At 33.5% G+C, this 68232-nt stretch overlaps 3 protein-coding genes and 1 long non-coding RNA gene across 6 annotated transcripts in view; 2 read left to right on the top strand and 2 right to left on the bottom strand.

The window, feature by feature from the left end:
- The first annotated feature begins 7857 nt into the window (after positions 1-7857).
- Positions 7858-12772, top strand: LOC18053595 (glycosyltransferase family 92 protein RCOM_0530710). Its single transcript, XM_024191726.1, is given in 8 exon segments — positions 7858-8225; positions 8414-9946; positions 10410-10665; positions 10975-11057; positions 11140-11297; positions 11406-11455; positions 11668-11742; positions 11842-12772. Coding segments are annotated over 8 exon segments (2955 nt in total). The 5' UTR covers positions 7858-8095; the 3' UTR covers positions 12512-12772.
- A 6619-nt stretch (positions 12773-19391) lies between these two features.
- On the bottom strand, positions 19392-32354 carry LOC18053594. 3 transcript variants are annotated; one of them, XM_006447112.2, is made up of 19 exons: positions 32122-32351; positions 31607-31954; positions 30217-30465; positions 29403-29593; positions 29150-29321; positions 27715-27852; positions 27449-27638; positions 26561-26706; positions 25317-25493; positions 25081-25191; positions 24234-24353; positions 23945-24101; positions 23534-23697; positions 23333-23419; positions 22055-22383; positions 21536-21617; positions 21308-21447; positions 20718-20988; positions 19392-20291 (listed from the first exon to the last, which is right to left on the bottom strand). In XM_006447112.2, the coding sequence occupies exons 2-19, from the start codon at positions 31898-31900 to the stop codon at positions 19965-19967; spliced, it is 3345 nt and encodes a 1114-aa protein (XP_006447175.1). In that variant the 5' UTR covers positions 31901-31954; positions 32122-32351; the 3' UTR covers positions 19392-19964. The 3 variants fall into 3 exon arrangements, with proteins under 3 accessions (XP_006447175.1, XP_006447174.1, XP_024046385.1); XM_006447111.2 differs by having other exon boundaries at positions 20718-20964; XM_024190617.1 differs by lacking the exon at positions 19392-20291 and having other exon boundaries at positions 20881-20977; positions 32122-32354.
- A 1139-nt stretch (positions 32355-33493) lies between these two features.
- On the bottom strand, positions 33494-36745 carry LOC18053593 (probable carboxylesterase 11). The gene is made up of 2 exons (XM_006447108.2): positions 35486-36745; positions 33494-34524 (listed from the first exon to the last, which is right to left on the bottom strand). The coding sequence occupies exons 1-2, from the start codon at positions 36340-36342 to the stop codon at positions 33987-33989; spliced, it is 1395 nt and encodes a 464-aa protein (XP_006447171.1). The 5' UTR covers positions 36343-36745; the 3' UTR covers positions 33494-33986.
- Positions 36746-67325: 30580 nt separating this feature from the next.
- Positions 67326-68232, top strand: part of LOC112101220 — a 1328-nt gene continuing 421 nt past the window's right edge. Inside the window, exon 1 of the long non-coding RNA XR_002907340.1 lies at positions 67326-68155. This is a non-coding gene — a long non-coding RNA (uncharacterized LOC112101220). The remainder of the gene's footprint in view (positions 68156-68232) is intronic.

The following is a 68232-nucleotide window of genomic DNA, read 5'->3' as shown; positions in this document are numbered from 1 at the left end:
ATAATTCATGCCTGCAGATTCAACCTGCTAATTTTTTGCATGGTTATGCCTTCAGGTTCAAGTGCTGTTGCTGATTTATGTGAGCTGTTGGGATTTTGGTATTGAGCATGGCTTTAGTAGATCCAATTTGATCGAGCAAATGTAATTGTTCCTTTTAAAGTGATCATGTAACTTGTGTAGGGAGAAGACTGTAATCTCGATTGATTTATGGCTCCCAAAAAAAGGAAATTTTCTTTATGTTAACTTGGAACAATATGTACGTATCAGTAATATTTAATAACATAATAATTGAAGTATTTTTAAATTGCATTGTAGTTTTCTAAAAATATTTAATGGACTAATGATTTTGTTATTGTAAGGGTACTCCAAAAATTTCGGTTGTTGGTAATTGAAAAAATAAATAATAATAATATTGACCCAAATTTTTTACATAAATTAAGCTCAAAAAAATTAATCACCATAAAATGTCACAAGTTATTGATAATTAACATCTATCATTGATATGTGACAGAATTATAATGTAATGTAGGCATAAAATTCATTTGCCATGTCAAAACCTTGTTCGCAAAATATGATGACATGTCATCTGCCATGTCAAATGCCCTGTTTGCAAAATGAGATGTTATGTCATTTACCACGTCGGATGCCATGTAGGTAAAGAATTGTAACACAATTTCTTGACAAAAATATCCTTGACAGAAATATTTTGTCACTAGTTACTGAATTTTCTGTCACTATATTCTTACTAAGGACTTTTTGACAGAATAAAATTATGTCGGTAACATGATTTGTGACAAAATTATTCTGTCAAAAAACCCAATTTTATAGTCGTGAATGTTCAATAATTAATATTTATATAAGAAAACTCTAGATTAAACGCTACAAACGCTCAATCTCATGTGAAAAAATAATATGTAGTATTCGTTCAAAAGATAAAAGAAAGTTAGTGCTTCTCTAGCTAGCAATTATTTGACGCGACTTAAAAGTATATCACCCAAAACTTTGTCTCTATTAAGTAAAATAAGTTATTTACTTAATCTTTTTCCCATAAACAATCTAAAATAAGCTCTTTATGTTTAATTTAATGGAAGTATTAAATTCAAGAAAGATACATGCTAAATCAAAAAGCAAAAGTACAATCTCACTTTATTTATCTTGAATTATATTATAAATCCAATCAAACAAAAATATCACATCTACCACTTAGCTTTAGTTCTTTGACAATTACGGATCTAAAATCCTAAACTAGCAATTTAAATTACCATCAAACTAGTCTAGTCGGTCACTTAAATAAACAAAATAACAATTCTTGAGCATTAAAATCAGTGAAATATAAAATTTGGGTTATTTGAAAGATGAAGAATTCTGATTTTAAATATTAATAAAAATTAATGTTTAGGATTTTGAAATCAATCGTAACCAATAAAAAGATTACTCACACATGTCTAAATTGTTCAATATCAAGTCCATTAAAAAAAACTACAAAAGATAAGAGAAAGAAAAACTTATCGATTGAATTATAGTTATGGCAACCAAGTCTCCAACTCATCCACTCCTCTCTTCCTTTCAATTTTTCTTCTTTGGAATTGATTCTTTACATTTTTTTTTCTCTCTCCAGGGCGTCTCAATTATTGGCTTTATACATAAAATTGCTATCTTAATCCTTGTAGGACTAGTGAAATTCATTTTTTTAACTCAATTTCCTTATAAGATAGATTTTCTATCCTAAAAAATAGGTCATTTATATTTTTATCTTAGGTCCAATATTAAAATCCGACTAGCCCTTTAAGAATCAATTTTTATGTCTCAAATCTAATCCTCTACCTTGGTACATGTCTTATATAGCCCAATCAAGTGAAGAGTCCAGAGATTTGTCCAAAAAGTAATCAAATTTCATGAAGTCATAATCTTGATAGCTATTCTTTGCACCAATTTGTAACTTTTCTTCTCTTTTTTTGTTTCTTTTGGCTAAAAAAATTCCTATTAAACATAAAGTCTAATAAAGATTCAAGAAGTTCGTGAAAAATATTAAATAACCACAAATAAAGTAATAAAAACTGATATGAAGTTAAGCATTTATCATTGTTACACCTACAAATTGACTAACAAAAGATTGCACTAGCAAAGCAGACGTGGGTGCGCTTAGTCTTCCCACCAATTTGTTTTACACCCACAAAGTTTTGGATTTTTTCCCCCCAAAAGTTTATGAAATAATTAAGCTGCTTTTGTCGTTCAATTTCAATGTTGAACGGGCCTTCAATGATACGAAAAAATGTGCGGTTTGAAATTTAACTCCTATTTAACTTTGGTGGCATAAGTAGAGAAAGAATTTTCATTTTTATTAGTGTAATTAATCATAAAAAAAATAAAAAAAAAATATGCAGCTACAAAAGTACAGGATAATGCATCGACGTCTTAAAGTATGCACCAACCAAAGATAAGTGCACTTAGTCTTCCCACTAATTTCATTTATTCCACAAAATTATTGATTGAAAAAGGCGGAAAAGAAACACCCGAAAATGACTCCTGCTCCTTTAGATGTTCATGGAGTCTCTCGTAATGAACTTGATCAATATTGGGATATTATCTATTTATTTAACTTCTCAATTTATTTATTAAATATAATTTTTATCCAAGTTTAAGGGATGCATAAAATTTAAACTAAAATTTTAATTTAATACTTTTTAAAAAAATTTAAACTCGTGTGGCTTGCGATGTAAAAACAACACAGATTTACCAAATACGCATGTATTTCAATGTTTAATCAATGCTAAAACTTAAAATACTACTCGTCAAATGAGTTAATTAAGGCTGTGTTTACTTGCTGGAGTGGGAGTGAGGAGTGTGGATTCCTCCCACTCCAACGTTTACTTGCTTAAAATGACCACGGATTGGGAATCTCACTCCGTGGGCCCCACTCATTTTTGGAGTGGGGAGTGGGAGTGGGACTCCCATTGGGGGAGGTGGGAGTAGGGATCCACTCCCACCGCTCCCCTTTTTACCCTTTCATTTTTAATTTAATTTAATTTAATATTTTATAATTAATAAAATAAATAATATTTATTTGAATAATAATATTATATTTAACTAAATAATAATTTACATTGATTCTAAGTTAAAATTATTTTAAAATAATATTATTATATTAATAGAGAATTAATAAATGTAATATTATTATATTTATTTTAAAAATAATAGTACTATATTTATTTTAAAAATAATAGTACTATATTTATTTAATATTAATAATAATAAATAGTTTATTCTAAGAAAATATTAATTTTGTACTAAATAATATTATATTATTATTTTATATAATAATAAATTTAATATAATTATATTAAATAAAATAAAATAATGTTTCATTTTATATTAAAATTAAAATTAATAATTTATTGTTCATAATTAAGAATATTAATAATTATAATAAATTTACAAATATAATAAAATAAATATTATTCATTAAATATATTTTTTATTAGTTTTGTAATTAAAAACTATAATTCTTTAAATAAGGATAAAATTGTAATTTGAAACTATTTACTCCTAATCCAAGACAAAGTAAACACATAAATTGGATTCTGATCTCTATTCCATGCTTCCATTCTAGTGCAAGTAAACAACATACTCTCACTCCCACTCCACACTCCTAATCCAAGGATTCCCACTCCTCAGGATTCTCACTTCATTCCAAAAAGTAAACGCAGCATAAGTTCTTCAATCAACATGTTAACTCGCCAAAAATCAAGGATTAACGAATTATTGACAGATTGAGGATTTGCACTTCATGGATCAATTAGCTTAACAATCTGAATAACTTGATTGTCCCAATTGCCCTCTCTGGTGGCGAAAATCTTCTTTCACAATTTTTATTTATTTATTTATTTTTGGGGTTCGTTTCATTCCTATTTTGTAAAGATTTGAAACTCTTGGGTTCTAGATATGAAAAAAAAAAAAAAAAAGGTAATAGATCAATGCCCACATGTGATATTTGTTATTTTGTTAAATGGAAGAGGTGAAGAAACAGAGGCAAAGGTTTTTTATTTAAAACGGCAGAGAAGTATTCAATCCTGGTGGATCTCTGAAGTTGGATGGAGATATTCGAATCTAATATCATTATTACCCCCTCCCTGCTAATTATTCATGGTAATAGATCAAATGCATTTTGATCTTATTTTATATTCTCTATCTTTATGATGAATGGGGAAAAAATAAAAATCTCTATGATGACTGAAGTTCATGTTTATTTGTAAAAAGACAAAGAAAAGAAGATGATATAAGTTTTTGATGATTAAGTACCCACATTTATATTTATATTTAGAGATGATCCAGGTTGAGGCCCGTGGACGGGTACAAGCATAGCCCACCGCGTGTTTTTTGTTACACTCAATTTCTTCTGCTTAGGTCTACTCCGATGATACACTTACCGAGTCCACACATATCGTGCGTGCCTAGTCATTTTTATGAAAAAAAAAGAAAAGTACACAATCTTTTTTTTTTTTAATTTCTTTTAGAGGGCATATCAAGTTGTTGGTGTGTATTTTTCAAGTTCATGTACCTTTTTTAGAGACACATGCCATTTAATCAAATTCAATAAAGTCAAAAGTTCAATATCCAAGTTCATGCTCAATAACAATAAACTAATAATACTAAGAAAATATAATACTAACTACTCAATTAGACTATGCGATATTAAAATTCTATTTTAATATTTAACAACAACAATAATAATAATTTTTTTTAAGGCGTAACATAATTGTTAACTTGGATTTACATGAAATCATATATCATAATCAATTATAACATTAATGCATATATTTATAAAATCATTATATTTATAATTTTATTTATTAAAATCATGATATCATCTATTCATTTAATAAATTATAAACATAAAATAATTAGAGTATTTTTTTGAAACTAACAATTAAATGAATTTAAAAACATTATACTAATAAAATACATAAAAGATTGAATTCAAGTTATTTATAAAATCATAAAATTTGAAATTCATTTTTATTAAAAATTTATACTTTAATATACTTTGGAAAATATGCTATTGATAGGCTATGAGCTTCGTGCTAGCCTACCTATAAAGCATTCTTATTGCAAACCTTTTCACATGTCATGTTTTACCACATCTCTAATCATACTGTGCCTTTAAGGCTCACGGGCCTAAAATTCTTAACTCAATAGCCCACATGCATGTGTATCGTGCCATGTCGTGTGTCCACTAAAATGTGCACATGCCGTGCCTTGTGTTGCCCTATCCGTTGGTCATCTCTATTTATAATAATAATAATAATAAAGTAAGAGTGTGCCTAAGTTACATTATGTCACATCATGTCTAATTTTAGAGTTACACTCAATAACTCAAGACATGCATCCAATCAAACAACATTTGAGTTATTAGGTGCAACTCATATGTTGATGTAAGTTATATAAAATATAACTTAGCATGATTCATAAAATAGATTGGAATCAAATCATAAAAGCTTGATTTCAACATCCAATGGTTTAGATGACATAGAGAGATTCCAAGAGTGAGGTTTTTTTTTTTTTTTTTTAAATGCTTGTGTAATGGATCAAGATTCTCTCCTATTTAGCCATATGCTAAGCAAATAATTTAAATGATCATTAGTAGTTAATAAATAAATAAAAAATAAAGAAACTAAATTTTATCAATATACTATCATTAAAAGATACATAGTATGAAATTTTTAAAAGCTCAATAGAATTCATATAAGGAGAGGATTTTATTCTATGTACATTTAGGGCCAATCGGTTTGACTCGGTATATATAAACTGATAATGCTGAATTGATGATGAACTGCTAATGCTGAATTGATGATTAACTTATGACTTGGTACATCAAAAGAAATACATAATAGATAACAATTGAAATACAAATTATAGTAAAGAGGTAATGCAAATTCCTTTCCAAAAAAATAATGATAATGACATTTTATTGACAGTAGATGCACCGAAGGGAACCCAAATTACAAATCATCGAATAGACAGGAGGAAAATTCTTCAATCATACACGAACTTTAGGATTTTGCAGGATATATTTTTCACATTTTGTAATTAGTTATTTACAGTAAAAGTCTTAATTAATTTAATTATATGTTACTAATTCTCTAATATAAACATCCATCACATATTTTAAAATACAAATTTGAGGGTCTAATTATATTTTAACAATTTATTGCAATTAGACATGAAAATCTAACATTAAATTCGATTTTTGGAAAACGCAAATAATGGTAGGTAGATTATTAGTAATGATATAGACATAAAATTTATACAAACTCCTACATGGTATAGATTGATTGGTTATAAAATGAAAGTAATTGTGAAAATAATTGTGAAGACCCTTCTTATACAACCAATTAATTTATATCATGTAAGGTACCGGCTAATTTTACACAGCACAATAATATTGAATTTTGATCTAGTAGGTGATGTCGCTCACCGCTTGTTCGAATCTGATTAGAAGAGTTATGAATTTCATTATACAACACTCCAAAAAAGAACTGGACAGCATGAATTGGACACATTGTACAATGCTCCGATCATATATTATATTGATAAATAAAATTACATATAGAAAGCATGGTCCACTGTATAGTTTCATGTATAAAGACATTCTTATTCACTACAATTACAAACGGCAATACATTTTAGGGAGATTATCAATTTCCCCCCTACAATAATTAACATATACCATTTTCCCCCTGCTATTTTTATAATGATCAAAAACCTCCCTGACAACAGAAGTTTATAATATTATCCTTATTTTCAACTACTTTTTTTATTTTTATTTATTATAAATTAAATAAATCACATGAATAGAAACTAAATAAAAAAATAAGCATTAAAAACAAGAAATATATGTTTTGATATGAGAAAAAAATTAATAATAATTTTTTTTCTTGTACTTATTTATTTTGTGAAAATTTTCTTACAATAAATATATAAGAAAGTTATTATAAAATGATAAAAAACTTATTATAAGAAAATTTGAATGACAAATAAAAATTTATTATAAGATAAATAATAAAATATTTTACCTATACTTTTTACATTTAATTTTAAAATATTAAAAAATATTTATTATAAGAAAATGTTCACAAAATAAATAATTACAAGAAAAAAATTTTATTATTAATTTTTTTGCACATATCAAAACATATATTTTTTGTTTTTAATACTTAATTTTTTTATTTAGTTTCTATTCATGTAATTTATTTAATTTAAAATAAATATAAATAAAAAAGTAATTAAAAATAAGAATAGTATTATAAATTTATATTATTAGAGAAATTTTTAACCATTATAAAAATAATAGTGAGGTAAATAGTATATGTTAATTAGTGTAGGAAAAAAAATGACAATCTCCTATATTTTAAAACAGGACCTGTCTATGGTACAGATTCCGTAACAAACATCTCCTGTCATCCCATCATCCGATTGTCTATTGTTTAGTTTCTCAGTGCACATCCAACGACATCCAACGGCTGATGCTGCAGTTTGTAGCCTACAGATTCTGTAAGCTAGTCAAGTCCTTTAAAACAAAGGTGAAACATACGCACATGAGACAAAAGAAATGAAGAAATTTGACTGTTCGATAAAAATGATGAGTTGGCACGATGTGAGTGGATGCCGGTACCTCAGAAGTCTTGGGAAACCTTTTCCTTTTGATAATAGAACACGGATGAAGAATTACAGGGGATTAGAGCCAAACGAGGCAAAATAACTACCACTAGTAAACCGATATGAACGGTCGAAACAAGCAGCAACGATTATATATATATATACATATACACATATCAGTTCATTCTCTCACCGATTTTCTCTCTCTTTTTCCTTTGTGTTTTCTCACTCCACAACTTCCCTTAGACGTGTGTTTTGAGCACCTCAAGAAGAAGGAAAAAAAACAAAAACAAAAACAAACAAGAAAGGAAAAAATTATATACATGAATGAGAAGAAGGAAAAAGTATCTGAGCAAGAATTTGCGTTCTTGTTGCCTCTTTTAACAACAACAGCAACAGCAGCGGCAGCAGGAGCTGATCAATTTTGGCAGTGCCGGTGATGATGATGGAACGCCGGAATCGCGACGTCGTTTTGTCGCACCGGTTCTTGAAGTCCTATCTTTGCGTAATCTTCTCTTGTGTTTTCCTCGGTGGCTTCACTTTCTCCACTTTTCGCCTCTTATTTAGAGGTAATTGTTTTCTTTTCTGTTCCTTTTTCTTTTTCTTTTGAATGAAATAAATAGAAATAAAATGATGATGATGATTATTATTATTACGATGATGATGATAATAATTCATGATTAGCTTTTTCATATAATTAAAAATTAATTGAAGTGTGTTCTTCTAAATTTCACCTTAAATTACTTAATTTGAACAGAGAGATTTCGCCCAGCACTGGGGTCCACATGGCGAGCGCCAATCATGAGAGCCACAGGCGATGAATCGCCGATATCGCTTGGGGTTTCTTTACGAGAAACGGTTATGCTCCCCGATCAGGTACTGCTTTTCCTAAAATACCCTCGGCCGGCTCGGTTATTTACCGAAGAGGACTTCCAATGCGTTTATTATCCCGCCAACTCATCCCGGCCGTTTGAGCTCAAATTCAAGCAGCCGCCTATTCGGATAGACGGTCGTGATTTTGACGAACAAATATTGCGGTGTCGCATCCCTCCACGTGGCTTTAACATATCCCTTGATTTAAACCGACATAGGAATATTATTAATATTCCAGTTGGGTATGTTCATCGGTGGGACTCAGTTAGCTACGAAGCTGTATTCGACCGAGACAATACTACCCTTGTCTTCATCAAGGGGCTTAATCTACGGCGAGATAGAGCTTACAACCCTTCGAGATTTGAGTGCGTGTACGGTTGGGATTTTAGGAGAATCAAGTTCCTGTTAAGATCAGAATTGCTGTCAATTGGTCAGGAGGTTGGACGGTGCGAAACCCCTTTGAGTGTACTGAGTGGGCCACATCGGGATGATTTTATCAAGGTGTCAATCAGGTTGAAAGGGAAAGGAATATTTCGGACTGTCGCCCACCCGGTCCGCTTGTCGGGTCCTGAGCCGCCTGCCGAGAAGGACCATGAAATGTGCATATGTACAATGTTGCGTAACCAGGCGAGGTTCATTAGAGAATGGGTCATGTACCATGCCCGAATTGGAGTGCAGCGTTGGTTTATTTACGACAACAACAGCAATGATAATATTGAGAGTGTTATTGATTCGCTATCCAGTGAAAAGTTCAATATCACTAGACATGTTTGGCCTTGGATTAAGACACAGGAGGCCGGGTTCGCCCATTGTGCCTTACGGGCACGGGACGTGTGCAATTGGGTCGGGTTTATTGATGTCGACGAGTTTTTTCGCTTGCCATCGGGCCTTATATTACATGATTTGATTAGAAATTTATCCGGGGATGGCAGCGTAGCGGAGTTACGGATATCGTGTCACAGCTTTGGACCGTCGGGGCTAAAAGAGGTACCGAAAAAGGGGGTGATGGTAGGGTACACGTGTCGGTTGGCGACCCCGGAGAGGCACAAGAGTATAGTTAAGCCCGAGGCACTTAACTCGACGTTGATCAATGTGGTGCATCATTTTCATTTGCGAGATGGTTTTGAGTATGTGAATGTCAATAGGAGCATGTTGGTTATTAATCACTACAAGTATCAGGTGTGGGAAGTGTTCAAGGACAAGTTTCTCAGGAGAGTGGCAACTTATGTGGCTGATTGGCAGGACACCCAAAATGTAGGATCCAAGGATCGAGTCCCCGGTCTCGGGACCCGAGCCATCGAGCCGCCGGATTGGTCCGGCCGGTTCTGTGAAGTCAATGACACTGCCCTCAGAGATAGGGTGTTGGAATATGCTGATCCGGTAACCCATCTTTTACCATGGCAACAAGTGACAAATAGTTTGGTCGTTGAAGGGTAAAATTGGAATTACGTGCTTTATATTTCTTCGATCTTTTTCCCCCACCTTTTGTTGGAATTATGGTGAGTATTTGTAGATATAAAAGATAGCAGTGTATTGTGTCGTTTGTAAATATTTGTACTCAATAATTATTACAGTAGAAGAAATTATAGCAGCGTGCAATGACAGCATGAGATACAATTTTGACAGCAGTTGTTACAGCAAAGCCCATGTTGTAAAGGCCCATTAGGCAATAAATAGTAATTAAAAAAAAAATGAAAGCAGAAGAAAACAAAGCTGAGAATAGATGGACGGTCACTGATGAACCACCGAATTATATAGCCGTTAGAGAAGGGCTCGACAAAAGTAGATTCAAAAGAATTCGACCGTTAAGATAGATTTACTTACCCTATAAACTCTCTCTATTAAGATTCAGATCGGTTTTTTCGCTCTAACACTACAAGATTCCTAAAAGATGGCGAGCGAAGAACCAAAACAGAGCCTACGAGACCAAAAAGAACCGAACCCAGTTGCCGGAAATGGCCAAAGTACGGAGAGTTTGTTCAGCCCCAGATTCAAGTCTGTGGCTGCCATGGCTGGCTGGGACGAGGAGGCCATTCTTGTAGCCAGCCTTGTTGTTGAGGATACGCCCGATCGAGAGTCTAAGCAGAAGAGACGATTTGATTTGCCATTCAAGACTCCACCATCTAATTCAAGAAGGTAAAACATTTGTGATATCATTGCATTGTTAGAATTTTTTTTTTTTTTCAAATTGTTGTTTGGTATTTGGTCGCTGAGTATTTACAAGAAAAGAAACTCAAGTGGGTCAAATAGAGATGAAGTTTGAGACTTTTATTGACAATTTCTTTGTTAATTTTTACATTGGATCTTGTGAGAAACTTCAGGAAAGAAAATAAGATAGGTTGCACCCACCTAGACTGTTTGATTTTTTAAATTTTTTTTCCAATCTTTATGTCATTTGATTTTCTTGGCTGCTAAAGGGACACTTTGTGTTGATCGGTTTTACAGGAAACGTAGGCTTCAGAAAAGGAGCCCTGTTTCGATCCCCATAGCAGTTTTAGATCTCGATGAAGGCGAGAGTTCTGGACAAGGTATATATTGATACTGATATCCTCTTCACTTCCTGAAGAGAAAAATGAACTATTCTAATATATATATGTTATTTATGAACAGAGAGTGGTAAAAATAAGGTACAATTAAACGATGAAAAGAAAACCAAAGAAGAAAAGAGTGTGGGAGGAGATGAACTGACAGAACCGAGTAACGATGGTTCATCCTCAAGTTCTGTTCTCACTTGCATTGATAAGCTTAGGGAAGAACTTTCTTGTGCGGTAAGAACTTTTGCACTGAACATTTTGTTACTAGTTTTAAACCTTCACTGAACGAAGCAAATTGGGTTGTATGTAGTTTTAGTAACTGGGATCTTGCGTAATTTGCAGATTTGTTTGGAGATTTGCTTTGAACCTAGTACCACTACTTGTGGCCACAGGTAAACACATAGATCCAACTTTATAAGGCCTACAATTTAACATGTTAGATTGGTTGCATTGTCATTTGATTCTGTTGAAGGCTTGAGTAGTAGCGAAAATTGTGTTATAAGTTGATTGAATTTTCTCTGTAATGCATTTGTTGGGCTTCTGTGAGCTTTGAGCAATTATACAAACCATTGCTTGGTTCTGAATAGCACTATTTGTTTTGTAGCTTCTGTAAGAAATGTTTGCGATCTGCTGCTGATAAATGTGGGAAGAAATGCCCAAAGTGCAGACAGCTAATTAGGTAAATTGATCCTCAATGTCTTGCTAATCAATAAACTCTTACTTAAAATGACAAGGCACTATAATAATTTTTTGTATCCTTCTTTTCTTATCATTGCAGCAATGGAAGATCCTGTACTGTGAACACAGTTCTTTGGAACACAATCCAACTTCTATTTCCCCAAGAGGTCGAAGCAAGAAAGGCTGCTGCAGCCTTAAATAGTCCGGAAGCTGAGCATCAAAGCCCGCAAAGAGGATTCCATAACAATGTACGGACGCGAAGCATGAGATCTTCAGCAACATCAAGTGGAGATGCAACTACAAGGAGAAGGGAGATACCAAACCAGGACGAGTACGCTGCATCAACTCTAAGGTTTGAAAGGGAAAATTTTGCTCGGCTAATAAGCAGATCAGTGGATAGCCTGGAAGCTGAGGATCAAAACCCACAAAGACGGAGCACTAGACCTTCCACGGTATCAACTAGAGATAGAAGTACAAGGAGAAGGGGGATACCAAGCCAAGATGAGGATGCTGCACTAGCTATAAGGTTGGAAAGAGAGAATCTTACGCGGCTGTTAAGCAGACGTGCGAGTACAAGGAGGAGAGATACTCGTAATGAAAATGAGGATGATGCGGTATTGGCTTTAAGGTTGCAGAGAGAGGAGTTCATGGAAGCTTTTATGGGAACTCGTGAGCAGCATTCTGGAAGCTCTCTTTCCTTAGCTAGAGCAAATTTGAGAGCAATGGCATCCAGGGCCATTAATATTAGAATGAGAGGCCGCCCATTATAGCGTCTCATATTAACTTTTTGTCATCTACCAGTGGCTCTTATTGACACGGAACTACGGAAGAGTAGTTGATTTGTGAACATATGTTTTTGGATGCATTTCTTGTGATTAAGAGATGAAAGTATTTGAAGAAATTAACAAGGAAAAATGAAGTTTGTTGACAGCATAAGCTGTATTTCACGGCCGTTATAACGGATCCATTAAGGGCATATGCCCCAACTGACGGCATATGTCCCATTAACGCTTATAATATAACTCGACTCGTTTTATTGGATGATTAATTTTATATTTCATTTCACCATATATTGTATGAGCTTGAAGTTTAATAATGGCGATACAAGTTGGGAAATGTAGCATTACTCCGACTACTCATAAGATATTGGTTTTATGAAATTATGAATTTTGCAAGATAGAACAGTTATTACATAAGCTAATAGAAAAACATATAATTGGTTATAGTAGAATGTGAAGAAATTTATTAAATGTAGGCATGTGAATTCATAAAAGTAATTTCCAAAAATTATATTATTACTTTTGTTGATTGATATGAATTTAATTGAATATTATTTAATTTTCAGATTTCTTTTTTATTTAGTATTTCGATGTAATCATGTCAATCTTATTGCCAGTCTCATGAAGTTAATATGAGAACTTAATCACAAAAATCACTTTCAATTAAGCAATAATATGCATCCCTTCAGCATTCCTTTACATCCTTTACAATCCCTTGTTATACTAAGCTTAAAGCCATAAACTAACAAGTTGAAATGTTGGAGAAAATGAAATATAACAATAGATTATTAGATGTTTTTATTTGATATATTTCCCACTATGTACAACTATGTTCTTATTAGTTGTTGGTCACTATTTTTGTGTTTGTTAATTGTTCCATTTGCAGAAGTTATCAATTTAGATTTATCCAGTAACTATTGGTCTTCCTTTGGCATGGATTTTTTAGTCTATCAACTAAGCCATAACTTCAAAACCGGTTAGAAATTGGAAATTGGAAGAGTAAAAAGATTTTAATATATTTGTTTTAATGTTCTATAGTCAATGGGTGGATGTGTGCATGATAATGCGTGTATTTATATAAATTTATCTTTTGAACTAAGGTTAATGAATAAAGATCTATTGTGATATAAGTTTTAAAGAATAATTATCGTGTTTATATTCTTAGTTCTGAATACGAACTTGTGAATAGTAATTATTAGTAAAAAAAATATTTTTCGTTTAACTTCAAAAGTTGCTCCTAATTTCTCTTTATATTTCGTCTATTATTAAATATATGTAATTAACATTCCAAAAAGTGTCATAAATTCCTATACTAGCTATACATCTAAACACAAAACAAAACAGCTCAATCATTGTTTCTACTATCTAACAATGTCTTTAATATCTCTCCCCATAAACCCATCGAACCTAATTTGGAGAGGTAGGCTGATCTTGTTCACTCGTAATCTACTCTTTGTTTCATTTATTTAGTCTTCTTGCTACCACTCTACCCTCTTTATTTGAGAAATAATGCAGGAGATATATGGAAGCTGGAAGCAGTTTCTCTTAGTGTCATAGGTGAAATAACTGAATTTGAAGTTCAATTTTCGTGATTGCTAGCTCACCATTGTTACAAAGATTATAATATTTATCTTGGATTCGAATGTGGGTGGTCAGATATTTAGAGTTGTTTGAAAGTCACTCTCCACGAAATCTTTGGGGACAATTTCCTAATTCTTTAGTTACTCATGTTTTTTAATGAGTTTTATTAGACTTGAGTTTAAAATTAACATTCAATCTTGATCCAATAACCTAATCATTTGGATAAAATTGCTACCTAACGCGGTGCCTTGTTCCACAAGAAAAATTAGTTAAGCTAGTCCAATTGTTTGTTTGGTGACATTGTTCAATGATTGTGTCAATTTGGTGGTCTCAACAACCAGTAAAGCAATGAAAGTTAGGAAATGATGGTTTTCAAAAGCCCATCAAGTTGAAACTGTTAATGGCTGACTCTATCAAACATGCAACTAAATCGTATATAATCCTTTTTTTTTTTTAATTTAATGATAATTTCGTAAAAGTCAAAATTGATAATTTAGTTAAATCCAAATGTGAGAAGCACATCAATTGCCAAATTTTCTGTGATAATAATTTTTCTTTTTCTTAAAGCTGATCTATTGTACTGCAAGTAGTACATGATGGTACTAAGTCTCTGATGCTGGCCATTGGAACTACAGCTGCCCATTTCTGATTTTCCCGACTAATTAAAACCATTTTTTGGATGGTTTTGAAAACAACCTCAACCACTTATTTAGCCTAATTAAAAAAAGAAAACTACTGTTGAGGGTCGATGTCAACTTTGCAGGCCATGGCCTTTCTCGTGTGTATAAATTCCACAGTTGTAAGAGTTTTAGACTTATTCATTGCAACAACAAACTCTCATATAATAAGCAATGGCAACCGGAAAGTCAATGGCTTCCTTTGCCATGATATGTGTGATCTTTGCGATAATGGTATCAGCGGCAATGTCCCACGCAGGACATGAGCACCACCACATGGCCCCTGGTCCAGCTCCGGCTACCGGCTCCGGAGACGGTGGCTCTGCCGCGGCTGGCATCTCTCCTCATTTGTTCAGCACAGCATTTTTGGCTTCATTAGCTTTATTATTGCCGTTCTGCCTCTCTATCATCTACTAGCATGTGCTTGGATTTTCGGGGGTGTGTTTAACATTTGTGTAACTCATTTTCCTGGTTTTACATTATAAATATTGAATAATTGGTACTTATGAACTGTATTTTTCAAAGAATTTTAGAATATTTTTGGATTATCATGTTAATTATATAATAAGTAAATAATATTATAACATGTGCATATTTATTTTAAAAAATCAGAGTATAATTAGTGGTTATATAAAAATTCAACCAAAGTAATTTATACACAAAAGCAAAGAATGAACTCCAGAAACGTAAAAGCTCCAAAATATTTTGGTATGCACTTTTCATTGGCTCATTGCTAACGACTGTGACATGCACGCAAAGTTGTAAACAACAAAGAATTAAAATTAGCTTATCGTTAATTTGTACAAAAATTAGCATTTAAAAGTCAACCGATACTACTGCAATCATATAAGCGTCTCTGCGCTGAACAGTAAAGACATGTAATCTGCTAAATCAATTACTTCTTGAATTTCAAAATTATTTTTGGCATTTTTTTGGGTAAAATTATAATTTTCGTTTTAGGGGTAAAATGGTTATTTTTTAAAGTTTCTGTTAATTTTCTTAAAGAATTTCAAACGGAAGTGAAAAAGTGAAACAAAATATAACTTTAGGTGGATTCCAGCAAAAAAATGAAGGAATTGTATATTTTTTAAAAATGTGAAAAAAACGGGTGGACGGTGGATATTTTTCCTATATATAATGATAATTTTAAAAAATGGTTCATCATTATTCATAAGCCATTAAAAAATATTGAGAATTTTAATGAGGTGAGAGTCTTGAGTATTAAATTATATTAGATTCTTAGTCACTTGTGCACTGAATGTTTCATTATTGATTACAATATACATGTGATACAGTAGAAGGACATGAATACATATGTTGATTAATTAGTCAGATTAGTAATTGGGTAGTAATATAAGGGTCGGGCTACAGTGCAATTGTGGTACCGTGCCACAGTTGCACCAGCCGTTGGATCCACTTAAATGAGTGAGGTCCACTTGAATTGGTGGGAATCCAACGGTTGGGTGCAACTGTGGCATGGTTGCACCACAGTTTTATCCGTAATATAATGATTCTCTAATTATTTTTAGTTTTCTAATTGATAATTTATATTACAATAATGATATTCATACCACAGTAAATACCACGGTGGGCACCACTAGGTCCCTTCTGCAATATTTGCTAAATTTCTTGTGATATTGTTAAATTTATTAATGTTGAATAGTTGGATGATTTCTCCTTCCATCTCTTTTATATCTATTTTTAAAACTTTTTAAAGTTTTAATTATATTTTTATAAAGATCTAAATGATTATCATATTCATAGAGATTTATAAATTCTAATTTAGCATCTACAGTTATAACTGTGTCTTTTTTGAGACATGAACCAAATTTTTTCTTCTAACAAATTTATGTATAGGGAAATTATTATTGCTCCATCTCTATTCTGTCTTATATTCATCTAACCAACATAAAATTCTAACATGTTATCTGCACCACCTTTCTTTTTTAATTTGTATCAATTAATTATTTTTACACTAACACCGTTAAATAATTTAAATTAAATGATAATTTTATCCCTAAATAAATTAAAAGACAATTTTGTTTTATAAAAAATTGAAAAATAAAAAATATAATTAAAAATACCTCTAAATTTAATAAAAAATAAATCCCAAAATAAGAATTTTATTTTTAATAAAAATTATTTTAATAAAAAATTATAATTATAAAAATAATTGCAAAATTTTGGGATTTAATAAAAATCCCGTAAATTATTAAAATTTTGGAATTTATTTTAATAAATGAATTCAATTATTTTTTTATTAAAATTTCACAAAATTATAATTTTTTAATAAAAATAATTATTAAAATTTTATAAAATCTAAATTTAATAAAAATTAGCTGTTCTATTTGGGATTTATTTTTATTAAATTTAGGAGCATTTTTATAATTATAAATATTTTATTTTTCAAAGTTTTTATAAGATAAAATGGTTTTTAAAATTATTTAGGGGTAAAATTGTTTTTTCATTTGAATTATTTAATGGTGTTAGTGTAAAAGTGGCTAATTGATACAAATTAAAAAAGAAAAGTGGTGCAGAGAATATGTTAAAATTTTGTGGTGGTTGGATGAACATAAGGAAAAACAAAGGTGGTGCAGTGATAATTTCTCTTATGTATATTTCTAATCTATCTTTTCAACCAAGGTACATTCTATCTATACTTCACATCAATATTGTAATTTAAATTCATCATTCTAAATTAAAAAGTTTATATGATTGTTATTGTTATCCACTAATGGATGATCTTGAGTCTTGTTATTAGTTCTGTCTTGAATCATTTCAAGACAAGTTAATATGGATCCCATTAATACTATCCTATTTTCTTTTTCGAATAAATCAAATATTTCTCTATTATCCTCCAAGTTTGTCCTTTTCATTTCTTCATACAAGCCTTTGTTCATAATTAATCTAGTTTTAACAATAGAGCAACAAATAACTTGATATTCTTGACTAAAATCAATTCAATCTAAAAATTTGTTTATTGATCTTTCTAGTTTTATGAATTTGAGTTACTCTTATCACTCCCTATCTTATAAAATTCTAGAAAATAATCAAGGCCCATTATACTTTTGTTCATGCAAAATCTAAAAAAATAATTCAGAATACTAACCAGTGTATTATTCCTTAAAATTCTGGAATAAATTCGCTAGTTGCCTTAGACCATATCAGCACCGCCATTATTCAAGAAATATAGTGAAATCCAATTTAATTGATTGTTCCCTCACATATCCAAATCATTATTAAGATCGAAGGGTTGAAATCTGCCATAAGTAGATCCTCCTTGCCTATAGCTAGAGAGTGGTAGCCTATTGGTTTCTATGTTTTGTGAAATTACTAATGGCTCAAATAATTTATTCATTATGCCATTTGTATAGTATTTCATTAATTTCTGTAAAATATTTATGACATATGATATTTTTTATATCCTTAAGAATATTATTATTCCTTAAATCTTTATGCATAAGGTGAAGTTTATGCAAGTTATATTCTATTAGCATATTACTAGAAGGATAACTTCTAATTCTTTGGTTATTTCAATCATATTCTTCCCTTTGCTTGATAGATAAAAATCTATTGTAGTCTATTATAAGTGCATCAATATATTTACCAATAGAATTAATATTCCATTGTTTTCATGAAAAATTATTTCTCTAAACTTCTTTTTTTATTATACTTAATAGAATATGATCTATATTTAAATTTTTGTTTTTTATTATTATGAGTTCTGCAACTCTATATTCATGAGCCTGGGATAAATATAGTTGTACTAAATCAAATCTTTCTAACGTATAATACTGCATATGTGTAGTTATATTATTCATTATGGCATCGTAATTTGACATTCGATCATCTCCTGCATCGTGTACCAACATATGTCTCATTCTATTCATCTTTACTTTTAATTTTAAAATAATCTAAAACATGATTTGTTATATCGACAATACAAATTGATATAGTTTCCATTCGAGTTAACTGTCAGAATATATGCAATCGATTTCCTGCCAATATTCTATTTGTTATTTCAAATTTTGAACAAAAAAAACTAGGCCCTAATGCCATTTTCGAAGAACTAAATCACAGTAATAAATCCCCTTAAATTCACAAAGGGGTGTAAATGATCAGTTTATTATTATTTGGGAGTTTTTACAATTTTCCTTCATTAAAGTGCACCGTTGTGGACTAAATGTGGTTCTCTTTATGGTGAGAACTTCATTTTCTTTTATATTATCGAATTTGAACGGCTGTTAATCAATCAGAAAGAAGTATGAATTACGTAATCTTAATTTCTTTTTAAATTCTTTTAAACATGTAATAAGTTCTGTATTTATCTACAGTATGCTTTAAATCAAATTCGAACATATCTTTGACAACTTAAAATGAATAACAAATCCCCACATCACCTAAAATAGAATTAAAATGAAGAAATTGATGTTTTTCACAGTATGCTCTGGAATTTTAAAAATCAACATGCATGTGGCATGACAAAACGATAATAGCTATAGAGATATCTTACATTTATTATTTAATATTATCATCTAAAGTAATTTCTACTCTGTTGGAACAAAACAAAACAAAGTTAAAAGAGATCAAAACTACTCCAAAATCACCGGCTTCATGGAGATTAAAATTATTTTTTGCTCCAACAATCAATCGAAAAATAGAACCAAGCATGGCTGCTTAATAAGACACTCTTAGAAACAAAGCAACAAAACCCAGCATCCAATCTGTAACTTTCTAAAAAGCATTGCATCATTTTTGCAGCTAAAAAGAGAATTATCCATTATGTACAAGAACAAATAAAATCAAAATCATCAGGAAGGTAGCTCACAACACATCTCTCAGATATCACTAGCTCGTTTATTTGCAAAATTTCAAGTTGATGTTTATGGTTTTCTGCCTAGTGTAATACAACAAAAATTAACCACCTGAGTTTCATACCAAAACAATCGTCAGCACCTCGTGTCAAGATCTGGCAAAGTCCTCAGCCGAATAATGCAAAATGAAATTATCTTTTCCCTTGTTCTTTGTTTTAAGAATCATATTTTTACCTATAAAATGGATCATACTGCTTGCGTGTGAATGTGGCATGATGACACCAGTTCTACAAATCAATCAGTGGCAGATGATTGCACAAGACTACAAGTGTGTTTCTCATCATCTTGTTGCACTGCACATGTTTATAGGTATCAATGTCTGTGGGAATGCTTTCTGCCACCAAAGCGTGGTTCTCCCTTCCCGTATTTTTCCTTTATAATCTTTGAAGCCAGTGAAATGACCCCAATGGCAGCCATTGCGTAGAAAACTCTGTATGGTGCCAAGGCCAGACCAGAGAGAAAGGAATAGTATCCAGCAAGGAGGTAGATGGAATTCAGCCTCAGTTCCTGACCCAGGATGCCCGGGAAAGAAACCAAGTAATTGTATTCAGGCTTAGAGATAACAGTACCATGAAGGATAACACCAATGCAAAGGACTGAATCTAAGAACCAAGGAAAGCTGTGTCCCATGCTTATTCTCTGCAATCACAAAGAAACTCCCAATTTAGTACTGTTCTTTTAAATTAATTATTATTATGTTTTAAGAGTAAAACTGTTAATTACTAAAGCACATAAGCATATATTTTTGTTTAAAGTTCGAGGAAATACCATGTAAATTTAAGATCCAGTTTTAGGGCTCCACAGTTGTAGATGCATAAATGTCACAATCATCTATCAATTTTAATTGAAGCTGTAGTCCATCAATTAACATTTAATTCATTCAATTTTATGAGAATATTAAACAAATGTAAACTCCCTGTTTAATCATTCAGAAATGCTAGCACATGTGTTCTTGCACAAAAGTGAATTCCACCAGTTAACTTATTTGTAGGACCTACAAATTGGTGAAAAAAGAAAAACAAAATGGTGCTCCTGGAACAATGAATAATTTATCCTAATTCATACCTGAAACCAAGCCATCAGTGAGGGCACAAACATGAGGGATGCAAGAAGATGCAGGATCAGCAAACCATGTCGGTGATGGAAAATCTCTAATTGAGTGTCACTGAAAGTTTTTGACGAATCTGGACTACTAGAGCTGCAATCGTCCAACGGCAAATTTGGGCTGAATCTTCTTTCCCGTGTGTATCTAAGCTTTGACCGGCCATTGTTGTTTGTGTTATAATCATATAATTCCTTTCTCCATGCATGACTACGAAAGGAAGCTGTCAAAAAACTGTTACAGAGACATAAGGCAGCTCTCAAGTTCACATTACAACTAAAGTTCATGGCATTTTGTCATAGAGGTTTCAGTTCAAGTTATCATCATACCCTGTTCAATGGAATCAGCAGCCCAGATGCAATCAATAATTTGAATTACTATATTTAAATTAGTAGGCATAGGAAATGCACGGTTTTGAAGTACTTCATGCTTAACAAGCCCAGAACTCAATCAAATCCACCAATGAACAAGTTCAGAGATTTATTTCAATGTTCTTGAATGCCACAAAAAGATATCATAAGGAAAAGTATTAAAAAATAAGCTACGTGCGTACCTGGACAATGAAGTGTGGCAGCAGAAAGCATGAGACAAGAGAATTACAATTAGACCCAAGGCTGGATGAACAAAGCACACCAAGGTAATTGCAGCCAACGCTGTAACAAGTAGCTGATTGGCTCTCATGACCCTTACCACCTGTTCTTTGAATGAACCAGCGGACAAGTATTTTCGTTAACATATTCTGAGTTACCAATCATGCAATACAAAGATTTAAGGTATTTACCTTTAATGAAAAGAAACTGGAGGAAAGATTGACAAACCAAAGAAGAAATGCAAAGCAAAAATTTCCTTCCCACACTTCCCACCTGCAAATATTTCAACCCTTACTGTTCAGCATATATAAAATTACTAGCACATACTCACATGCAGATGAACCACTAATAGTCTAATACAGTGGAATAAAAAAATAGGAGAAAAGAGGGAAAAAATGACTTGGAGGGAGAAAAGGAAAAACATAATTTTAATTCGGATTTCGATAAAGATTTCATTCCATTAAATGCCAAATATATGATCTCACCAGAAATGGATTTTCATAGACTCTCAAATAAGTCGTAATAAAGTTTTCATTGCCAATCAAATGGCATTTCCAAACTTCCCAATAACCAGAAGAAAATTCCACTTATATTATTCCGTTTATTTCTTTTTCCCTACTTTTTCTAATCGGTAACATTTGAAAAACGTATGAAAAAAATCATCTGAATACTCAGTCTCACACCGTGTGATGAAGAGAGAGCCTACTAACCTTGTTTTGATAAATACATGTGCAGTGGCAGTGACATAGAAGACCAATTGTGAAACCAATATTAGCAGAGCTATTAACCCATTTGCTAACACATAGCAAATCAACGACACAACAGCAAAACTCATGATGGGAGGAAATGGTTGAGACATCAGGAAGGAATGGAACAGGGAGACCAATATTGGTAGAATAGCTAAAAGCAAAAATGGAAATGGCATTTGTAAATTGTACTCCACAACTGTCAGCATTGAAGGCATAGGCAAATAGTAATCCCAGGCATAAGCTTGCCGCATCAAAGCGAAAAATACAACAGCAACGGACAGACCAGCAATCTGCATGCGATAAGTCAAGCAGCATGATAAGTTAGAACTTATATCATATCGTTATTATCTAATTCAAAAAAATATGAGACAGAAACAACCCCCCAATAGAAGAACACCTATCAACTATTATTATTCATTTATATAAATAAGAGAGCATAATAAACATTATTTCCTCAGTCATAAAAATAACCATTATTTCTTGAGCATCTGGTATGCCAAAATACTACTTATTTTTCTTTATTATCCTGATCTAAGAAATAACTAAATCAGCACATGACCGGCGAAAATGCACAAAACTCTAATGTGTCATATATTCTATAAATCTCCATAGAACATGTGTATTGATCATAACAGAACAAAAATAAAAACATTCATGTGATGAAATTGTCTAGGTTATAAGTTCAGACTTTGGAGCTAATCCCATGTAGATATGTAGTCCCCTCTTCTAAATACTCTTAAATTAATTAATTACTTACTGAACAGACAAAAATTTTGAAACCCATTCATAGTAGTGGATTTGATTCTGCATATGGTATATGCTGGTTCTCTGTACATCCAAGCTGTACACTAGACTCAAATAATGATGAAATTGTTTAGGTTATAGGTTCGGACTTCGGAGCTAATCCCATGTAGATTTGTAGTCTCCTGTTCTAAATACTCTTAAATTAATTAATTACCAATTCTAAGGCCGAATGGATTCTAATTATCAAATACACAACTTGTTTTATCACTGAGAGACCTATTTCGAACAATTATTGTTTGGAGAGAAGACAGTATTTAAACCAAAGCCTCTGAGAAGTTGGGAAGGTAACATTCAAGTGATTGTCTCGTAAATTTGCATTCTCATAAACTATCATTGACATTATGGTAAACTTAAAAGACAGAAAAACATCACCAAAACCAATGAATGTTCTCGTTCAGCATCAAACTCATGCATATATGCACTCTTGTTTGTTACCTGTGAGCCATATAAAAGCAAAAATCTGCTGGCAGCTGCAGTGACAGAAACAGAGACACTTGTTTTATAAGAGCAATGTGGGTCAACCTGCAGAGTATATAGAATTGTTAACAACGTAAGATGCAAATTTTGAGAACAAATAATATGAAAATAAAATATATGGTGACACAAGAACAACTAAGTTCAAAGAAAACTTTGTACCAGCAATACAACAATTGTTTTCTCGGATCCTTGACTGTAACTCCAGAGAGCTGGTGAAGAATCAATGATAATAGTCTCACTGAATAAATTTGGAAATACGTAAAGACCTGATGTGGGATCCCAAGCAAGTGCTACAGGTGGGAAACAACGCATTTTGCAAAGCCCTGAAGTGCCAAAAAAGCTAGTTCAGAAGAAGAAAATAAAGGAAAAATCTATTGAGAAGTTTCCAAATGAAAAATAATTATTGGTCTGGGTATTAATTTTATTAGACCTTTAAAATTAAAAAATGAAAACATATGAAAAAGCATCAGAAACATCCAGTAAGATATTAATATAGGATATCAAATAATAAGCATTATAACTACAATATTGGTGATAAACACAATAAATCTGCCAAATCATATTCCTTACTACTATGTTCAATGTCTCCAGCCTCTTCATTTGCAAACCCAGAATTCTGTATCCCACAGCTTGCAGTTCTCAAAGACAACGTAATAGGCAAAAGGCCCAAGCTAATAGCAAATGTTAGATTGAAAACAAGGGGATGGTCCTCCTTTAAAAACAAGTCCTACACAACATTGTAAAGCATTCCATCAAAAGCCAATCACTTAACATGTAAAATTATTTGAAGCAGTTATAGCTTTAAGTTTGTAAAACTCATAACCCCAAAAACAAGTCAGCTGCTTTATGAAATATAAACCTTTGGAGAATAGGCAGACAGAAGCATTGATTGTGAAGAAAATTCCCTCTCCCCTTCCTGAGGATTAAAGAACTGCCCAACTGCCATGGAAACAGCTGGTGGAGGTCTGCCTGAAATGGTCTGAGAACCAGAAAATCATAATGAATCATGTACGTCTCATGTCCATACCACAATCAGCAAGAACACAGTAGTACCATTCAAAAGAATCTAAAAACCGCAAAATCTTATAAAACCAAGCCACCATTTTAGGTTCAGAATTTACATATCCAAATTACAAACCACTTTCAGCAGAAAGATAGAAACCAAGAATGTTGAACGCCAAAAGATATTTAGGATATGAAGTGCAAATAAGTAACTGCAGTCCACCATTAATGTATTAAGCTTCACCAAGAGCAGGAATGACGCAAGATGGACATCTTCAGAATATAAATAAGGAGTACCTCACTGTTATAAAATGATATAGTTGGAAGATCACATTTTCTAAGAAAAAATAAAAGCACTCCGGCCCAACAATAAACATCACAGACTCATTCTTGAATGGCACTGAATTTAAAATTTACAAGAAAATGATCTTCATTAGAAGTTGAACAGTGTAACTAGTGATCAACATGGACTGAGACCATAATTTCATATCCACCCTTCTCTCTCTCTCTCTCTCTCTCTCTCTCTCTCTGTGTGTGATTGTGCGAGTATGTGAGTGCATATGCATTTTTATTTATTTGTTTCTTTCTGTGTAAGCCATCACCAATTCTAAGTATATAAAAAAAAAGGATTAAAAACTATTCTGATGCAGGTCAGATGATGATTTGAGAAAGAAAATGATCAAGAGGCAGATAAAAGTCAATACTGGAGTAGGAGCAACTGAAATAGTCAGGAATCTGAAACCACGCATATCCTCAGGACCAAGCTGAAATACAGCAGATGGAGGCGCTTGCTCTGTCTGACTGCCAGGTTCAAGCTGATAAGCAAAACAACATATTTGGGGGGAAAATGTCAACCACATTGACCAAAAGGTATGATATTTGATTCTCCATATCAATAAAACATCAGTTTACTTCGTTGCAGTATTACTACATTTAATACCTGCCTTGGTGCTGCTCGTGATGGAATGTGAACCATTTTTGATGTCACCTCTAGAATTCTTTTACTTCCCGGCAGGTCTGTAGTTGATTTCCCTTTTTCAGGCCACAGATGAATTCTAACCCCAGTACATGGAGCAAGGTTTGTGACAAATATGAAGTGATCTTTTCCATTCGCACCCTGCACCCACAAGTTGAACCATAAGCCAGTCCATTTTTGTTGGAGATTTATAAAGTAAAAATGCAAAGTTATGTCAGAAAAAGAACAATTGAACCACCATGCGGATCTTTATGGTTACCCAACTTGGGAAGATAATTGGGCTAGATTTTTTTTTTTTTTGATAATTGAGCTGCATTTTAAGATCTAGAACAGTGAATTTTTCATAGAGCAGTCATTATTTATGCATCTAAAACACCTAATGTTAACCTGAGGAATATAAAAGAAAAGTACCTAACCTAAGACCAAAGTTAAAACTTAAAACCTGACCCAAAAGCTGCTTGAATGCATGGACAGAAAGATTCAGGTTTTTAATTTAATTATGACCCAAAAACCACTAAATAGCATAAATTTGACAAAATTAGGAGTATTACATGACTATGATAATTTGATGGAGTAAAGTCACAACTACCCCTTAGTACAATTCTAAACACTGTAAATTTAACACTACCCTCAAGATCTCTTACATCAAAACAATATGTTAGTGTTGGGTGTTTATGATTTAGTAATTTTTAGGTCAAATATCCCAAATTATACTTATATTAACAGGCAGCATAGCCATTTTTTTTTTTTTGGCTGAGATTTATGGTGTTGTTCTTTGATAACTTTGTTTTTTGCTCAAATCTTTGTTCTGAGGAAATTTAAGACTTCTTGAAATTGTCTTGACTTCTATAATTTTTAGACTAGCTTAGAAGTCAAGACACGTTTGAGAAGTTTTTAATTGTAAAATAATTAATATTTTCTTGACTTACAAACTACTAATTTTGTATTTCTCAACTTCTTTTAGCTTTGGCTTAGGTTTGTTAAAACAGGGTGTTCCTATATTTCTTTAGTTTCATAGGGCATATGCTTGGAAGTTTTAATTCTCGCCCTCGGCCATAATTCTATAATTTTGGTTATCTTGAGTCATATTTGGAGCAAATCCTTAAAATATTAGCAATCCAGGCAACTAATGCTCCACCTAGTAAGAAGCAAACAGTACGAACAAAATCTTTTCAAAGATATGGATGAGAAACTATGTCCAAGCTTACCAATTTTTGTATGTCTAACCATCGCCTCTTCCCATCCATGGCCAAAACAGTTACTGTGGCTGTCTGAATATATAAATCCTTATCAAGACCTTCAGCACTCCACTGAACAGTGCTGGGACAACTAGATGAGGAAGGAGCTTGAGAACCTGAAAGCATGGATATTCCACACAGAAGACAACATTTTAACAACTTCAAAATAAAACCTGGACACATTTTATCCAGTGCAAAAGAACAAAGAGATTCCCATGCCATATGTCTTGAAAACAAAAACACAGTTATACTTCACGCAGCAGAAATTACAAAGGTTCAAAAGAGAGCATGAAATAATGAATGTTCATAAAGATAATAACTGCTTAGCCTCCTTCCCACATCTAAAGTTTGCATGATTTGGTTCTATTTTGGTTGGGCCTCTATCAGACAGCCTTGACATAGTGCAAGCTGGACTCATTTAGCAGGATTGTCATGCAGATCCAGATAACTAGTCACAAGTCCCTTTTTTAGCTCCTTTTTCATTAAAAAGTAACTGTACTAATATTAAGAGTGATAATGAGTGAGAGAAGTGGACCAGGTGTCCACATATGCGAAAAAACTTCCTAGAGAGAGACAAACTGCAGCTATACAAAGAAACAAGACAAAAAGTCCGTATGCTAATTGTGCATGATGAAAAAGAAACCTACAACATAAAATATTGTCAATACTTGAGAATATCTTTCAAAAAACTGGTATTTAGGAGTTCATAAACCATAAGAGATAAAGATACCATACACCATTAATTGAGTTTTTCAACAAAGCAAACTAAAATGTTGTAAATCTTTGAGAATATATTTCAAAAAACTGATATTTAGGAATCAGAAACTAGAAGAGCTAAAGATACCATAAAGATAATACCAGTTGCATCTTTTGCATCCTTAATGGAAGCAGGAGTTGACTGGTGAAACAAGTGTGACTGCATCATCCAATTAAAACTTTGTGGTGTCCCACTACGAAGCATCCTTGAAAACATGGCAAGCCTCTGTCGAGTGTCAAGAAAAGGCTGACCCGTTCTGGAATCTATCAAACTAAGGAGAGTATGCGAAACCTACACAGAACATATATTCAAACTCGTCCACACTAGGACCAAAAACAAATTCCAAGGAAAAACAAAATTCACTCACTTGCACAACTAGTTGATTACACCATAAAATAGCTTGATGTTCCATTGAAAGCCACACATTTTTCATGCCTGTACTACTTATCATAAAACCATGGGTTGGAGGCACAATGCCATCAAGCGATTCTATCTTTGAACGAACCTTAAGAAAAGCATAAAAAGTTGTATATTAGAAAAATAGAAAGCATCAACAGACAGAGTGGAGCCAAGCTAGGTTACACAACAAGCATTCTATTGATATAAAGGGTAATGAAATACCAGATTAAACTAATTAAAACATTATACATTTTCACATTTACAATTCGGAAAATCTTGAGAAAGCTATCACTGTCTAGCAGCAAAGGAAAAAACTTGAAGTACAAAATACAATATTGAAACAAAGGATGAATAAGTCAAGACCATTGGCATAAAAGAGAACCTAATATGAACATAAAATTAAAATGCTAATGTACATACCAAATGTGCAGTATTTGAGAAGGTGGATAGAATACTGATTATTTCCCAGAACCATCTATTTAACAAATCCTTTTAACTCCCCACTACACCTCTGAACAACCACAACTCAGTTCTTCCCATGCTATAGATAGAATTTTTCTTAATTGACTAAATTTCTTGTGATAAAGTAAAGCAAGCATTACATTGATGATCACAACAATATATCATTCTCTCCTAACTTTATAAGCAGTCAGGCACGCAAGCACTTCATTTCAACCTGATCTATTTACTAGTGATTTTTCTACTTGCGATTCCCTTAATGTTATACAGTCTACAGCCAACCCCCAAGAAAAGCAACCAAAAAAAAAAAAAGAGAAAAGAAAAAAAGAAATCCCTGTTCAGCATCTACAACTCATCAAATTTCATCATTTCTGTAATTTAATCCCACCACTTAGTTTGAGTTTGCCCCATTTTTTATCCCCTATCTCACTCCCATTGATCATAAAGAACCATAATCCAGACCATCTCTGTGTTTGTAAAGCATATTCTAAACATAGTTTAGTATCATCCATTACAATAATTGTCAATCCGACGTGCATGATATTGTGATTATCTTGCACAAAAAGCAACCAAATTAGAAGTGAAAACATAGACCCTACTTTCATACACCAAAGTTTCAAGAAATAGAACCTTACCAAGAAGAAAATTTTGAATACATAAAGTATGTTTCTTGGCATTCTAGCTATAAACTAGAGAAGAAAATAATTTTTAATCTACGCACACCTATTTTCCAGCTCAAATTAAATTCGCTCATCCTATCGGCAGAAACCTATACTGTACAGATGCAATTTTCAGCGGAAATCTTCACATACTTCGCCTATCATGTAGTCTCATTTAGGGAATGGCAAATAAAGGAACTTTTATGTTATGATAAATCTAAACTTTTGAATAGCAACAAACTATATACAACATACTATATTGTGTGACCAAAAACAGGAATATACCTGATAATCATGATAACCGGCGGAGATGGAGACAACAACAACATGGGAAAGTCTTGAATTGGACACACGATGCCCAGTTGGAGTGGTATGGGCCTCATATCCCTTTCTCCATTCATCATTTACCCGTGCAAAATAGTTACCCAAGGATGGCTGCAATGCCAAAGGAGGTGATCTGGATAAAATAGGCAAATCTCATAAAAAGTTAATTAATCCATAAAATTTTAAGGGCATTGACTCTGAAGAAGTTACTCACTGGTGTGGACTTGAAAGTGTAAGGACAGTCTCAACAGCTGACTTCCTTAAAAGTGGATGGATAATAGCAGCTCTAGCAACGAAACCACCCACAGAGTGACCAACCAATATCACACTTTTAGGCAAACTCCCAGAAGTCGCAGCACCTTCCCTTTCTCGAGCATCTTGAGATTCTCTATATTGATCCAAAATCTGCAGACATGCCCACACAATAACCAAATTGCAGTTATTGTAAAGCCATAACTATAGAACCCACTCTAACAAACCAAAAATTGTTCCAGCTTAAATTAGTTTGAGAGAACTTAGAGGTTGCGCCATTTAATGGAATTTTGGCTATATGTTCAAATAGCAATAATCTATGATGCAGTCAAAATAAAAACGGCTACAAGGACAAAAGGAAGTGAAAACTGAACTTCAGAAAGAAATGGTTTGAGGCTACAAGAAAATAACATAATAATAAATAACTTAATAGAACATATGTCCCACGAGAAAAATAACCAAATAGAAAAAATAGAATTCCAGGAGCTTATAAACAATAGATGGATAGAGCTTCACCAAGTAAGGACAAGAAATGCTTTTAGATCTTGACTGGAATGAGGCTCACATCTAACTTTCAATGAGAACCATATATTCCAGAAACAGAGCACAAGTTCCATCTCAGTAACAAAGTTTCTAAACTGTGTATGGGGGTAAATCCTGTAAGTGTGAACATAAAGTATGATTCAAAGATCTCTTATTCCTATTCAGTTGACAATCCATCGTATGGACATATTATATTTTTGGAAAATAGCTCAAAGAAAGAAGTTAAGTGATACCCTGTGGATGGCATACACAACATATTCTGCATGCTCTTCTAGGATCTGACCATCCATTGCAGAATGTTCACCTTCAAGATCTACGGCAAACCAGTCTAGCCTGCGAGTATACTGATTTGATGAATGAAAGATAGATGCATCTATATTTACACCACCCTCCTCCAAAGTCAAGGAAGCTTCTTGATAAAATGAGTGTTCAAGTGGACCACCTTGATATGCCCTATCAGATTCTGCAGCCAATGATCGCACCTGAGAGTAGTACAAAGCTGTTAAAATTTCTAGGAAGAGAGATATCAATTCGGTTGTTGGAGGTCCTCGCAACATCATGATATTTGATAAATATGTATCATGTTGTTTTCAGTCCTATAAATTAGCAAACTTTACAAAAAATGTTGGAATGGGTTCCGTGGAGTGCCAACCAGATTTTCTTCATTTTCGTCTCTGCATAACATATTTCTTGGATCTGATGGGATCAAATTACTTATCTTAATATAATTATTTATTCCAATGGAATGCAAAGTTCAAGTTGTTAATAGATTCTCAAATCACAAGTTGTTCCCAATTTGGTAAGATGAATCAATTAATCCATGACACAAAACAACTGTCCACAACTTAATAAATACAATCCTCCTCCATTCTCTAGGATGGGTAGGTTGTACTTACGCACCATATCTAATCAACACCTCTGCTTACCAACAAGCCAGAATAAGCAAAAATCCATCTAAGCCATAACTAACGCAAACACAAATTAAATGGACAAAACATCTTAAATAGAAAATGGAAAACAAATGAGGTTAAGGTTAGAGGCTTCATTATAAATGTCCATTTCAGATATCATAAAGCCATCATGCCTAGTAGAGGACTCAGATTTATTTGGTCTTCCATGTTCAATAACAAGATTTTATTGGTATTCCAAATTCGAGCAATCTCCCACCCAGCTAAAGATTTACCAGTAAAAGCCTGCAATCTACCAGCAACCTCATCCCCCATCAACCTTGCAACCCTCAAAGCATTTGAAGCATGGACTGCCCTTTGAATATGTTACCAGACATCAAAACAAAATATGGACTGTCAAATGTTGGACAGGATAAGGCTTCTAACTGTTGATAATCAAGTCATAACCTTTTAGTGAAATGTTTGCATTATGACCTACATTCTTTTATTACACCTCCCAAAAAATGAACATGGAATGTTGAAAGGATCATACTCTTAGCAAAATCCCGCGAAACTTGTACTGACAATCAGGAAAAGTTGAAACAACTACCATTTCTTATTTTCTAAAATGCAGCTCATTTTACTACTTATTCTACAATCGCTGCCGAGGATACAAACAAAATGCAAATTAAATTAGCAACAAGTCCATAAAACTAAATAACAAAGAAGACCTTGCCTGTTTGTAGCTACCAGCATTGCCAGGAATAAAAAGAACTGGCACACCGTTAAGTTGCTTCAAGTGTTCCTCAAAATCAATCTTCTTCCAGCCTTCGTGGTACAAATACAACGCATACCTCGCTGATGAAGATGCTCCCTCGGTAGACGAAATTGGAATGTACGTCGGATACATATATGTCATGACGCAACCATTTGATATAGGCTTTAACAAACTATACAAAGCAGCAATGCCTATCCACAAAGCTAATATTACAGTCGTGGCAACTCTCAACTTCGCTCGAAAACCTTCCATCGTGGAAAATCGATTTTATCTCCAAGTAACACTTACTCAAACATTAAGTACAGCCTAACAGAAACAATAAAATAAAATAAGGACTAAGTGAGTGCTAAGTACTAACTTAGATCTGCTGTTTTAAAGTTGTTAATTATTAGTTAAGCTAGATTAACGAAAAGTAAGCTTAAAATTAGTTGAAAACTAGAGTAATGAAGTAAATGAGAAGATGAAAGTGGTACCTGATCGGGAAACTTGGTTGACTGAAGCGTGTGGTAGACGAATCAGGGGGACTGTGACTCTCTGAGCCTGAGCAAGCTCTGTGGAAGTTTGGGACTTAAAATAGCAAGATCGGTTAAACAAAAATGGAATTGAGTTTTTTCCGATTTTGGAGCGGGTCTTCTCTTGGTTTGTTATTCGGGTGTGGATTCGGATCCAGGCAGATTAACATTTTCATTTATTTGAAATTCGGATAGTATTTTCTCTAATCAATTTTACCAGATTGTGAATGCACTATTTAAGTTTAAGAAATTAATTTTCCTTTATATGATCTACGGATACAAATAAAAATTTATTGAGAGTTTAATTCATTCAATTATGAAAAAGATTAGAAATTTGCACCCAATAAAAGCAAGATTGAACTACTCATCCTGGCTTAATTGTGATCCCTTGTAATAAGTAAGGCAACATATAAATTAAATTTGTATTAAATGCACCAGCATCTGCAGAATTATTTATGCGAGTGGCAAATGTTGTAGTAATTGGATTAGATTTAACGCATTTATAGTTCATTTAACAGCGTCAAATAAAATTGCAATTATTAAAAATGTATTTTTAGGGCAAAAATGTCTTTTCGTTGCAGATTAACGGAAAACTGAATTTTTATTTGACACATTTTTAATAAATGAATCAGGATAATTTCAGTTCTCTTCAAATAATTTTCCAAATATGGAAAATGTTGGAGTAAATCAATAATAATTTAAGAACACATCACCTGAGACTGAGAGAGAGAGTTGTTTTATTATGGAAATTTTTGAAGCTTTCCACAAACGGGAAATGCTTCAAGTATTACCGGAACCTTAGTCATATGCTAATGCGGCGGTCCAGCGGCAGTGCTCTGGGTACATGAATGACTAAACCTGTTGAGCGAAGAGCAAATATGACCACGGTCGTTGATCAACCAGAGCCGCCGGACACCAAGCAGTTACCCGCCGCATGAATTCACTACCCTCAAAATGCTTCCAATATTGGGGGCATATATCACTCCTTAAAGATTGGGACCTGAAAAACTCTCTGGCTGCTCAATAAGACAATAACCCTTGTTTCCCGTCTAAGGTGTAATTGTGAACCAAATGAGGCAACTTTCGTTCATATGCCCCGGGCACTTCAGCAGTCATGAGATGGGAGGTTTATAATACACGGCATTGCCGCTCTCAAACAAGAAGAAAAATAAAATTTATTATTGCTTTGAAAGGCTTAACATAGGGCAATACAAAATGCAAAGAATTTGAAAGTATACAAGCTTATCCATAAGATCAATCTTTGGAGTTTCACGGCTTGTCTGCTGCCCAATCTCTTTCCAAGCCTAGGTGGTCACAAAGGATCAACATTATGTCTTCCCAATTTATCAATGTGTATTTATCCACAGTCCAAGAATATTCATTCATAGGAAAATTTTGTACAAGTAGAGACCTATAGAGAGACAGATAAGAATCTTTGAATAAAACTCTACTCATGAGGAGTAACATAGTAATACACAGGAAAAATACTAATACACAGGAAAAAAATGTGACCGACAATGTCCCAATGTGGCACTCGTCACCCGAAAAAAGGATGCGAATTTATCTCACGGCTCACTAACTCCCTACTCTTGATATGCAACCTCTATCTTACAAAAAGAACATATTAGGATGCGGTAAAATATGAAAACTGATGCACAGCCCAGCCGCTAGATTAGCCAAAAACACATGATATAAAATATTACAAACTCCGACCTCCATAATGGCAGCAATCCATCACTCTTTCATCGGCGAAACAGAAGATAAAGCAGGAACTGATGCCACTGCTGCTGCAAATCTCCCCAGGTTTACCTTATCCTACTTGGTATTTAATATGAGAACTCATGACCTCGAAGTGAGATAAATTTCTTAACCCAGATGGCAATGTCCTCGGCACAGGCCTGGGCCTGAGGAGTCTTCAAAAGCATATCTAGAGTTGCAAATTCATGAACAGCATCCTTATATTCAAGAACAGGTGCATCAACATTTACCTTTCGCAGCTCCTCTGAATAAGCAATTGCTCGGTCTCTCATCCAATCATGTTCTGCTACAACTGTCAGTGTTGGAGGCATGAGCTTTAAAGGTGGTCCTCTATCTGGGATTAAGGGGTTAGCGGCAGGATGGTCTAGGCTAAACTCTTCCTCAGGCAGAAAGAGTTTCCAAGCAAGCATGCACATAGCCTTGTCATAGAAATAGGAGTTCGCCAGCTTTATTTCTGAATGTGTGGGGACACTTCCAATGAAGAAGGGGTACATCAGCACCTGTGCAACCACCTTGACAGGGTCCAGAAGCCTGCCTGCCACTACAGCTTGCCGAGCCACATAGTCCGCAATGTTTGCACCACAGCTCACCCCAAGTAGAACACATCTGTTATAAAAATATGACAAGTTAGCGATTTGGAAGAAATAATTGCAATATGTCTAAGTGATTTTGATAGCAGTGAAGAAAATGCTTATTTAATCACAAATTTCAGAACTCCCAAAATGAGCATTTACAGCTTAATATACTGGCAAAAATATTAATCAATAGATAATATCAACAGGTCAAGTTTGTATTGCCTCAATTACACAACCAAATCCACCATGCTAATCATTAAGTCATACACAACCATTATTGGTGATCAGCTCCATTTCAGGACAAACAGGTACTTATTGCATTTCACCAGCTTTACCTTAATCTCAAAAGTGAATAAGACAAGAAGCTGACAAAAGTGAATTACAAATGATATCAACTTAACTACTAGCACCCCAACATAGAACAGCAACAATAGTGACCAACTAAAGGTGCCGTGAGCTGGTTTTTGCCGCCAAAGACGGCACATTACAGGGAAGTACAAAAGGCCAGCATGAAGATCCTAGGCCATTTGAATGCATGTGGGATAAACAAATTAGCCTTGGGAGAGAAAATAAATCTTAAATTGACACAACACTTTCGAGCTGTCTCTTCTATTACTTAAATCTCAGAAATTTTCCCTTCAAAAGAATCAGTTCAAGTGGTTAGATAAACCTAAAAGCCTTTATGGCCAAACTAAAATTCTTGATGGTTTTAATAGATGTATGTAATTAACTACAGCAATAAAAGGGTCTTTAGGATTAATGATTACTCTTTAAGACATTCGGAGACCCATTAAACCAACAAAGGCTGACTCTTAAGTTTCCATGAAGAAATATAACTACATGTTATCAATTACCAAGGATCATCAAACTTGAACAAGATAAATTAGTTATCATTTCTCCCTATAAACTAAAAATATCATTAACCCTTCCCTACACTGCAAAATAAAAGATTCCAAAGAAATGTTAACAATCAAATCAAAGCAAAATGTGACCTTGAGGGATCTGCATGTGCAGCTAACCAAGGTTCAACCACAGACGAACCGAACCCATCGACAAGATGCCGATTCCCATCCGCCTTCTTAAACTCCGTTGCACTGCCTCGCACATTCCCCATACTCTTACTACATTCAGCCAAATTCGCTTGCTTCCCCAACCAATGCAACACCTTCATCCCATCCTCAAACGCAGCGGGGAACCGATTTTCCGGCGCCAACCTGTACCCTACCGCCACAACAATCACATCGCAGAGCCTAGCGATTCGCCGACAGAAATAATCATTCGCCACCGAATCTTTGCTCCCGCTCACCCACCCGCCGCCGTGGAACTGCAACATCACCGGCAGTTTCCTCCTATTCATATCCACGGGGGCGTACCCCCTGTACACATCCGATTTCCCATTCAAATTCATCGCTTCCGCGTCGGCACTGCCGCGGCCGCTGTAGCTGCTTCTCCGATACTCCTCTTTCCTCGCAGCCACCGCCGCATTCGGGGAGCCGTAGCTGTTCCTCCGCAGATGAAGCGGGTCGCGTGGCAGGTCCGCGTCCGCATTCTTCGAGTTCGCGCGCGGTTTAGGTTTGGATTGAGGTCTGGAGTCAGGCTCGGGAGGGTTCAGTGCAGACTCGGGAAGAAAAATGCGGATCGAGAGCGACGTGAAAGGATCGATGTGGATATCCTTAGTGGCAACGCCTTCGGTGAAAGAAGGATTGGGAGCGGAAACGGATTCCTCGGGTCGGGTCGTGACTCCGAAATGATCGGATTCGTCGAGCGGAGATTGGATCCGGTTCTGTAATCGGTGCTTCAACAGAAACTTGAAGAACACACTATACAACTTTACAGCTACGCTCGGCATTTCTCTCTTCTTTTTTTTTTTTAATTCTTTTTTCTTCCCCCGATTTCTCGCTCTTCAAGAAATAAGCTATGCCGTGTTTGGTAAGATTTATAATAAGTTCATGATTCTTGAAGTTGAATTATCCTCTTTTTTCTTTTTTACTGTTCTTGTTTTTGATTGAAAATGGATCACCTGAGATTAGGGGTTTTTGTTTTTGTAATTTTGTTTTTTGGGCGTATAAAAAAAAAAAAATTGTTTTGTGGGTGCTGCAAAGCAATCTGGGAGATTGCTTAAATCTGATTATGTTTTTTCAATGGCGACCGAATGAAATGAGAGAGAAAGAGATGAGAATTGAGAGGGAGAGGGGGCTGAGGTGGATGGTGGGCACTGGCCTATAAGCTTTAAGCTGTTTTTGTTTTTCCCATTTTTTGGTTTCGCTGTTTTAACGGGGTGCGACATCATGCGGTCTCTGTTTAAGAAATTACGGTAGATGTGCAAATAAAAGTTGTACATTAATGACTATATTACCCTTACACGTGTTAAGGTACAAGTAGTTAATAGTGAAATTCGTTTGTTGGGAAATGGGAATTTCATTTTTTTTTGTTGATTCACTGATTCTGGAATCAAATGCTTGCTTTGGAAATGATAATGAAGGCTTTAACGTGTTACGTGTTGGACGCTGCGCTTAGCAATTGATTATAATTATGCGCTTGGAAAACATGAGGGTAATTTATATTATCATACAATTCATTAAACACATTTTTATTTTTCTTTAACCTGGTTAAAATGCAAGTCACGTTTAACTTGCACAACGTTTTTTCTAATCTAAAATTGAAATAAATTTAATATTAATTTAATTTTAGGACTTATTTTTAGAATTAAAATACTTTCATTATCTAATTTTTTTTTAAATTTTTAACGATTTTATATCATGTTTGGCTAATCAATATCATATGTCGAGATTTAATTATTTTTAATTATAGATGCAATTATTGAATAAGATCTTTTGTCAAATCCATGAATATTATTCTTTAGTTTGTTTATTTTACTAAAAGAATATCTAAAAATAATAAGGCCTATGATATTTATCATTAAAAATGTCACTGGCGTGAAAGATACAATCTGACACTAGCAAAGCAAAAACAGAATTAATTAGTATGAACATAAAATTCAATAATCCTTGTGATGTTGTCGATAATTAATGGTAATGTACAACTAAGGTAGTTACTGTTAGGGTAATTATTGGCCACATACATTTATATTATCCTGTTAATATATATATATATATATATATATATATATATATATAGAAAATTGATACAATAATTATGATCGGGACGGCTTTATCAAATTTTAGTAGTCAAATTTTAGATATTTGAAGTACGTGACTCGTTTACCGACAGTGCAGACCAGACTAATGCCTATTCAGGATCGCCTCTGAAATTTACGTCGTCGGATTCCCGTCGATATACCCAAATATTTTTTACCAACTTTAAGTATTAAAGTTCCAACTTGGATTAAACTTTGTTTAATAATCAAATTTCTCTTAATTTCTTTAAAGACTTTTCTGAAAACAAATGAATTGTTTCAAATGGTTCTGAAAGAATTATGTCACTTTCTTCGGTTTTTATAACATAATCACTCTTTAGAAAATCAAGCTTTTTTGTTTTGTAAATCTTTTCTTTAGAAATTTTTGGAAGTTCCCAACAATCAATTGCTTTATTAAAATTATATATATATATATATATATATATGGTATTTTCAAGTTGCATCATTCAAAAGTTTACCCTGTTATAAAAAATAGGAAAATTATTATCAAACATCCTAAGTTTATTCTGTTATAAAAAAATACTTCAAAAGTTTAAATTTGTTTGATTTTCCATCATAAGTTTGTAATTTTTATATATTGTCGACCAAAAATCAATACCCTTAGAATATTTAATAAAATATAAGTAAAATTGTCATTTTACCCTTCAATTCAAAGATTTTTGACATTATACTATAAAAAAAAAATTAGCCCTTTTTAAATTATGAAATCACATTTAAGGATTGGATTGATTGGCTATTTATGAATTATTGGGGTAATTTATGGAATTAGTTTGATTATGTAAATTCGCGAAGATAAATTGAGAAGACAAGTTAGAATTTTTTAAAATTAAGAAAAAATAGAGTTTTAAATGCATTTAATTGAATATCGGTTATAAAAAATAGTTTTTTTATTTTTATATTTTAAACTATCATTTTATTCTCTATTTGGCATGTTAAATGTCTAAATTACCCTTATGATGTTATTAATTATAAACGACATTTAATATTTAGTAGACGGTTAATACAATTTACAAACTTAGAGTTAAAAATTGAACAACTTCAAATTTTTATAGGAATTTTGGTAACATGATAAATTTAAGGTGGATAACAGATAATTTCTCTTTTATTTTTTATTTGGCATATTAAATGTGTAAATTATACTGGTGATGACATCACTTTTTAACGGAAGTTAACGATTTAGTAGATAAACAATACATATTAGAAATTTAAAGTAGATGAATGATACAACTTAAAAGTATTGTAATATTTTCATTAAAATGTAATTTAAGGGTAAATGACTGATAATTTTCGTTACTTTTATTATTCAATTATTAATGTGCTAATAATTATTAACAACTAATCATTCAATTTCAATTTGGATATTGTATTCTATAACGTTACATGTATAACAATTCTCAAATTTTTTTCAAGGTTAAAATAATCATTTTTTTTTATTTTGCATTAAAGCATTTTGTTTTTTTTTTTCATTTTTTTTAAGTAAACAATTCCATTCAAAAGCCAAAAACCAGGTGTTACAAAATAGTCATTAATAAGATGTGAAATATCTTCCAACCAAAAGATACGTGAATCAATTTACCAGGTAGTTTTCACTTTTCACCAAATGACAAATCTTTCAGCCAAACAATACGCGAATCAATTTACAGGGTAATTTTCACCAATTAGAAGCCGCAACATAAGAACATCGGGATAATGTCGAATTTCAAAAGGAATGCGTGGCATCATCAATTTAGAGATGCCTTGTATGTATGACCCAAAAGAATGCCTTACTGAAATTGCCACCAAATTAAATGGACCATTAAATTAAAGGCCAAAACGAAATGCCCTCACCAGCATTCAAACACACCTCAAACTAAGAAAATTGCCATCCTGCCTGTGCCATTAGACACAATGCGAAAGCATGCGTTCACGCACAATTAACTCCCAACGATTTCGAAGGCCACAACAAATACATGCAGAAGAGAGTCCATAACCTTCCCTGGCACCGACGGAGCAGCAGTAGTAACATATTATTGAGAAAAATAATATTTAAATATTCATCAAATTAAGTCCTACTTAGATTTAAAAAAATATCAGTTTGATACAGCTTTGAGAAAAAAAATTATGAAAAGAAAAATAGTTGAGGAACCACCAATGAACACGTATGTATGTACGTGTGTTTGTACGTACAAGTCCAAACCATGTTCGCCACTAGGAAATTTATCTCTAGTAGCCAGCAAAATTTGAAAACGTTTCATGTTGATTTTTATAATTTAAAATTATACTGCGATATCTTAATAGTCAATGAAGTTATCTTTAGAACAAAATATTCACAAATTTTAAGCCAACCAAATTCCTCCTAAGAAATGGAGTAGTTATTTAGTTAGCCCAACAACATGTGCATAGATTGTGACAATTAACATTGGGGTAAACTTCAATTTAACCCTGACTTAGAATAATAATCTTTAATTTATCCTCCCAAAATATAAAAATATTAATTTACAGGAATTTTTTAATAAGATTAAAAAAAACTCATCGATGTGCCCCAATTTACTCTTTTCTTCTGAATGAAAACTAGAGGTAAAAAGAAGTATTTACACTTCTAAAAGGTAAATTGAAAATTATCATTATATCTTGCAAATGGATTGAAGGTACATTGACATTCTTAATTCTTTCTTCAAAAACATCAAAAGAATGATTAAATTCATAATATGTTTTCTAAATTAAATTAACTAAACTTATCCAAGATGAAGCCCAATTTTTTAAATGAAAATGTATTTTTCAATAGTTTTTTATTTAATAACTAATTAATTGACCGAATGGACACTTTCTTTAGAAATTAGTTTCTCCCTCAATAACCTTTTTAATCTAAACTAAAATGTCAATATTTGCTTCATATTATCTTACTTTACCTCTATAATATGTCAATTTTTCTTATTTGTAAGATTTAAAAGAATAGAACGATACTTGTGACTTGGAGATCATAATCGCTTATATAGACAACTTTTTCGATTATCTTTAAGTATTCGTACTTCAAACCATTATAGAAATAGCATTTACCCGTACATATCTATTCATTAAAGGCCTACATCCAATCAGATATATTAAAGCCCAAATTACTGAATGCCTTAATATATTACTTTTATTTAGGCTTAACCTTATATGACAGTCTACAATATATAATTATTCACATATACGCTCAACGTTGGATTAAAGGCCAACTTGGTAATGTTGTAGCTTTTAAAATAATTGTTGTTAGTTGTGTTGTAGAAATAATCAGCTGTGAAGAGAATCAATTAAGTGTTTGGTAAATTTTATTTTTAAAAGTAATGTGAATTTTGAAAGCAGTTATGAGTGTTTAGTAAATCTTACTATTAAAATGCTGTAAGAAAATAAATGACAAAAACGTATATAATGTAGGATAAAATTTACTTACACATATAAAAATGTGCACATACAATATCTTTAATTGTGTATTATAATAATTTTAACTAAAATAAAATTTATACTATATTGATTTTATTTATTTTATTTTTATTTTAAAACAATTGATAATTAAAAAATCAACTACAATTTTCATTAAATAACATCAAGCAAAGTGTAACTAGGTATTCCAAAAATAAAAAAAAATATAATGAGCCATAAAAACTCAAAACGAAAAAAAATAATAGATTGTCATGCAATATCATATTCCTATTAAACTTGCAGCAATTTTATTTCGTAGAACTTCCATTTCTTGTGCTTCAGGTCCATTGTTGATATATTCTTCTTCTTGTCCTTGTCCATCTTTGACCTCTCTCCTTGTCTCTTCATTGGTGTAATCATTGTGTTCATTTTCTTCATTCTCAAAATGTCTCCTTATATAATTATGTAATGCCATGGTTACAATAATTATCTTTACTTATTTACTGAATAGATAGTTAGGCATGTCCCTCAAAATCTTCCATCGTTTTTTTTCCATACACCAAAAGTGCGTTCTATTACACTTCTAAGTGAAAAGTGTGCATGATTGAATACCTCTTGATAACCTGTTGGTTGGTTGCCTCTACGAAAATCTAGAAGGTGATATCTTTCACCTTTATATGGCCCCAAAAAGCCCTTCATGTGTGGGTACCCCACATCCACTAAATAATATTTTCCTAAACATTTAAAATATAATTTTAATAATATTATGTAAAAATAAACTTAAGAAAGCTTTCGGAGAAAAATTTGATAAAAAAGAAAAAGAAAACTTATGTAAAAATGAAAAACATCTAGGTGGTTTAGGAAAATTCAAAGGTTACATAGAGTTGATAAAAATGTCCTTGTATCACGAGAGCTTCCTTCCTAACATGTAATTGCAAATACAAACTGCATATCAAAGTTACGTGCAACCATTATGTTCTGAGTTGGTATGCCTTTCCGACCAATGCATGGTATTTGATCCTCAGGAGGTGTGGAAACATGAACATGTGTGCTATCTATAGCACATATACAATCCTAAAACGACAATACAAAAGTATATATGTAAAAAATAATTATAACTTTATAAAGTGTACAAGTGTAATTGATAATCATTTACTTTAAAGTGTGGCATATATCTAGAATCTCTTAATATTTCTTTAGGAATATCTTTAAACTCAGGATCAAATGACTTTATCAAATCTACAGATAAGCAACAAATTGTATCTAGTGCTTCACCAAAATATCTACTCATCGTCTCACCAGAGTGTTAGAATCATTCTTGTGCCAATCTATTACCCACATCATGTCCTATAGTATGCAAGAACATTCCTAATACCTCAGTAGCGCTCACTCTTCTTGAGCCTTTTAGCCTGTAATTTATTTCCAATTCATTACATAATTTAGAAATACATCTTTCTCCATCCTAAACATCCTCTGACACTGAGTTTCATTCCCTTTTAATATTCGAATCAACCAGACATTACCTGTTTCTGAAGAATTCATGCAAGGTTGTTTATGAATATACGTCCTATAATAATAATCAATAGTAATCATAAAAGTGGATATGATGCTATCAAACTCCTGCTCATTATCTAGCATGTCCATATTATAAACAAAACCTGTAATCAATAATTTAAACCTATATCATCTAGCATCAACAAAAAAAAAAAAGAACTAAAAAATATATGACAAACATTCAAAATAACAACTCACTATCATATATTCAAATAGTCAATTATACCTTAAAACATCATAAGTAAAACATAACAAAAAAAAAGATAATCCCTTATTAATACTAGAATAGAGGAGTAATAACAACGAAAAACTTTAGACTGCAAATATTGTGATTGCTCATAATAAAGCCATTTAAGCATAATTTGAGGTTCTTTCATGGTTGCAAGCATCACCCTTTTCTCTTTACGAATAAGAAGTTGAGTAGCAAACAACCGTATGTTGCCCCCAATCTCAACTCCAGGAATAAATTCAACTGTCTTCATTGCTTCGGTAACACTGTAGTCATTCATTTCTTTCTCTAAGTTTATTAATGTAGAACTTCTATTCTGAATTGCTTCAACAAGACGTTCAATTTGTTGTGATATTTTTGTAGCAACTCAAACCTTCCTCCCTCCATGATCAACTTTTTTTCCTTAATTGTTTTGGCTTGTGTGCTATGTAGTCCAACTACTTTTTCATCTTTTTTCTCTTTAGCACCTTGGTAAGTACATTGAACATGTATATCCTTATCAAAATCATTATTTTCTTCAATTGGAAATATTGTATCATTATTGGAATCCTCATAGTCATCAAGTGGAATTTCTCCACAAGAAGGTGTCCAAGCTTTATTGCTAGTAGCTGTGATGTTCATAAATATCATATCTAACTTCCCCTCCAATTCTTTATCAATGCCCTCTTTCCGGAATTTTTCTACTTTAGGATTTGCCTGCATGTAATAAATCATATTTAGATGAATTGTGAAAATATTAACCAAATTTTATTAAAAGCTATTAACTAATGTACCGTACCTTCAATTTACTCTACCACCATTTCGGAGATACATCAATCGTTTTCTTTTGTATATTCCATCCAAGACTAGTTTCCTTTCCAATAAGATCCTTCCATAATTTCCAATTGTTTTTTAGTGCATGCTATTTATTTTTTAATTGTAATTTACTATACTCTCTTCCCATCACCTTACAAAATTTTTTGACCAAATTTTCTCATCCTATTTTAGTAAAATGAGTACCAGTTCAATGTCCTTCCTCTACCTCTACGATATACAAATTACAAAAGATTGAAACAATCTCATTGTCCCATATAGCCTTACCTCGTGGTACATTATTAGTTTCAATTGACAATTTTCTTGTCTATGTCCATCTACATCATTGTAAATATATTTTAACACAAGCACTGCTTTAAAAATTATAATGGACAAAAAGAAAATGAAAGGTGAAGAAACTACAAATCACAGACATTCATACTACGCTATTGGCAGTAAAGCTTGATGAACATCAACTGGTGGCATAAACAAATAATAAAGCTTGACAATAAACTGGAATCCTCTTTTACTTGCATATGTATTAAATCTTTTAGAAACAAAAACATTGCAACTGCATATGCATGGAATCGTGCATATGCATGGAATCGTTCATATGCAAAAAAATCCAAATAAGACAAACAACAAATATTAAAATAAAAATTGCATAGGCATGGAATCGTTTATATATAAACAAACCCAAATAAGACAAACAAAAAATATTATAACAAAAATTACATTGAATATGCATGAATGGGTGATGAATCACTTACTGTTATTGAATATGGTGATGGAGCACGTACATGATCTTGCTTCGTTGCCCTAGAGAAGTTTTGATATAATGCAAAATATGAAGAAGAACTAGGGTAAACGTAAGTAATCGTGAATTATTATAAAAACAATATTAAAATATTAATTTTATTTTCAATTTAAATGAGGATAATTTTGGGTTTAGGTAATAATTGTAAGGATATTGATAGAATTATATTAAAGGATAAAAGTTACTCCTTCCTTGCTTTTCAAAATTAGCTGTAAGAGGGGCTGATTTTGGCAAAAGTGATTTTGATTTTTTTTTACCAAATACCAAAATTAGCTTTTAGATTTTTAAAATCACTTTTAACCCTCCCAACAGTAATCCTAAACGGGCCTTAAGGATCCAATAAATCTCCCACTTGGGTTATATGTGTAACTTTAAAATTATACTTTGCAAAAATAACTGTATGAGCTCAATCTTATTGTTATTACAGAAATGCATCTATAACCAATCCGGTCCATCAATCATACTAACATAAGATCAAAATGGCCTTCTGTTGAGTGTTAGAAAATGCATATTTATAAAGGAGAAAACCGTCATTTTACATTTCAAGTCTTACTAACAACCCTTACTTTTATGTATTTAACATTCTTATGATTTAATTACGTGTGTTTTATTTTAATTAAGTAATTTATGTATTTTAGGGGCATTATAGTCATTTCACAATAAAGGAGAGATCAGACGGCAAAACGGACATCACTTTTGAACTCAGGACGGTCGAAAACCTTAGGAGGAGCATAAAAGGAAAAATGGCACTATTCACATGTACGGTACTATTCACGTGTACGGTACTGTATACGTTACTGTTCACGACACTGTTCACATAGACGGATGATGACGTGGCATTGACCGATGATGTGGCATTGACTGATGAGGTGTCACAATCTTGTTGGACTAAAATTCTTATGTACTGTTGATGGTGACGTGGCAGCATATCAGTGGACGAAAAATCTCGCGTACGGTGCATGCATCACACAGGATTATTTTCAACCAAACCGCGTTACTGTTCATCCGGGTCAAACCGCGTTACTGTTCAAAGTCGGGTCAAACCGTGTTACTGTTCATCCGCGTGGTCAAACCGTGGACTGTTGACTGATGACGTGGTGCAATCCTGAGCGTCCAAACTATTTTTAATCCGATGGCCATGATTTACTCCATGTATCTATAAAAAGGGGGCCTCCCCCCCTAATTTGATATCTCTGAATCCATTTTTGGGATCCATTTTCTGTAATTCCCTTTCCATCTTGTATTTTCTTCGTATTTTAATAAATTCCCATTTTGCCCCTAGTTCAACTATGAGTGGCTAATTTTCTTTCAAGCTTGGGTTGAAGGTGAAGTCTCAACATGTGTCATGGGCTTAATTTGGTAAATTTATTTTCTCTTCCCCTCTAGTTTTTGTGGATGTTTTGACTTCTCGTCGACAAATAATACTAATCTTGTCTAGTACCGCCTTGGTTTCACCGGCCCTCTAGTATAAGGTTATTATTATTTGGCACGATAAGCCCTTAGCACCATATTGATTAGAGCGTGGTTCATGAGGTGTGGATTCCCCCCTCATGATTTAATTGGCATTAATACGGATTATTTAGCCCATGATGCATGTTGATACGGATCCAGATACCCAAGTACGTCATTTCAATAGAATTATCTTCAATTTATTCTCGCCATTACAATTCCAATTTTAGAATTTATTCTCGTCATTTTAATTTAAGTTTTAGCATATACCAAATCATTTCCACCATAAATCCAATCACCCATTTACAAAATTAATTCTACACAATTAAAATCCACCTCCTCGTGGGATCGACACTCGTCACCATAAATCTATACTACAATAGATTCGTGCGCTTGCGAGTACATTAAAATTTGCACAACAAGTTTTTGGCGCCGTTGCCGGGGAGGTGGTAATAGCGCAATAAGAGTTCACACAAAGAGAGGACGAGCAGTTTTTCGAAACTTGGGAGCGATTCAATGGGCTACTCTTGAAGTGTCCACATCATGGGTACGAGAAATGGCATCAATGCCAATACTTTTTGGAGGGATTACTACCAAATGTGCAAGAATGGCTAATGGCAACAAGTGGAAGAGAGCTAATGTCAAAAAGTGCATCAGAGATTTGGGAATTTTTCCAGCGACAAGCGGATAATTCCCAACAACGGAGTCGATCACTCAGGAATACTAGAAGAATTAAAGGAGTGAATGAGGTTCAAATTGGCGAATCAAATTCAGAAATCAAAGAAGTCAAAGCGATAATTGAAGGTCTCTCTCGACAAATAGCATCGTTATCGACTGCTAAATCAACAGAGGCACATGACCATGACTCATACTCAGATCAAGCCAATGCCATAGGTGTAATGAGAAAACCATCGAATTACAACCCATACTCCAACACATATAACCCTGGATGGAGAGACCACCCCAATTTTTCATGGTCTCAAGGATTCCAACAGAATGGACCAGCAGCTCCAGCTCCACCAATGCAACAAATTGCTCAAAATTCTCAAGCCTCTCAGCCCCCATTTAGACCATACAATCAAAACCAGAATTACTCTCAACCCAGACCATGGGAGGATTCATTCCAGAATCTCAAGAATCTTACTCACTCTACGATTGAGCAACAGAACCGCACCATTGATGGACTACGAAATGAATTGAGAGCGGGCTTCAACTCACAAGCTCAATCAGTTTCAAGCCTCGAGAAGATGGTGGGACAACTCGCTTCTTCAGTTCAGACCTTGGCAATGACTGTTGAGAAAGGAAAATTTCCAAGTCAACCAGTGCCTAATCCTAAAGGAGTGCATGAAGCGAGTACCAGTTCACCACAGCAGCATGGAGAGGTCAAAGCAATAATGACCTTGCGAAAAGGAAAAGAAATCGACAACAAAGTGGAGATGCCGGTGACAAAGGAAAATCAAATTGTACCTGTGAACGTTGAGGACTCACCACCGGAGGAGAGAGAAGAAGCCAACCCACGAGAATACGTTCCCAAAGCTCCATTTCCTCAGAGGTTAGCGAAAGGAAAAAAGGGAAAATCTACAGGTGAGATTCTCGAAATCTTCAAACAGGTAAGTGTTAACATCCCTTTACTTGATGCTATAAAGCAAGTTCCATCTTATGCCAAGTTTCTTAAAGATTTGTGTACTAAAAAGAGAAACATGCATGTTCAAAAGAAGGCATTTTTAACAGAAAACGTTAGTTCTATACTCCAACATAAAATTCCTTTAAAATGCAAAGACCCTGGCTCCCCCACTATCTCATGTAGTATAGGGAACCACACAATTGAGAATGCTTTGTTGGATTTAGGAGCTAGTGTAAATTTATTGCCTTACTCTGTGTTTGTGAAACTTGGACTGGGAGAATTACACCCAACTCCAGTGGTGTTACAACTTGCAGATCGGTCCACGAAAATACCTCGTGGTATTGTGGAGGACGTGCTTATCCAGGTAGACAAGTTTTATTTTCCTGTTGATTTCATTGTAATTGACACTCAACCAATACAGGATTCAAGGAAGCACATCCCCATTATTCTAGGCCGACCTTTCTTGGCAACTGCGGATGCTCACATTCAATGTAGGACCGGAAATATGCAATTGTCCTTCGGCAACATGACTATGGAGTTGAACATCTTCAACATTGCCAAACAACCTCACAATGCAGATGATGGAATTGTTGATGTGGATTTAATAGAAGCATTAGTTGATGACACTTTTGTTTCAAACCTTAGTGATGATCCTTTACAGACATGCTTAACTCACTTTGGTTTTGATTTTGATATTGACAGATCGGTCGAAGAGGTCAATGCCCTACTTGACTCAGCACCATCTATGGACACTAATAAATGGAAGTCGAGAGTTGAACAACTAGCACCATCAGAGAAGAAACTCATCCCATCATCAGAATCACCACCGGAACTCGAGCTCAAACCATTACCCAACACTTTGGAATATGCATTTTTGGGAGAAGAAAGTTCTCTGCCGGTAATCATCTCATCATCCCTCAATGATGAACAAAAAGGTAAGTTGTTGGATGTTTTAAAAGAGCACAAAGGAGCATTAGGATGGACCATAGCAGACATCAAAGGTATAAATCCAGTAGACTGCATGCATTACATTCACCTTGATGAAAATGCTAAATCTACTAGGGAAATGCAACGTCGGTTAAATCCTAATATGAAAGAAGTGGTTAGAACTGAAGTCCTTAAGCTATTAGATGCAGGTATCATTTACCCCATTTCTGATAGTTCATGGGTCAGTCCTGTACAAGTTGTCCCTAAAAAGTCAGGAGTCACAGTAGTTACCAATGCTGATAATGAATTGATACCCACTAGAGTGACTACAGGATGGCGTGTATGCATTGATTATAGAAAGTTGAATTCTGTCACACGTAAAGACCATTTTCCTTTACCATTTATTGATCAAATGCTTGATAGATTAGCAGGACATGAATTTTATTGCTTTCTAGATGGCTACTCAGGATATAATCAGATTCCCATAGCACCAAAAGATCAAGAGAAAACTACTTTCACTTGCCCTTTTGGCACATTTGCATATAGAAGAATGCCATTTGGATTATGTAATGCACCTGCTACATTTCAACGATGCATGCTAAGCATTTTTTCTGATATGGTTGAACGATTTCTTGAAGTCTTTATGGATGATTTTTCTGTCTTTGGTGACTCGTTTGATCAATGTTTACATCATCTAACACTAGTTTTGCAGAGATGTGTCGAGAAGAACTTGGTATTAAATTGGGAGAAATGCCATTTTATGGTAAAACAAGGTATTGTTCTCGGTCACATCATTTCGAGCAAAGGTATTGAGGTTGACAAAGCCAAGGTGGATCTCATTTCTAATCTTCCTCCACCCAGAACAGTCAGAGAAGTAAGATCTTTCCTTGGGCATGCTGGGTTCTATAGACGTTTCATTAAAGATTTTAGCAAAGCTTCTAGACCCTTATGCAATTTACTTGCTAAGGATGTACCTTTTATCTTTAATGATTCATGTCTTATGGCGTTTGAAAAATTAAAACGGTTGTTGACATCATCACCCATCATTCAGGCCCCAAACTGGAGCTTACCATTTGAGCTCATGTGTGATGCATTTGATTATGCAGTAGGAGCAGTATTAGGACAAAGAGTTGATCGAATTTCCCATGTTATTTACTATGCTAGTATGACATTGAATGATGCACAGTTGAACTATTCAACTACTGAAAAAGAAATGCTAGCAGTAGTGTTTGCATTGGAAAAATTTCGATCTTATCTCATTGGTTGTAAAATAATTGTGTTCACAGATCATGCTGCTCTTAAATATCTTCTCACAAAGAAAGATGCAAAAGCTAGACTAATTCGTTGGGTGTTACTTTTGCAGGAATTTGACTTGGAATTCAAAGATAAGAAAGGGTCAGAAAATGTTGTGGCGGACCATCTCTCTCGTCTTCACTTTGACACAATTACAGAGCCATTAATATTAAATGAGTCATTTCCAGATGAACAATTAATGAGTGTGGAAGTATTACCTTGGTATGCTGATATAGTTAATTATCTTGTTACAGGTAAACTTCCAGAGCATTGGACCAAGCAAGACAAGATCAAATTCTTTGCGGAAATAAAGAATTTCTTTTGGGATGACCCGTATTTGTTCAAGTATTGTGCAGACCAAATTGTTAGACGATGTGTCCCAGAAAATGAAATTCAGAATATCCTTTCATTCTGCCATGAACAAGCTTGTGGAGGCCATTTCAGTGCTAAGAAAACAGCGACTAAAGTTTTACAATGTGGTTTCTATTGGCCAACACTATTTCGAGACGCTTACACTTTTTGTTCTTCATGTGATAGGTGTCAACGAATGGGGAGCATTACACGAAGGAACATGATGCCACTAAATCCAATTTTAGTGGTTGAGATTTTTGACGTATGGGGTATCGACTTCATGGGACCCTTTCCCCCTTCTTTTGGCCATCAATACATATTGGTTGGTGTTGACTACGTCTCAAAATGGGTAGAAGCAATTCCATGTAGGACCAATGATCACAAGGTGGTGATAGCATTTTTGAAAAGCAACATTGTTTCACGCTTTGGATTCCCTCGAGCAATAATCAGTGATGGTGGTGCCCACTTTTGTAACAAAGCATTCAAAGCACTTTTGACAAAGTATTCAATCACACACAAAGTGGCGACCCCGTATCATCCGCAAACCAGTGGCCAAGTTGAGATCTCCAATCGAGAAATAAAGCACATATTAGAAAAGACGGTGAGGCCAGACAGGAAAGATTGGTCATTAAGACTTGATGATGCATTATGGGCATATAGAACGGCTTTCAAGACCCCGATTGGGATGTCACCCTACAGGCTAGTGTATGGAAAAGCTTGCCACCTACCTGTGGAACTCGAGCATCGTGCGTATTGGGCCATCAAGAAATTCAATTTTGACATGCAGCAAGCCAACTCAGAAAGAAGATTACAACTGGCAGAACTTGAAGAAATTCGCAATGATGCATACGAAAATGCCAAGATTTACAAGCAACGAATGAAAGTCTTCCATGACAAGCACGTTATGAGAAAATCGTTCACTCCAGGTCAGAAAGTGCTTTTATTCAATTCTCGCTTGCACCTATTCCCAGGTAAGTTACGCTCTCGTTGGTCTGGTCCCTTTATTGTTCATACTGTTTTTCCACATGGGGCAATTGAAATTAAAGACCCAAAGAATGGTGTCACGTTTAAAGTTAATGGTCAAAGATTAAAGCCATATCTAGAGTACCAACCACATGGAGAAGACACCGAAATAAATTTGAGTGACCCACCAGATTTGAATTGATTTTTTCTTTTTGTTGATTTGATTTTTCTTTCTTTCTTTATATTATTCTTTTGCTAATTGAAATTGTTTTTGCATAAGTGTGTTTATTTTACCATTAAGTTTTCTCTTATCATTGTTAATCATGAGTACCATACTTAGACCGTTCCTCCTGAACATTCTTAAACCACTTCAACGTGTCAAAACTCATCTCAAAAGGCAGATTCAATTTTGTAAAACACAACGCATTTGGGCTCTACAACCACCAGAGTTAGTAGCCTATGTTGAGGGTTTAGAAAGCCAACTCAGAGACATTGAGAGAAGTGTTTACGACATCCAGTTGGAGCTTGAGGTAAATTCAATAAGAGGACGATTTTAATTTTCTTTGTGTGTTTTAATTTGTTTTTCTGTTTGTGTGCTTTAGTTTGTTACCCCGGTGAAGTGGCGGATAACGGTACTCCGTGACAATCAAGTCGGTTACTTCAGTTTCCCATAATAACTGATATTCTGAGGCGAAAGTATGGACAGAAACGAGATTCTAGCAAAGCTTCACAAGCGATTCCCTTCACTTCCTCAGAATGCCCTCCTTACGATCTATAAAGCTCGGTCCGAACGCATGCGATTACTCATGAGGAATAACATACCTGCTGACATCCGTTGGTTAATCGAGGCTAAAGTACGATCGGCAGGTGAGTTACCTCCAAAATTTATTGCATACATGCCTGGTTGTGGTAAAGGAAATTATGCAAGAAAACGACGAGCTCGAAGAATTTCTGTTGCTTGTCATAAGTGTGCCAGAATGAGTTGCAATAAAAACCCATGTTCTTTAGGAATGATGTCTGATAACAGAGAAGATAAGATTCAATTCATTAGGGATGGCTTGAATAAGGAGTCATTGGATGATATCCTTTTGTCTCTTGAAACGCATCCCAGTGGATATGTGCAAGGAGCGATTCTCCAGTTATGGCCATTATTCCAGAAAGAGCATGCACGATATAGTCTCGGGAATCTGACTATAAACGACCCTGTTTGCCAGTTTATAAGAAAACTGGATAGGAAGCCTATCCTCGACCCATAGAGGGCGTTCAAGCCGTTTCTGGACGTAAAACCAGAGGAAGATGTGAGCCACAGTCGCAACTACGTGTAAATATCCTTTTACTTTACTGTTATTTTATTTCATTTCACTGTTGTTTTATTGTTTGCATTATTGTCTTTAATAATTTTATTACTGTTTGCTTTTTCCTTTTTACTGTTTTCTTTTTGACTCGCGAGCCATGTGCTTCATGCGTTATTTGACACTAACATGTTACCTCATTCACAGCTGTGACCCACTATCACCAAGACTCTTAAATGTGATTTCTTTTGTCAAACACTCACAAATTGTTTTTGAGAAATATTCCAATGGCAGCTACTCCCAATAGACAATTCAAGAACATTTGTGTGCTTTCTGGATTTACCTATGGCAAACATAAAGAGTTCGTTGAGGCAGCCATAGATCTTGGTCGAAGCATAGCAGCGAGAAATTTACATTTGGTGTATGGAGGAGGTAACCGAGGGTTATCAAAAATGGTCTCCGAAGCAGCTTTTATCAGAGGAAGTCAAGTGTTAGGCATCATCCCAAGAGTCCTAAAACCATTGGGCAGTTCGTCTGACTCATCAACTGGAGAAGAGTTAGTCGTCTCAGGTATGCAAGAAAGAATAACTGAAATGCTTAATCATGCTGATGCTTTTGTTTTCCTTCCAGGAGATCTTGCAACACTAGAGGCACTTATGACACTAGCATCTTGGGCCCATCTGCACATCCACCAGAAACCCATCGGTTTGTTAAATGTCAATAACTTTTATGATGGCTTTATCGCATTTCTTAACCATGCAATAAAAAACTATTTCATTCCCTCTAATGCGAAAAAACTCTTTATTTGTGCTCACACTGCTAATGAGCTACTTGATATGTTACAAGCTTATCGATCGGAGCCAGACCCCTGGACCTTTGTGTTGGAGCGTCCAAATAATGATGGTAACAGTAGCCGCAGTAAGAAGTACAAATTAGATTTAACTCTCCGCCTGTAAATATTTTCTTCTGTGTTGCACCACCCAGGTGATGTCTTCTAAACTCTACTTCTTTCATTTCAAACATTGAGGACAATGTTTCGTTCTGGTTGGGGGGAGGGAATAGTCGACAATTGTGGAATTTTGGTTAAGTTTTTACTAATTTTTTGTTGTAGAAACTAACTGTTGCTAACTTTTTGTGTTGAAGATGGCTGAATATGGAGTGTAGTTACTCTAGAAACGCATCTTCATTGTTTAAAAACAAATTCAAAAAAAAAAAAATTAATTTCAGACATTTTCTTTTTCTTTATTATGTGTTTATGTTTATTTTTCTTCTTTAATTTCTCCTCTATAAATATACATTTTCCAACTTTTGAGTCAAAGATGGCTGAATATGGAGTGTAGTGCCTCTAGAAACGCATCTTCTTAGTTAAAAAAAAAAAAATTTTTTTTTCTAATAAATTTTTCTACATCATTTTCACATTCCTGCATGCATATTTTTCTTTCATGTTTAGAATAGGTTGGGGGGTAGAATGTTGTTAAAAAAAAAAAATTGTGTTATTTGTTTTAACATTGGATGACATGATTAATTTCAAATTTTATTATTTGTATTATCTTTGGTCTTAAGTGATGTTACGCTATGTTTGCTACTTTACATGTTGATGTCGGAGACAAATATGAGTTGCTTGAAGGAATGAACATGTCATAAATAAGTGCCAAGTGAGTTGTTGAGCCTATCATTTTCTTGGAGAGTAACCCTTTTGCCCATTCTCTATACAGCTTAGCAGTTTATTATTTTATACACGATCTCTACATTTCTTTTGAGTTAACCCTTTAAAAAAAATGGTAAAAAAAAAAGAAAAAAAAAAAGAAAAAAAAGAGTGTGTTGCTACATTTGGAGGCCCATCTAACTAGTAGATATGGAAAATTATTTAGAGCCCTAAAAGACGATGGAGAGGCCATCTTTGATCCGTTTGAGCCTTTCAAGCCATCCCTTTTATTTAATATCCATAGTTAACCCTTTTGAGCCTTTAAAAAAAAAAAAAAAACATTTTCTTTGTCAACTTATCATCTTGACCCACTCCGATTTGGAGTATTACCTGATATCTTATAAGTTCCATCACCTATGTATGTTTGAGAAAATGTAAATAATTATTTTGTTCAGTGAAGTTATGCCAAATAAAAGCAAAAAAAAAAAAAAAAAAAAAAACAAAAACAAAAACAAAAGTTGTTGTTTCAAAAGAATAAAAATAGGTGAAATCCACCTTGCAACTTCCAAAAAAAAAAAAAAAAAAAATTCTCTGCATTTTTCTCAAACATACACTTTGTTTTCCTTATTTTCCTTCTTTGTTAGCCATGTCCCTAGCCTACGTTTCGTCCTAATAAAAGTCCTTCTTGATTTTAGGGAACTATAGTTTGAAGTAGAAGCTAGTTATATGGGCTAAAAAGATGTAGTGATGCATAATTAAAAAAAAAAAAAGATAAATAAAGTGGGTTGACTAACATTTTATTTGACTTGAGATCGTATTATTTCTAAGCTGAGGGCATATTTATTTCATCTTGGTGAGAGCATGTGATATCACTTCTTTATTATTTTCTCTCTCAATTACCATTCATTGGAGTGACTATTTTTATTGGGATTAATTTATTTGTGAGAGTGTCACTACTTCCAGTGAGATTTTGGGGTTTGACATCATTCTTGAGAGTAGCTAAAACAAAGTCTACTGGGCTAATTCATGTGGATGGTTGATGTGGGTGTGATGTTGCTTTAGACTGGAGATAATGCTTATACTTTTATTTGATTGCTATCATTAATCTGATGGAATAAATACGAGTGTTTCTATTAAAACAAAAAAAAATTATTTTGAATTTGAATTTTGTTTTCGCTTTATTTGCTAGGGACTAGCAATAAGCTGGTTGGGGGGTGTGTTGAGTGTTAGAAAATGCATATTTATAAAGGAGAAAACCGTCATTTTACATTTCAAGTCTTACTAACAACCCTTACTTTTATGTATTTAACATTCTTATGATTTAATTACGTGTGTTTTATTTTAATTAAGTAATTTATGTATTTTAGGGGCATTATAGTCATTTCACAATAAAGGAGAGATCAGACGGCAAAACGGACATCACTTTTGAACTCAGGACGGTCGAAAACCTTAGGAGGAGCATAAAAGGAAAAATGGCACTATTCACATGTACGGTACTATTCACGTGTACGATACTGTATACGTTACTGTTCACGACACTGTTCACATAGACGGATGATGACGTGGCATTGACCGATGATGTGGCATTGACTGATGAGGTGTCACGATCCTGTTGGACTAAAATTCTTATGTACTGTTGATGGTGACGTGGCAGCATATCAGTGGACGAAAAATCTCGCGTACGGTGCATGCATCACACAGGATTATTTTCAACCAAACCGCGTTACTGTTCATCCGGGTCAAACCGCGTTACTGTTCAAAGTCGGGTCAAACCGTGTTACTGTTCATCCGCGTGGTCAAACGTGGACTGTTGACTGATGACGTGGCGCAATCCTGAGCGTCCAAACTGTTTTTAATCCGATAGCCGTGATTTACTCCATGTATCTATAAAAAGGGGGCCTCCCCCCCCTAATTTGATATCTCTGAATCCATTTTTGGGATCCATTTTCTGTAATTCCCTTTCCATCTTGTATTTTCTTCGTATTTTAATAAATTCCCATTTTGCCCCTAGTTCAACTATGAGTGGCTAATTTTCTTTCAAGCTTGGGTTGAAGGTGAAGTCTCAACATGTGTCATGGGCTTAATTTGGTAAATTTATTTTCTCTTCCCCTCTAGTTTTTGTGGATGTTTTGACTTCTCGTCGACAAATAATACTAATCTTGTCTAGTACCGCCTTGGTTTCACCGGCCCTCTAGTATAAGGTTATTATTATTTGGCACGATAAGCCCTTAGCACCATATTGATTAGAGCGTGGTTCATGAGGTGTGGATTCCCCCCTCATGATTTAATTGGCATTAATACGGATTATTTAGCCCATGATGCATGTTGATACGGATCCAGATACCCAAGTACGTCATTTCAATAGAATTATCTTCAATTTATTCTCGCCATTACAATTCCAATTTTAGAATTTATTCTCGTCATTTTAATTTAAGTTTTAGCATATACCAAATCATTTCCACCATAAATCCAATCACCCATTTACAAAATTAATTCTACACAATTAAAATCCACCTCCTCGTGGGATCGACACTCGTCACCATAAATCTATACTACAATAGATTCGTGCGCTTGCGAGTACATTAAAATTTGCACAACACCTTCATTACAACAATTGTAACTCAATCCATCAATGGTCACTATGCCAATACAACTGAGTGATATGAATCATAATTTGCATGTGTAACATAAAAATTTCATGCAATGTGATCTTACCATGTTTATTTCCAACTGATCTTTCTTAAACCTTAGTGAGATCAAACCATACTAAAATTAAAGTATGAATAAATTATTTCTGCAGAAAATAACCTTAATTATCCATAAACTAAAATAACTAAAAAATTTATGTAAAACTAAATTTCCTTTAATGACAGGACACTCATATGAGCAATGTGCTCATGAAATTTGTGTCGATGTAATCCATACACAATTGTTTACTCTAAACTCTTTCTTTAACAACTAGGAACTTGACATCTATATACTTTAACTCCGTCGAGCTCATGTTGTTGTTAGAATATAGCACTGTTGATTTATTGTTACAAAATAACTTGAGTGCTTGTTGTAATGAATTCAAAAGCCATTGGTGTTACTGTGCAAGTGTATACAATAAGTAATATAGTGATAAATATTCAAGATATACACAACAAGTAATATAATGATGAGTATTCGAGATTGTATCCATATGGATTGATGTTATCGGATTTGCTATAACAATCTCAACAATGCAGTTTTACTTTAATTGAAAATAAAACAAATAATAAAACTAATAAACTAATTAAAATAAAATGCAATAAATAAAAATACAACAAAGAAAATTCTCACGTCACACACAAGGATAAAGTCAATGGGGATGGAGTAGTTGAGTGATTAAACTCTTTTTAATGGTTTTGACTATTTCTTCCAATTTTAGGTTTAGTTGCTACAACACTAGGCAGAATTCTTATGTATCCTCAGCTGTCGCATATTGGATGTCTCATATCAATATGCAGCCTAATAGTGACTAATTGTTATGCCAACATAAGATATAACATTACAGGCTTAGATTCTAATTACCCTACAAGGTGAATACATATGTCTAGTTCATCACTAATTTTAGATTAAGCATGACCCTTTTGGAATCAAGTAAAACTCAACTCAAGAAACCCAATCTAAAACCAAGTATTACTCTGATATGTTCCACTAAGATAGGTCCTTTTGTGGTACTTTTTTAGATAGTATCATTAAATGCGCGGTTAGCCAAAATAATGAATAAAAATATGTATTATCAAAATAAAGCGCTATAACAAACATGTAATAACACATATAATAATTCAATGAACCATTAAAATTGTTTATCACTCAACCACAAATAAATTTAGTTCATGGTTTGGAAAAGAAAAATAAATAAACGAGTTTCAGTCATCAAATACATCCCCTTGATTAAAGAGTCAACGAGAAAACAAGAAAAGTATAAGAATGATTGGTTTCTCGATTGATCTTTGCATGTTCTCCTCTAATGCAGCCCTAAATCTTTCTCTTGAATTCTGTTTTACTTTTTTTTCTTTTTGAATTTTTATTCTTGGTTGACGGCTCCTCTTTTCCTTTGCGTGTGTGTTTCTTTTATAACTGAAAATTAGAGTAAACAGAAGTCTAAGACCGCGTATCTTCTAGATCATGAAACTCCATATCGCAATCTTCTAAGTATCTTGCGTGAAATCTTCTTTGTCAATGCTTCAAGATTGCTACAACAATGGCTACAGTAACTGCACTGTTCTAGATTTGTTTCAATTCTTCTGTAGCCAAGTTTTTTCCTTATTTTTGAAAGCCTATTACAACATCATTCCTTTCTTGAAATTTGAGCTTCCAATCATCTACAATTATGCATATGATCTAAGCACATAAATTATTCTAAATCAAACAAAATTTATTAAAAATAAACTAAGATGGATGTTTATGCAAAATATAAATAAAATGCAATAAAAACATATCATTTACTTTTTAAGTAATCGTGATTTAAGTCCAAAAGTGCCATGATAACTCTTATTTCATAGAGTTATCAGTGCTCTATCAATATCATCCACTATGGCAACCCATGACAAAATTCCGCACCCATATTTCGTGATTAGATACCTTATAACATATTATAAGCTCCACTGCCAACGTAAAAGAGACTGTAAGACACTGTTTACCACTCTTTTAGGAGACAACACCCCTAACTAGTAGATAGATGTAATTGGACATGGATTTCATACTATGTTGACACCGAGCAAAATCTAAATCAGTATACTTAATGATCTCAAGTTGGTATAACATTTAATATGTAAGCATCTAGTCTTTTGTTCTCTGTAAGTAACACAAGATCCGTTTGGTTGTTTTTCAATTGTCAACTCTTAGATTACTTAAATATCTGCCCAACATCCCAATAACATACGCACTATCTAGTTACGTACGAACTTGAGCATACATCAAACTTCTTGCTACTAACGTATAAGGAATCTTCTCCATTTTATTTTTCTCAAAATCATTCATCAAACTTCCTGCTACTAACGCATAAGGAATTTTCTCCATTATCAGTGCATTGATTAAGATTAAATTTGACTCTCTTAGCAGCAGGGTATCACTTAGTTTGCAATTTTGCATGCCAAATCTCTTAAGAACCTTTTTCGATATATCTCTTTTGTGATAATCCAAGAATACCTCGGCAGTGATCTTGGTGTATCGGTATGCTTAATACAAAAGAGAGGTTGCCAAGATCTTTCATCTCAAAATTCTCAGCTAAAATTCTCTTGATGTCGTGCAATAAGCTCATATCATTGTTGGAAAGCAAAATGTCATCGACACATAAAGCCAAAAAAATATACTTGCTCTCCTCGAACTTATGGTATATGCAATCATCAACCAAATTCATACGAAAACTGAATGAGATGATCACTTGATGAAATCTGAAATACCATTGTTAATATGCTTGTTTAAGCCCATAGATGATGGATTTCTCAAGTTTACAAATAGAGGACTTAAAGTTTTTAGGTTACACTATATAAATCATCTTATCAATGTCACCATTGAAAAATGTTATCTTCATATCCATTTAATGTAACTCAATATTAAAATGCGCCACTAATGCCATTACCTTCGATGAAACTGAAGAGAAAATCTTTATAATCAATGCCTTTTTTCTATGCAAAATCTTTTGTGACAAGAGGTGCCTTGTACCTCTTCACATTACCTTTCGAATCCCTCTTGGCCTGAATATCCATTTGCAACCAATAAGTTTGGCGTTTGACACCTTCTAGTAATAAAACAAGATCCTCTATATCATTGTCCTTTATGGGCTTCATCTCTTCATTCATGGAATCAATCTACATTTGAGAGTTAGAACTTTCCATGGCTTAGTGAAAATTAATCGGATCATTTTCTATAGCTCGAATGTCTACCTCGTATTCTTAGAGAAATACAATATAGTCGTTTGGCACTGCACTTTTCATTTCTTTAGTATATCTCCTTAATGACATAGGTTTTTGAGGTGTTAAAAGTTTATTCTTCTCAAATAACTTCTTACATAGAGGGTTCTCTAATATTATCTTGATCTGTTGTATGTTGAACAAAGTTAGAAATGAGACCATGATCAATGCCAATAGCACCTATAAGAATATCAATGTATTCCTCGTTAAAGACAAAGTCCCTAACTGTATCTTACCATGTAAACTCAACATCCTCAAAGAACCAATCATTTCCTCACTCGAGAATCAATTTAGTTGTAAAATCATAAAACTTGTATCCCATGGATCTTTCAGAGTATTCAATAAAATAATAACTCATCATCCTTGAGTTCAATTTCTTCTCATTAGGCCTATAAGGCCTTGTTTCAGCTAGACATCCCAAAATATTCAAAAACTTTAAACTAGGCTTTTTGTGTGTCCAAAGCTCGTAAGGAGTTTTCGCAGTCACTTTGGTTGGAAATCTGCTAAGGATATATGATGCAGTTTTAAGCGCTTCTCTCCATAGTGATTTTAGTAAAGTGAAATGACAAATCATACTCCTCACAATATTCTTAAGCGTCATGTTTCATCTTTTAGCATTATTATTCATAGTGAGCGAACCTGGCATAATGTACTGTAGGACGATACCGTATTCTTCTAGGAATTTAGCAAATTGTTCTGGACATTGTTCATCTGAATTGTCATATCTGTCATAGTATTCACCACAGTTAGATCTGGCGTTTTTTATTCTTTTGACAAGTTGATTCTCAACTTCAGCCTTAAAATTTTTAAACATATCTAAGGACTATGACTTTTCATGGAGAAGATGTATAAAAACATATCTAGAAAATTCTTCTATAAATGTCATAAAATATTATTAACCATTCCATACAATTGTAAAAAATGGCCTACAAATATCTACATGTATGAGTTCTAAAGGGTCTAAAGTCTTGTTGACTTCAAATCTCCTTTTGTTGATTTATTTTCCCTTGATACAATTAACAGAAGTCTATCTTTCCGTCTAGAGATATGACCCAATCTTAGGTTCCATAATGTACTTAAATTCTTATTAGTTAATTTTATCTTTAAACTTCTTGTATTGCATTACAAGGATTCGTTAAATGAAGCAATTGTATCAAGCATATAAAGATTATCATTGTTTGACAAAGAACCGAAACTAACTAGTTTTGAATCATAAAGCAAACTAAATTTTCCATTTCCAAATGAACAAGTAAAATCAAACTTGATCAAAGCAGAAACAAAAATCTAATCTCATTTAAAAGACGGAACAATAAATATTTCATTAAGATCCAAATAAAATTTAGTCTTTAATAATAATCTAAATTTTCCAATTGCTTCAGCTTTAACTTTCTTGCTATTGCCCATATAGATGTATCTTTCACCATTATTGGGCTTCTGGCAATTCAAGCAACCCTGAATAGACACATTGATGTGAGTTGTTGCACTAGAATCTATCCACTATGTAGGTCTTAGTACCGAAGTTAAGGTAACCTCATAACAAACTAAACCATGCCCTTAAGCTCTGTAATAGTAATGATCAGTATCTTCCGAATCACCTAATTTCTTTTATTGTTTCTTTTGAGGTGTTATATCTGAAGCTTCCTTATCCTTGTCCTTCCCCTTAAAGGTAGAAGCTAGATGAGCACTTTTTGCCTTATCTTTTTTCAGCCTATCCTCTTCTTGAACACAATATAATATGAGCTCATTCAGAGACCAAGTCTATTTTTGATAGTTATAGCTCACCTTAAATAAGTTAAACTGTATTGATAAGGATATTAAAGTAAGATGCACTATCAAGTCATTAGAGAATTCAAGTTCAAGTGTTCTGTACTCTCTAATATTGTCTTTACCCGTATACCTCATTGAAATTAGGCTTGGTAAGAAGGTATCAATTTAAGCATTTTCATTCTTGACAAATTTCTGTTCAATTTCTGCAAGGAACTCCTTAGTTTAATTATATTTTCAGACATTGAGCACCTAAATGCTTATGGAATGACCTTCTTCATGATTCTTGATTTACATGCAATTTGATTTCTCTCATTTCTTTTTTTCTTTTTGTCATCAGGGGTACTCTCATCCATAAGAAACAGGGTGAATCAACCCTTAACGCTAAGTCGAGATCTATGACTATAAGAACTATTAAAAGTTTCTCTTGCCATGACTTGATATTAGAGCCACTTAGCCTAGGAATAGAATTGACATTTGCAGTGATATTAGTAAGAGTCATAATTGAACAAAGAATAACAAACAAATAATACAAGCTCATATGAGTCTCAAAACCAAAATTAATTCAAATAAAGGTAAGCCCTTTCTTAAGACACTGGACACTCTATTAATATTTCATCTTTGGATAAAATAATAACGTGTCAGTGATATCCTGGTGTAGTAATTAAACACTGATAATAAGAATATGTTAAATAATAAATCTACATTTAGGCCGATTTATTATTCACATGTAAAACTGGATATTCATCATGTGCTTATTACCACATATGCACATGCAACTCTATCAAATATGGACCTTCCTTTAGGCTAATCATTATTCACAGAAATTACATACACACAACTGTTTATATTCTAAAAATAAATTAATTTTCACAAGAGAAGTCATTTTGGCGACATGTTACTACAATTAATTCATCTCAATATATATATATATAAATATATCAACATTTGAATTTAAAAAATTGCACCAAAAATTACCCTTAAAAAATTTTAAGGGTTGACATGAACTAGATCCTAAACCAACCCTAAATCTTGAAACCCTAATTTCTTTCCCATGGCCACTGCTCTCACCCAAGCTGCCGCGACTCTGGCCAAAAAACGATCACCTTCTTTTCTCGTTTCTCTTACTTGATCTGTTCTGGCCTTGCTTGATGGGTCATGCCTTGCCCGAACGCTGGTGGTGGCAATAGCTGCCACTGACTTAAAAACTAAAAAAGAAAAAAAAATTGAAGATATAGAATTTAGGAATATTTATTTTTTAATTTTTTATTTCCTTAATAATTTTAATCTAGAAAACAATTACAAATTGTTCTAAATGATTCAACATGAAGAGGCTCTAATATAAATTGTTAAAACTATGATTTTTTTTTTTGTGAAAATCATCACCTATAATTCAGGAACATTCATGTTGTATCACCAAGAGTCAATAACAGAATATAAATAAACGTACCTAAATTCATAATGCGTAATTACGCTATAAAGTTGTGTGGTTTGCCTTCTAAATTAATATGTACTCCTAAAAAATCCTTTAAGTTTCTTTATTCTCTCTTTGATGATGGGATATTAGAAAGAACAGAACAATATGTGTGACTTGGGGACCATAACCACTTATATAGATAACTTGTCCTGTTGTTTTTAGGCATTCTTATCCCAACCCATCATAGAAATAGAAATTACCTTTAAATATCTACACATTAAAGGCCCATACGCTATTAGATACATTAAAGTCTAAATTACTATCTTCATAGATCACTTTTAATTGAGCTTAACCTTATATAGTAGTCCACACATAATTATTCGCATATAAGCCTAATGACAGATTAAGGATCCAACATAATTTTAATCAACAATATAAATTTAGCTCTTTAATAGACTATAATCAATAAAGATTGAAATAGAAGCAACAAAAATTATTTATAAAACACTACATACATGTTGAAAGTACAAGTGGCCATAAAACATTTCTAAAAAATAACTTTGCATCATCAATTATTTTGAATTTTTATCAAGTAGCTACTTTTTTGAAATTGTCTATTAAACTTTATAGATGTCACAATAATGTTTTTGACATCTTAATTATCGATTTTTCCTCTACATCTCCACAAGGTGGAGTACCTTTGCAAATATACTTTACAATAAGCCTTAATTGGAGCCTTCGACTCCTCAAAAATATTGGTTAGAATCATCCTAAACCTCACTTGAGGTCTTTGTTGTAGGTTTTAACTTCCTTAGCCCCACTATTTAAAGTCAGTCAAGGATTGCTTATGCCTTTAAAAATAAAATGCTTCTGTAATATTGATAAAATAATTAACTAGGTCTTTTTTATTTTTGATGAAAAATTTGATAACAGAGTTACCAAACTTGAGTAATAGGAATTCACAAATATTCAATGACTTGATAGCATACTTAGCATATATTAGTATTCTAAAAGTCTAAAATGGACAACTTTATCACTTGCCTTGTCACTTATTCGAGTCATTTAGCTTTTGCAGTTATTAAGATCAAGATAGATATAACTATTATTATAACTTGATCTCATTCTTGGCTTGCTATCATTTGCTATAAGCGCTATAAATATAATGCTTATGAAACTAATGAAACACAACAACAACTTTTCCTTTCTTCAATCCTATCTTTGTATTTCAAGTAGAGGTGGGCAAACGGTTCAGATTTTGCCAAACCAAACCAAAAAAACTAAATGGTTTTAAAAATAAGGAACCGATTGGTTCTTGTTCGGGTCGGTTTAAAACCAAATAGAACCAAAAAATCGATCGGTTTGGTTTGATTTAATTATAAATAATTTATTTATTTGAAAATATATAAACCCAAAACAAATCTCTCAAATCCCTAACTTTCAATTGCAACCCATCACATCCCTCTCCTCTCCCACTCCTCTCCCACACCTCCCTCTGTCGTCTCTCTGCCGCACGTTTCTCCCTCTCCGCATGGCGTAGAATTTCAGCTTAGCCCATCTCGGCTTCTTCCTCGTGAGCGCCTCTTCCTCATGTCAGCTCAGCCCCTCTCTTCCTCGTGTGCACGACTTCCTAGCACAACCCCTTAGCAGCAACACAGCCCAACCCCTTAAGCATGGTGACGTTGTCGTTAGCCCCTCACACGCGGTCATCTTTGGTGCTGCTGCCCACAGGTGTTTTTTTATTTTAATTTATGCCATGGCCTGTACATAGTGTGTATACTCTTTAGATTCTGTTAGTGTTACTGTCTTAGGGATTGATTATTTGATTTTGTGGACTACTGATGTATATAATATACTTGTTGTTGGACTTAAAAATGGTGGGTAATATTGTATTATATATTGCGGCAGTGAAGGCTTGTGAGTTGTGGCAGTGAAATGGTTGTAATGTTGTATTGTATATTGTGGCCGAAAATTGAAAAATTGAAAAAAGACAAATGTATAATGCTTCTATCAATGAAAGATTGGAAATAATATTTGTTATTTAACTTATTTGGCATAATGATTAATGACTTAATTAGCTTCGTGAGGTCACAATTTGATATTGGCAATTTGGCATGGACGTTTTAAATTAAATTAATCATTATTGGAAGTAAATTATGATATATTGGCCTAATTTGTTAAATTAAATTATGATTTGTTAGCTAGTAATTACTTTAAATTTAATTGATCTTTTTGGCGTGGATGTTTTAAATTAAATCAACAATTATTAGAAGTAAATTATGATATGTTGGCTAGTAGTTAAATTAAATTTAATTGATCTTTTTGGCATGAACATTTTAAATCAAATTAACAATTATTGGAAGTAAATTATGATATGTTGGCCTAATTTGTTAAATTAAATTAAAATTACATTATATTATGATATGTTGGGTAGTAGTTAAATTAAATTTAATTGATCTTTTTCATTTCAATAACTTGTTAATAAAAAAATATTACTTATTTATTTTTATTTTATTCATTGTAGATGTCTAATTATTCAAGAGTTCAAGACAATCTCAATTATGTAGCCGATGATCTTGAGCGTGAAGTTGAAGTTGATAATAGTGAAAATGATTCGCCAACATTTTTCACCAGCGGAAATAAGATATGTTGGCCTAATTTGTTAAATTAAATTAAAATTACATTATATTATGATATGTTGGGTAGTAGTTAAATTAAATTTAATTGATCTTTTTCATTTCAATAACTTGTTAATAAAACAATATTTCTTATTTATTTTTATTTTGTTCATTGTAGATGTCTAATTATTCAAGAGTTCAAGACAACCTCGATTGTGTAGCCGATGATCTTGAGCGTGAAGTTGAAGTTGATAATAGTGAAAATGATTCGCCAACAATTGTCACCAGCGGCAAGAAGAGGAAAAAGTCTTCGTCATCCAAACTGCCACTACCAAGGAAAAAAATGGCTCCAAGATCAACAGTGTGGCAATATTTCACTAGACTTCTAGATAATGATAAGAAGTGCAAATGCAACTACTACAGTAATGAATTTGAATATGGCTCGGTAGGGTACCGGACTAGCACTTTGAGGACTCATTACCAAGAAAAGTGTCAAAAGTACAAGGACCTTCCGAAGGACCAAACGACTTTAACTCAAGATGTCAATAGTGATGAAATTATAGGAAGAGGTTTTAGTCAGGATGCTTGTAGACGAGCAACTATGAAGATGATTGTTCTTGATGAATTGCCTTTTTCTGTTGTGGAGAATTTGGGTTTTAAGCATTTTTGCAGCGTGGCGGCTCCTAGATATCTTATTCCATCACTAAGAACCATTATTAGGGATACTCTTGATATGTATGTCGAGGAAAATGCTAAGTTGAAGAGCTTATTGGTTAGGAATAAGCAGAGAGTATCTTTAACCATTGATATTTGGACTTCTATTATGATAGTTAGCTACATGGTCATCACAACTCACTTTATTGACAAGGATGGAATTAACATAGAAAGATTATTAGCTTCAACACAGTTAATGATCATTCATCGGAGACAATTAGTAAGCAAATTGAACAATGTTTAATTGACTGAGGCATAGAACGAGCGTGTGCTGTAACGGTTGACAATGCAAGTCCAAATGAGGGTTCTCTTAGGTAGTTAATTGATCGACTAAAGAGTTGGAGGGATGATATGATGCCTTAGTATTGAATAGGTATTATTTGCATGTTCGTTGTTGTGCGCACATATTAAATTTGATTGTTACTGAAGGGTTGAAGGAATTGGAGTCGAGTATGGTTAGTGTTCGGAATGCTGTGAAGTATGTGAAGTCTTCCACCGCCAGGATGCAAGCATTTCAAAATCGTGTGTAACAAGAGAAGATTAATTCCCGAGGAAGTGTGATTTTGGATTACCCTACTCGGTAGAATTCTACATATTCCATATTGAGTACAACATTAAATTTAAGCCGGCATTTGATCGGATGGCACTTGAAGATAAGGTTTATGATACTTATTTCAATAAAAAAGAGGGTGGGAAGAATAAAATAGAGAGGCCACCTCTATACAGTGATTGGGAGAGTGCTCGTCGCATAATTAAATTTCTAATGACTTTTTACGATGCGACTTTGCAATTTTCTTCTTCTTTGAAGGTAATATCACATCTTTATTATGCTTTTGAATTTTGATATATGATATGAAATTTATTTTAGCTTTATTAACATTATTTTTTTCTTTTATGTGACATCGAACACTTGTTACAATTTGATATATCAAATTGAACAATCTTTGGAATCGTTGTCTGCTAGTAATGATAACCTTTTGAGTTTGATGACTATTAAAATAAAGGAGAAATTTGATAAATATTGGTAGGGTTGTTTCAAGATAAATAAAATGTTGATTGTTGCTTTTGTACTTGATCCATGGGGAAAAATGAAATTCGCAACACATTGTTTTGAGAAATTATATGGCAAGGATAGTGCCAAATGTGTTGAGATGAAGGAATTGGTGAAAGATTTTTTGGCTAACCTTTATGAGTCTTACAATACACAATATAAATTGGGTGGTAGTGGGAGTGCAAGTGGAAGTACAAGTGGAAGCCAAACTTTAGCTATTGGAAGTGAAAGTGGTTCAAATTTTTGGGATTTGGGTGGTGATCATGATGTTATGATTGAGGACCCTTTCTTCGAATTTAGTAGGTGGTTGTGGTTAGTGAAGGTAGCTCGGAATTGTCAAATGAGTTGGATCTTTACTTGAGGGAGAAGACGGAAAAAATTGCAAAAGGTAATTTGGCCACTAAATTTGTTATTTTGTTATGGTGGAGGGTGAATAGTGCCAATTATCCAATTTTGTCACGTATAGCAAGGGATGTTCTTGTTATTCCGGTGTCTACTGTTGCCTCCGAGTCCACCTTTAGGATTGGAGGTCGCATTCTAGATCAATATAGAAGTTCTTTGACTTCGGACATGGTTGAGGCACTGATATTATTACAGAATTGGTTGCGGTCTTCTCTTTTTGTGGATCCAACAACGGACTTAAATAAGTTAGTTGAAGACAATAAGTTCATGGATCAGCTTGCAGAAGGTATATTTTGTTTAATTTTAATTTAAGTTTACTTTTAAAGAATTATGACCTTATACAGTTTATTTAATTTTAATTTA

Source organism: Citrus clementina, unplaced genomic scaffold (genome assembly GCF_000493195.1).
Source record: "Citrus clementina cultivar Clemenules unplaced genomic scaffold, Citrus_clementina_v1.0 scaffold_2, whole genome shotgun sequence".
Lineage (NCBI taxonomy): Eukaryota > Viridiplantae > Streptophyta > Magnoliopsida > Sapindales > Rutaceae > Citrus > Citrus x clementina.
The sequence above is the reverse complement of the archived record's forward strand: the minus strand, read 5'-3'. Positions and strand labels throughout refer to the sequence as shown.

Bases quoted from the DNA above. Each gene is read 5' to 3' on its own strand.
- LOC18053594 (XM_006447112.2), bottom strand. From the start codon at position 31,900: ATGGAAGGTTTTCGAGCGAAGTTGAGAGTTGCCACGACTGTAATATTA. The intron at 24,354-25,080 runs GTATTGACTTTT...TCTGGTTCTCAG, and splicing joins TTTCAGTTGCTCCTACTCCA to ACCATTTCAGGCAGACCTCC. The intron at 20,989-21,307 runs GTACGCACGTAG...TCTCTGTAACAG, and splicing joins TGCCACACTTCATTGTCCAG to TTTTTTGACAGCTTCCTTTC.
- LOC18053593 (XM_006447108.2), bottom strand. From the start codon at position 36,342: ATGCCGAGCGTAGCTGTAAAGTTGTATAGTGTGTTCTTCAAGTTTCTG. The intron at 34,525-35,485 runs GTCACATTTTGC...TTTTTATAACAG, and splicing joins GCACATGCAGATCCCTCAAG to ATGTGTTCTACTTGGGGTGA.